Source organism: Eucyclogobius newberryi, unplaced genomic scaffold (assembly GCF_026437365.1).
Source record: "Eucyclogobius newberryi isolate DKJ021-1_F unplaced genomic scaffold, fEucNew1.0.hap1 SCAF_5, whole genome shotgun sequence".
Classification (NCBI taxonomy): Eukaryota; Metazoa; Chordata; class Actinopteri; order Gobiiformes; family Gobiidae; genus Eucyclogobius; species Eucyclogobius newberryi.
This window is the reverse complement of record NW_027316167.1, coordinates 24,742,129-24,814,217: the sequence shown is the minus strand read 5'-3', so window position 1 is coordinate 24,814,217 and position 72,089 is coordinate 24,742,129. Positions and strand designations below refer to the sequence as shown.

Below are 72,089 nucleotides of genomic sequence, written 5' to 3'. Positions count from 1 at the left end.
GGTCTTGTTTACGAGTGAGGGAAGGATGGAGCGTGAGATCGACAGGCGGATCGGTGCAGCGGCTGCAGTGATGCAGTCGCTGCATCGGACCGTTGTGGTAAAGAGGGAGCTGAGCCGAAAGGCAAAGCTCTCTATTTACCGGTCGGTCTACGTTCCTACCCTCACCTATGGTCATGAGCTTTGGGTAGTGACCGAAAGAACAAGATCGCGAATACAAGCGGTCGAAATGAGTTTCCTCCGCCGTGTGGCTGGGCGCTCCCTTAGAGATAAGGTGAGGAGCTCGGCCACACGGGGGGAGCTCGGAGTAGAGCCGCTGCTCCTCCACGTCGAGAGGAGCCAGCTGAGGTGGCTCGGGCATCTGTTCCGGATGCCTCCTGGGCGCCTCCCTCGGGAGGTGTTTCAGGCATGTCCCACCGGGAAGAGGCCCCGGGGAAGACCCAGGACACGCTGGAGAGACTATGTCTCTCGGCTGGCCTGGGAACGCCTCGGGATCCCCCCGGAGGAGTTAGAGGAAGTGTCTGGAGAGTAGGAAGTCTGGGAGTCCCTGCTCAGACTGCTGCCCCCGCGACCCGGCCCCGGATAAAGTGGAAGAAGATGGATGGATGGATGGATGGATGTTTATCAATTTATTGTGAATCATGTCTGTTGTTTAAATGTGCAATTAAAATAAATTGTGATCCTGTGAAACCTGTTTTAGCTCCGCCTACAGCTCTGAGACATCCGACTATGACCTAAGGGTTCTGCTGCGTTTCCCCCAGAGGGTGAAGAATCGAGGCACTGCTGACTTCATGCCTAACAGACCACGACATACATGGGAGTGGCACAGCTGTCATCAGTAAGTCTATAATATGGAGCAGATCCTGGACCTAATCAGCTCAACCTGCTTTATTAGTTACACTCAGCTGTAACCATGGAACCATTTTAGTGGCCTGTGTGTAGCCTGATGTTATCTCAAAGGAATGCATATCTGGATGTTTAGTGGTTCTATTTGTCTTATGTGCTCTGACTAGAGTAAGAAAGTGAATCCAAGGATTTGGTACCATGACACAGGTTTATCAAGCTATTATTTTTGTATTGATCTTTCAATGACCCGAACAAACAGACTCAGACAAGATAGAGTGGTCTTAATATAATATTATTATATAATGATGTATGGTATGGTTGTATTGGTCGTAGTAAGCTACTGTAGTAGCCACAGCTGTCCTGGGGCAGACTGGAGGGGGACTTCCAATCTGCGGCATCTGCCCCTCCGACCACCACCAATCATTCACCCGCTTACACGTGAAGTGTCTTGCCTAAGGAGACAACAGCAGTTTGCACAGAGACTGTGGAACCTGATTTTCACAATGTTTCCCATCCAAGGTCTAACCAGGCCTAACTTAGCTTCAAAGATGAGCTCGGGCATTGACAAGACGGTGCAGCCGAATGCAACTCTCCACAGGTACATTTTAGATTAAAGTACAGTAGATCCCTATTTTATTGTGTATATTGAGCCTTTTTAAAGCAAAGGTGACTCATACAACAGTCTGCCCCCACTATAGACTAATGTGAAATATTTCACTTGTACCAGCGCCAAAAGGACCGGTGTTATTTCAGTGGAGCCGTTGCTCGTACCGGCGCACCAGGCCTTGTTGCTCCATCCTCATCTTAGAGGAATGTGAGCTGAGGGTTGGGAGATTGGCAGTGTTGTAGCTGTCTGATATCAGTCTACATTTACACTGTGGTTCCCAAGAGGCGCCAGGCCAAGGCAATCATTCCGCTGGATGTGAGATCACAATGACAAATCAATCTGATTTTTACTCTGTCAATCGCATCACACAACCGCTAAGTATGATGACAACAATATGGTTCTTCATGAGAACACGGGTGTCAAAGGGGAAATAACTTCTACTTTTGGCCTACATTCTGCCCAGTAAGATTTAAGATTAACAGTATTGCTTTCCATTCCATCCACAAGAGTTTTCATTTAGTCTATTGTCCAGTGTGTATCTAACAATTTGTTACATCTCTATTACATTTTCATTTAATTTTTTTATTTTTACTTTTGCTTTATGCCCCATCACGCAAGAAAGGTATTGTTACTGCTTTTAGTCAAGACAATACCTTTTTACTTTGAGGCTCTGTGTAGAAGGATTGTCCAAAACTCAATTCCCAGATAGTAATCGATACTAAATTAATATTCATTTGACCTTTCCTGAATAGTTCTAGAATGCTCTTGGTCTTCATCAGAACAAGAACAATGCCACATGATAATGTTAAAGAAACTTCTATTGTTGCCAAAAGTGCCAAAAATATTTTTTTTTATTGTTAATTACAGTTGTTTTTTTTATTATTTGTGATTAAAATTCTGTATCAAGTTTTGAGTTGTGACTGTTTGTCAAATACAGTTTAAAATTCTAATATTATGACAAAAGTGTGTCAGAAGAATGTTTAAGATTAAATCTTAATTAAATTAAGATTAAAAAAAGAGATTTTAAATTAAAAAGATTATTACATTACAACCATTACAACATAATATTTCATGACTATAACAATTTTCCTCGTTCATCTTAAGGTTTATTGTTTGAAATGGAACTTAAATCTGAAAAATGTGTTGCATGGTACTTTTCTATAAACTATATAATACTAATCTCAGAACCCTTTAATGGGAGTTCTTATATTCCACATGTTGATGGAAACAAGTCAACAAGTCTAAGTTATTTAGTGTGTAGTAGTTATGTAGTAATGTAGTGTGTAGTACACAGACCGTGTATTTCAAACACGTCTGACATACCTTTTTCCACCATCCAATAGATGAAAATGGACTGCCTGTGGAAACTACCTCTTTCCATTCCATGTCATCCTTGTATTTTTAATGGCTTTTCGACAAAAACAAGTTTTTTCATGTTGTAATCTGGGTCATGACGTAAGGCACAAAAACAGTTTTTAAAATTTTACTTGGACCCTTGTCACTACCTTGTCAAAGTATTTAACTTTGTTAGCAAAATAATTTGTAAGACTTTTCCTTTTTGTGTATTGTTAATACCGTTACATATGAAATATCCAATTTAGATGTATTATATGCTGACTTTACCGTCCTATAAAGCTCAGACATATTTAGTATTAATATATATATTTATAAATATTATGAAGAAAATGTCATGAGCTTCAACTTTCTCTCACAGAAAGCACCTCCCGTCCCTCTGCAGAAAGGAGATAATTAACAGCATGCATACATCATTAAAGCTGTGATGTCTTGCTTCAGCGGTATTTTATTGTTGTTATTAATTAGCTCTCATTGTCCCTTTAACCTTTATAATGTGTTCAGTTATGTGCCACACCATCACATCCATTAACACGTGTTAACAGATGAGGTCAGCCAACTGAATACCATATAATGCATTTTGTGACTTTGTCATTTTCTTGTTCTAGAAAACATTGTGACCAAACCCAAACTGACCCTTTTGTGCTGTTCTGTCAGACACTATCACAGTATGGACGAATTCAGCCACTATGATTTACTGGAAGTCAGCACTGGGCGCAAAGTGGCCGAGGGACACAAGGCCAGCTTCTGTCTGGAGGACACTACTTGTGACTTTGGACATCTGAAACGATACGCATGCACAGCTCACACTCAGGTAAAGCCATCACTACCAATGAATTACACTGTGTGCTTTTCCAATAGTGTATTCAATCTGCTTTATGCTGCAGAGGCAATGTGTATGTTATGAAACATTTGCTGTGAATAAGTCAATGTCATTATTAATTTGTTTTCATCTAGGGCCTGAGTCCAGGTTGTTATGACACATACAATGCTGATATCGACTGTCAGTGGATTGATATAACAGATGTTCAGCCTGGAAACTACATACTAAAGGTAGGAGCCAGATGGATGTTTGGAATAACTTTGTGGACTGAAACGGGGTCATTAAATCAAATCGATCTGGCTTCTGCAGTAATGATGAGGTTACTAAAGTTTTAAAATGTGAGGATCTCCTGAGATGTTCTGGTTCTTCCGTGACTTCGCTGCTGCTTTCTCATCCATCCCAATGAACAGTGCATATTTGATTCAGTCAATGCAAGTGTGAGCTGCACATAAATCACATCAAACGTGCTGCAACTCTTGTACTTGCACTAAAAATATTATACTGAACGATTCTCAAACAGCTGAAGTGAAGCTGTTCCAGAATCCAGGTGGAGCACATTTAAAACATACCTCTTCACCCAAGCCTATGACCTCCCCTACCCCTAGCCTCCTCTACCCCATTGCCTACTCTTCTACCCCCTGTTACATCCCCATCTTTTTCTCTCTACTTCTTCTGTCTTGTTCATTTTATCCGTATATTAATGTGTTCTGTATGTGTTGTCCCCCCTGTCTGTAAATACCCCCCCCCCCTTTTTATTATGTTCAGCGTCTTTGGGTCACTGAAAAGCGCTATATAAATAAAAGTTATTATTATTATTATTATTTACTTGGAATGATCATCAATACACATACCGTATATTCATTCAAAGATATTGTTTGTGCTTGTAAAGCTTCAGGTCAATCCCAAATTCTTGGTGAGGGAATCCGACTATACCAACAATGTGGTCCGATGTAACATTCACTACACAGGACGTTTTGTCAGGACAACCAACTGCAAGCTCTCCCAGTAAGTGAAGAAACATCCTCAGTGTTTTTCATGTCAAGGTTTTAATGCTTTTTCAAAAGTAAACCACTAAACAGGGATTTTCTAAATGTTCTTTTTATGAAGAGTCTTACAGTATTTTGATATTCTCAGTATACTTAATGGGGTTGAACATGAAATATATAATGATCTATTGAGTTATGGGCTCATTTTCACTGAAGATTAATAGTCACTAAGACTTTCATATCCCTCCTCATAAGCAGACATAAGGGGTTTGAGTTTTAAAATTGCACCATTAGGAGTTACTGTATACCAGTTGCACTCAGAGGCACTTTATTTGCCTCTTGAAGACAAGCTCTTGGGCAAAGCATCATTAGGTTCAAATGCCTATGCGCAATATGGTCTGCAGATAAGTCAAAGACGTGAAATGTCACCTATTTATTGAAAGATACAGAATGAGGCTTCAACCATCGCTGTTAAAAGGGACCTTTAATGATCTTACAGCAGTGTTTTCTTATCATTCGTTTACTCAGAGTCATGCATGTTTGAGTAATCCTGTATTGTCCTGCAACTGAGGGTGGAATACAAGCCCCTAATCTCCCCCACATCCTTGTACTTTGTTGTGATTATTTGAAAAAGTAAGACTTCGAGTGATAAATGCTGGATTCAGAATTGTCACGTTGCCACAAAATTTATAAAAACATGTAAATGAAAATCTACTGCTTATTAAAGGCGCTGTACCTGATTTATACTGTCTTAAAATGTGAAAAATAAAGATAGTTCAATTTAAACTCTTCGCAATAGTCCACATGTGTCGCTCACTTACCTAATCCATTCCCATCATCCTGAATATTCACCGTGGCGAGTTTAAAGCTAACAGAACGCTCTGTAAATAGATGCAGAGAAAGCGCTGTGTCACTTCTCCCCCGAACAGATGCTTTTACAGTACATCTGTCCTGCGGCAAAACAGATTTGACTTTATAACATGCAAAAAATTAGGTACAGGCTCTTTAAGTCATTTGACCTGTTTCTATTATTAAGTCTTTTTAGCTCAATATTGCAGTTTACTGTGAAGAAAATGTAAAATGATTATCTACGCATACAGTTCAATACTAAATACCTGACAAAAAGCAGGATATGTCTCCTCCAAAATGTGTCTTTCTATTTCATATTGTTCCGTTCATATGTATTGATTCTTTTTTGTGTTTGTGTGTTGCAGGTCTTGATTGTGCACTGAAGGTTTGGTGCACAGCGTTATTATTAGTCCACTGTAATGTGAATGGTTCTTCATTAGTCATAATTATGGGTGATGTTCTTTTTCACAGTTTTTTTGTACTGTTTTGTATCTGTAGCAATGAGCAATGGCTCCAGTGGCACTGATACGTGTGTGTTTATGTGCGTTTGACCACCACACACACACACACACACACACACACACATAACTATTATACGTATATACTGCATAATGGACAATACATAGCAATATTCCAATAATAACCCACAGTTCACATCCCTGCAAGGTATTTGGTTATTTTGTCCCTAGTCGCTCGGTTCCATGTGCAGAAACATCAGTGACTTGTAAAAAAGGTGTTTACTGTGATGGCACACAGTAACAAACATGTATGCCTCCCCCACTGTGCAGCTCTGTGTGAATTATAAATAAAGCATGAAATACTGCCTGTGCTAAAATGAGCGGCTTTAGACAAGTCAGGGTTCAGCTGCGGTCCAACTAATAAACAAAATTAGACATCCAAGTTGTTCTTGTGCATTCATGTGTGCAAAATCGACACCCACTGACTCAGAAGAACAATACTATTCTCCTCCACGGCTTCTCTAGTTTTCTGTCTCTGAAGTTATTTTTCAGGCTCTTCTGTTCAGTGTTGTGTTAAAAGACTTGCACGAATCAACCAGTTGTTTTTGTGTTTGCCGAGTTGCTTTAAAGTGCATATGACAGGCTGCAGTTTAAAAAAGTATATTTAAGATTTTGCTTAAGATTTTACCTGGTTTGAGCGTTATGGTGAAGTTTACAGTTTAACTTTGGACATAAGCAGCAGATGGGACATATGTAGAGGTCATTTCATAACTTTTTACAGCAAAGACATTGTAAACATGGGCTAAAGCGTGTCTAATTTACCCAATAGCTATTATTTGACAACTAAAACACTTAAACTCTGTGAAAATTGTTAACCTTTGTGTGTTAATTGCATTTTTATGGACATTTCTGTATTGATGATGAAGCTCTGCCCTTCTTCTTCTCGCATTCGTCAACTTTTTACGTTCAAAATGTCTTCACAAATTGTTACTACTTGACTTGTGTAAAAGTAAGTTAGTATGTATATTTACAGGTACTACCCCACCAACCAAGGTAATGATAATAAAAAACGACAACGACATGTTTACCCGTCATATGCACTTTACATTTCCCATTATGTAAAGTCAACATGAAGTTTGTCTCCACCGCTGTCCCATGAAGCCTTCCATAATGTCACGCTATCATTTGGCCTTTTGTTTCAGTTTAAATAGCAACTGAATGTCAAACTGGCGCTGTTGTTTTGTGGGGAAAGATGACTCACAAAAGATCTGCAGTTTGAGCTTCGTGTCCGCGGTGCCTCAGGCTATTTTTTGCAGTGACCAGCGGCACGGGTCAAATGGCACATACATATCTATAGCCTTTGCACAATTTAAATATGCACACTCCAATGCTGCAACTTCAAATATTACACTTTTTTTTTAGGGCTATTTGGTGTACACACACAACTTTTTAAGAACGTGCGAAATCTGAACTTATTTGATTTCTGTGGAGAAGTCTATTTCACTTGTTGTATTAATAAAAAAAGCATATATTTCAGATTAATTTCAAACAAAGTGACATTAATTTTAAGCATTTATTTATTATATTGTTGATCTTTATAGCTAATAACACGTGAGTTCACAAAAACAGAATTGATTATTTAAATTCTTGAAATATTTTACTTGGACTTATAAGATATACTTTGTAATAAGTAATTGTGGTGTAAAGCACATTTTTTGCCATTCAAACAAAGCCCAAAGACATATTCAAGATAAAACTAAAATAGTTGAGTTTTTAAAAATATATCTATATTCTCAAAGTGAAATGACTAAATGCTACGATATTGCATTTGTCATTCGGTTGGCGTGTGCAGTAGAGAAAAGCACAAAACAAACACAGGTGACAGTCGAGAGTGATCTGTGACATGTTATGATAGAATTTATGTTTTTCCAACAGCAAACAGCTGTCAGAAATACACTTACACTCTGGTGTAAATAGAATTGGGTATGTAGCCTGCATATGCAATAAGTGTTAGAACGCGTTGGACCTACTCCTGGACTTAAAACTAATGATATATGACACTTATGACAGCTTCCTGAAACCTCGCACCTCATAAAACATTAGGTGTGATATGTTTAATGCATAAAGGCATTTCCTACCAGATGAGAGGTACATGCGCAGATGCAAATGTGACCTTTCAAAATATACTATGTAAACACTGCATACTGTATGTGCTGCCTGCTGACAACTGTTGGCAAATGGAAAACTACTGGCATTGGGATTGATTATAAGAAAAACAAGCGTACAAATGTCTACAAATGTTCAAATATGGCCTTCTAACTCGTCAGTGGCCTGTGGTTTATGCTTCTGGATGTATTTTGAGCACTCTTACATACAATAAAATGTAAATACAACAAACATCTTTATGACCTATAATTGATTGTGTCTGTCGTGGATTTTAAATAAACTGCACCGGGACATACTCTTTTTACACAATGTCTTATTTAGGACAGACTTGATATGAGAAGCTTTTTCAGTCCAATTTCAGTGCTGTTCTGTTATTACACAGCAGCAGCATGTCTCAAATGTGTTATGTGTTTTTTACTTTATTATCAAGCCCAGTACTTAATATTTAAATTGCGATTGTTGAGAATGTTGATAATTTAAGACAGATTTTCTGAGGAAAAACTGTAGTCGAGTCCTGTCACCAACGTCTATCACCTCGTCATTCATCAGATATAAGGGATTTTCCATTATCTGTCTGGTAATGGTCAGTATTATCTCACAAAAGACTTTCCCTGACACCACCACAGTAACACAGAGCTCATCCGGCGTCCAAATATTATAAACATGGCAACTTATGTGTCTACGGAAAACAGGATAATCAAGAAAAGGAAAACTTATCCCCCAGGCACTAGCTCTGAATGACAAAATGGACACATAAAACCCAGCTCCAACAAAAAACTGTGCTGTACAGTGTCAGTAAATGTCAAGTATTTCAAGAACTAAAGGAGTTGGAACAGGATGAGACCGTGGGGGTAAATTAGCACAAATAGCAGCATGGGGCAAAGATAAGAGGAAAGCAGAAGCCACAAACCATTAGACTGGAAGTACAAGTTTTAAGTGCTCTGCCCACTTTGGATATGTTTTGGCAGTGCACAGTTGAAGTCGTGATGACCCCCAAATGATTAAAATGGAGGAACAGCGTGCGGTGAAAAAGGCCCTCATCATCTGTGCATTTCAAGTGAAGTTTCAGAACAGTGTGGTCCTCAAAAAATCTTCTGACGAGGGCAATTTGGTGTTTGGGAAAAGTCGGTTATGTTTCTCAGGTTATTCACATGCTGTATTAGGCAGAGGTTTCTCTTCCAAAAGTGTAAACCCATTCCACCGTGTTAATTTGAAATCGATGCACACTGAGTAACACTGGGTCTGGTTATCTGCAGGAGAATGTGAAGCAACAGGCCGTAGCGTATATTAATCGTCTGTAACAACTGGGAAAACGCTGGCACATGATCAAAAATAGCATGTGGCAGGTTCACTCATAGTGCAGCGTAGCATCACGGCACGTTTTCAAGTTTAGACGTGCGCGGAGCAAATCTATTACACATGTATAAATACTTGGCTTTAGGCACCGACTGCTACTTGATTGGGCGAATCTGTAGAGCGAGTCGTAAAAGCCCCCAAGCCTGATATTTCACTTTTCTACAAGCCCAATTCTATCAGAGAACCTATGTACAGATACGAGCATCATACGGCTGCGAGCGCACGACCTAATTGAGGAAACAGATCGAGTGAAGTGAAGCAGGACTAATAAGATCTTGCGGCATTCTCAGTGGTGAGACGTCATTGGAAAGACAAAGACCTGAAGGGGTTGTTTCTCTCAAAGTGTGGAAAATAAAATCAATAAAAGTGCAAGTCATGAGTGTGTTGATGGTGAAAGAAGGGAAAATATTATGCACCACGAGTTTCGTCTACTTACTTCACTTCTGAGCAGGAAATTAGTTAGAATGTCAGAGTGTTTTTGCTTTCCTTGAATATTGTGACGGTCTGTTCTGTCAAAAGTCAGGCAGCCACAACTAATATTAAATGTCACAGCTAGTGTTGAAGACTAAAGAGAAAAGACAGCACATTACCCCAGGATTACAAATGTTACACTGGCTCTCAGTCCCTCACGGAAATACTTCAAAAAATTATTGTATTGTTCCACACATCGCTAAATGGCAGAGGTCCAAAGTATCTGGCGGTCCGGTTGACTCCTTGTGGTCTTTTAGTGGTGCCTAAAGTTCAAACCAAACAGCTTTGTTTTCTTTGTATGACTCACAGATGTGGAACTCTACGTTTTGAAATGAGGCCCAATAATTTAAAGTCTAAATTAAGAACTCATCTTTGTAGCATTGCTTACGTCTAACTTATTAGTAAATGTATGTAGTATGTATTAACTAACCCAAGTATTCTTTCTATTTACTGCAAATGTGTAAATTGTGCACGTTTGTCAGCTCTATGTAAAGCACTCCGAGTTGTCTATGTGCATGACAAGAGCTCTACGAATAAAACTGACTTGAATATGAATGTTTATCGAAGCGTTTAAATTTGCCTTGATGTCTCAGAATCTGCATTGCTTATACATTAAAGGCTTGAATGTATAAGTAATGCTGAGATTCTGAGCATTTGACAAGAATGTGCTTGTTATTTACTGTTTAGGGGGCTATTCATTATTATCTTTGTCGAAAGCGCTTAACGGATCACGGGCCAAGACTTTTTTTTTGACGAAACGGTTTTATTCTTTCCTGATTAAAAGTGTACTCGTGTCTAATAATAGATATTGTTCTTTTGACCATTCGCAGTAACTTGTCATTGAGTGATTGCTGGAGGGCCAGAGTAGATCTCACCATTCTTCACCTGAGCATTATGTGGACATGATTAAATTTGGAGCAGAGAGAGAGACTGGAGACTGGAGAATGGCTCCAGTTTGGCAAAATAGAATACCATCACCAGACCTGCAGGAGTAACGTCTGCAGTCTACGGCAGCACACTGTCAAGGCCACAGGTAATTCATCTTGTGGCTCCGGCTTGACTTGTGACCCAATTAAATGAATAAAGATGTGAAGAAACCCTCATTTCCGAAGGGATAAACACACAGCTGCGGTGGAAAGGTAAGAGGGAAGGCTTCTCTTTGTATGAGGGAGAATAGTGGCAGATGAAAAGCCATGGGCGGGGAAAAGGCGAAGAGCTGAGGACATTTAAATGGTGCTCTGATTTACATGCAGCTGCAGTGGCTGGCTCATTTGTTTGGATAATAGCTCCTGCGCGCGCACACTTTATGTAGCGCTGACTCCACTGCATGTACACGCATCTGAGTGAGTTCACCAAACGTTTCTCATCCGCGTCGGGGACTTAATGGCTGCTTGTCTCTCAAATCTGGCTTTTCCTGCCGATCTCGCAACTAGTTTTGTTGTTTCTCTCGAGTCATCAGTCGAGCAGAGGATGTGCAGAAGATGTCGTCCCCCCCGTGTCCCTGGAGTCCATGTGGTCAAAGCACCCGTGAATAAATTCTCATTAAGCCCTTCCTTTCCTGAAATTGAACTTGGGATATTGTTGTTTGTAGTCGCAAGCCTTTGGAACAAATGAGTGGATGTTGTAAAGGGAAGATAGGCTTCTTGCTTTAATCAGGTCTTCACTTTCACCCACCCCTCCTCCTCCTCCTCTTCCTCTTCCTCTTCCTCATCCTCATCCTCATCCTCTTCTCTTTATATTTCTCTCTCTCTCTCTCTTCAGGCCTGTGGACAGTACTGATGATGAAGTCAGCTGTAAGAGAAGACCCTCCTCTTGCTCTACCGTCCGGCCGCACACTTTGGGACCAGTGACATCATCAGAGCAGTGATTTCACAAGCTCCTCTGGAACTTCTTCTGTAACATAGACACCACCCCGGCTGTTGGTGGGACGGCACAACTCTGCAGGAATCACAGGCAAAGGATTAGAGAGAAAGTGGAATGAGCACATCAAATATGCAAATCATTGGGAATTTACCTTTTATAGGCTCCTTTTGGTGCCTGGCAAGTTCAGAATGAGATCTCTCTGTGCATCTTTGAAAAGTAAAGAAGTGTGTTTTCAGGATCCCAGGCAATACTTTTTGTCCATATAACAGTCTTTGCAACGTGGAATTGCTGTGTAATCACTGCTTCTTCTACGACTAAATGTTGTATATAATGTCCTTCCTTAGACTGCATTACCATCAACACGACCAAAGACCAACATCTTTACATCTAGAGTCTAAAAGGTAAAGATGATTAGACTAAAGGGCTCTAAATACTAGTACTATTAAGTATGAGCACCCAATATCAACTCTTAAAGGGAAAATGTCTGGAACCAACACACTGACTTGATCTCATAAGATTGTTACTATCACTCTAAAGTACTTGAGGACCTGTGTGTGCTCCCCAGCAACAACACGGCCATTTTCACCATTTCTCCATTAAAACATGCAGTATTGAATTTTCATCAACCCTGCCGTTTAGTCCTCAGTTGTAGCTTGGTTGCATTTACCTGAAAGTGTGTTGGCTGTGTCAGCTTGTCACATGAGATTTGCTTTGTGCACTGTAGTTCTAGACTGTGGGTGTCTCTGCTCCTCTGGGTGTCTCTGCTCCTCTGGGTGTCTCTGCTCCTCTGGGTGTCTCCGCTCCTCTGGGTGTCTCCGCTCCTCTGGGTGTCTCTGCTCCTCTGGGTGTCTCTGCTCCTCTGGGTGTCTCTGCTCCTCTGGGTGTCTCTGCTCCTCTGGGTGTCTCTGCTCCTCTGGGTGTCTCTGCTCCTCTGGGTGTCTCCGCTCCTCTGGGTGTCTCCGCTCCTCTGGGTGTCTCTGCTCCTCTGGGTGTCTCTGCTCCTCTGGGTGTCTCTGCTCCTCTGGGTGTCTCCGCTCCTCTGGGTGTCTCCGCTCCTCTGGGTGTCTCTGCTCCTCTGGGTGTGTCTTCTGGTCTGTGCTGTCAGCGCTGCATTTTAAATATCAGGTTTTTTTTGTTTTTGATATCACTATTTCTATTTTGGCCACTTGGTTGACTTGGTCAAGCCATTTCATTTCATGTTTTATATAGTGTCACAGCGCCATCACTGGATTCAACTCGAGATGGACCGAAGCGAAAGAGCGTCATCTGAAGGCCAACAATATAAATAATATCAATATTTTTATCATTATAGGGTTATAACAAAATAAATGCGATGTCATGGTATGTATATTCAGATACGTTTGCTCAAATACACTTATGGCAACCAGTTAATTACTTGACATATCTGACTACATTACTAAGTGACATAATACACATTTCTATTTATGCCACAGGATTTAAACTACAGCCAACATTCATTTGCGTAGCCTAATTTGTCTTATTTTGTTAATTATTCATTTAAATTTACATTTCTTTAAATTATAAAACAAAAATGCAACTGAGTCCTTAATATAGGGGCCTTGATCTCAGGTTTCTAGTTCCACTGAGTGCACGGCTCCCACTGTTAACCGCACTGACTGGCACGAGGCAAGTGCACAAAACAGCCCAATGTGAAACGTAGAAGATTGCTGAGACAGAGCACTCAGAGCTGGTGTTGCCGCCTTGAGTGGGTGTGTAGTGATTTCACTTCTGTTGCCTTATTCAGGAAATTGAAGAAAGACGCTTGGCAACAATGAGAAGAAGCCAGGCTAAAAGAGAAGCAGGAGAAAACCCGGCTTCCAAACTCTATGATCTGTAGTGGTGCACTCTGTACGCAAGGACTCTAGCACCACCAGGTGGTGACCACTGAGACAAACACAAATATAGTTTTACTGTTTAATGTATTATTCTTTATCTTTATTATCACTTAATGTATGTCTTATCACTACTAGACGACACTCAGATCTATGTCTCACTGACAGCAGGTGAATATTGACCTGTTGATTCACGACAGTTATTGTCTTTGGCCCACAGAAGAAAGAGAAAGTGTCAACAGTCTCATCTGGTGTCTTCCTCTAAAACTGGCAAATTATTTAGTGTCTAGAGGTGATGAAGAAACCTACTTAAAATCTGGCAAATATGCTCAGGTCCTGACCTGAACCAGGAAGTACCATCCCATTAGTCCTGTTCTCAGGTCTCTGCACTGGCTCCTGTGGCTCAGAGAAGAGACTTTAAAGCAGCTCTGCTTGTGTACAAGTCTCTCCATGGCCAAGCACCAAAGTACATCTTGGACATGTTAGTGCCATATGAACCATCTCGGACTCTGAGGACCTCAGGGACCGGCCTCCTGCTGGTGCCAGAGTCAGGACTAAACATGGACCGGCCTCCTGCTGGTGCCAGAGTCAGGACTAAACATGGACCGGCCTCCTGCTGGTGCCAGAGTCAGGACTAAACATGGACCGGCCTCCTGCTGGTGCCAGAGTCAGGACTAAACATGGACCGGCCTCCTGCTGGTGCCAGAGTCAGGACTAAACATGGACCGGCCTCCTGCTGGTGCCAGAGTCAGGATTAAACCTGGACCTCAGGGACCGGCCTCCTGCTGGTGCCAGAGTCAGGACTAAACATGGGGAATCTGTCTTACAGTTTTGTGCAGCTAAAATCTGGGAGAGTATAAAATACTTCTGAGGATGTGTTGATTCTGATTCAGTTGCAGATCTGGTTGATTATGTCATTATGCAGGCACATCAAAAAGACTGGAACGTTTATCTTTCATTTATTTCCAATTACAATAATTCTGATGGTTTCTGTAACACAAATGTCTTTTGTATTTTACATTGCCTAATTTTAGAGAGCAATCACAGATAAACAGCATGCCCAAGATGATCAAATTGAATAGTTCATCCAGTTACATCAGGTTAAACTTTTGCAACAAAATATAATTGTAAAATGTAACTTATTTGTACTAGACATATATTAAAAACTGTACACATTTCATGAAACACAATAACTGGTTCAAGATGCTACCAAAATAACACAAAACAAGTAAACACATCCTCCTCTAACGGTGATCATTACTCTAAAAAAACATGCAAATATCAAAACATTCATGTTCTAACCCTCGTCCTTTGGCATACTCTTTACACTCTGGACATATATTTCCCGGACTACATCTGATTCTGATTGTACTGTGGGCTGGAGTACTGGTCCTGCATGGCTCCTGTAGCTGCCCCCATGACTGCCTGCTGCGCTGCCTCCTGAACATGAGGGTTCTTCCACGCCCCGGTGGTCCATTCCTCCTGGGCTTTGGTCATGCTCCCTCCAGTTCCTCGGTAAAGGTTGTGAATCTGGAAGAAGTAAGTTGTAAAAGTACACATCACTCAAGCTTTGATTTAGAAAAGTAATAATAAAAACACACACACATTACACGTACATCCATCTGTGTCTGCCTCTATACCCATAAGGAAACTATTGTGTAGCTTTATGTATTGTTAGTACATACATATAAAAGTACGCCTTTTTAAAAATTATATTTCTGTGCCGATCAAAGCTTTTATCTTTTAAATATGTTATCTTATTTGATTTTACGTGTCATTGTGGGGTGTAGGTTGTATATTATTTTCCTGCTGCTGGTGCACAGGCTTTAAAAAGCATTTCACTGCCTTAGTATAGTATTTCTAAAGCAAAAGATAAACCTCACTTAACAAAAAGAAATAGAGCGATTATGCATAGGCAGAGCAAATTCAAACTATGCATTTCAGCTCACGGAGACGTATTGAAAGTTTTATTAAGCAAGTTGTTTTGGATGAAAGAACATGGTGAAAATCCTTAAAAGACAATACTTTTTGTCCTTACCTTGGTCAGGGCGATGAAGGACAGAGCGGCAACTACAGTGAACATGATTGTCGGGACAAGCATGATCAATGCAATGAAAATGTTATAGCTGAAGAAGGAGATGGTAGCGAGCCAACCACTGCCAAGGACAAACACACATCACATAAGCATTTAACGACAACAATCAACACGGTATTGAATAGATTGTCCGGAGGTGAAGTATCAAGGACTAGTGTATTATGTTTTAGAGCAAATTTCTTATACATGAGGATATTCAACATGGAAAACATGGTCTTTATAGAGTTTATACAGGCTGACATAAGATTAATACCACATCATTATTCAGATGACATTTGAGGCTGTCTTTAACTGCCTCTCAAAATCTAATAAGAACATTAAAATGTTATGTGAGGGCCACTTCTCATAGTCCATCACTGTCAGTTTAATTAGACCACTGAGAAAAGATCCTTTTATAGCCCACAACTTTTGCATCTGGAACAGTAGATTAAATGTCCATCCAAACGTCCAAATCCATGTCATGTTATATTCAGTCAATCACATAAACTTACCAAACACCCCATCCTGGGATGCCTATGCTCTGAATAATGCTGATTCCTACTTGGGCCATGAATACGAAGAAGAACAGCATAAAGTTGAAAGAACTGTCACTCCTAAAAACAAAAGACAAAAATAATGAATCCACACACAATACAAAAAGTAGTACAGTATATGATGATATTGACATGGTGAGCAAATATTTGAGCTTCACACTTCACTTGATGCTACAGCTGTGTGACATCACCAGGCAGTGTTCTATCTTCACTTATTCATATTGACACGTACTCATGCAGTATGCAGCATAATCATGACTTTAGGACATATACAGGTGGAATATTTTATTTTGCTTCAGAACTTGATTGGACAGGACAGTTTAGGGTATAATGGGGAGAGAGAAGGGAGGACATGCAGCAAATTGTCAAAGCCTTAACCTCTCTATATAATAATAATAATAATACTATTATGGCCTTATCTAATCCATGCAATAGGTTATATAATAGTATGCAATAGTATATGGGTAATAGTATATTTGTGTAGTAGTATATGTGGGGCTATAGTATATTTGTGTAGTAGTATATTTGTGTAATAGTATATTTGTGTAGTAGTATATTTGGATTGTAGTATATTTGGGTATAGTATATTTGGATAGTAGCATATTTGTGTAGTAGTATATTTGTGTAGTAGTATATTTGGGTAGTAGTATATTTGGATAGTAGTATATTTGTGTAGTAGTATATTTGCTCTTAATACCACAGTACAGTAGTAACATACTTGAATGCTTTGTAGATGGCCCTGAACCAGCACACATAGGAACACGGGGTGAACATTATGAGCCATATGATTGACAGCCCAAAGTTTGTGACTCCGCCTCCCCCGAACATCCAGACAAAGCAGCCAATGAGATTGACTGCAAGTGTCACTGTGTTCACTGTAAAACACGAACAAAGTGCAACAAAGTCAATATATTTGAACTGCATGTGAAAAAACACAGAAGATGTTAAAAGTATGTTAAAAGGTTTTGTGGTGATTTGCCCACAAACCCAAAGGCTGGGGGTTTTGTTGTGTCATTGTGCAAGACACTTCACCCACCTTGCCTTTGATGAATGTGCTTGTGAGTAATTGGCAATGGAAGCAGCTATGCTCAAATCTGTCTGCCCCAGGGCAGCTGTGCCTACACAAGCAACGTATCACCACAAAGTGAGGGAGGAATAATTAATTAATTTAATTAATTAATCTAATTAAATATTAATTTTGTATAATGTGTTAACATCTTAGGCTTTGCAGTTTCTACATTCAATTTAACTGTAGCTCTTAATTTAACATAGTGGCATCAATATTTTGAATTAGCTGTAGTGAAAATCTGTAGCACCCAATTTGCAGAACAGCTAGAGAATTAAAATAGTGAATGAAACTCAGATGAACATAAAAGCATTCTCAGATCAGCATGCATGAAGTTTCTATGTAATTGAAGTAAGAGCATTACATATAAACAATGTTATGACTTAACACACATGGAGACAAATGGCAAGCTGAGCAATTAAACACAAGAGAGAGAAGAGAGTATATGCATATGCGCCCAAAAGCTTATGCAAAAACAAAATACCTTATGTAGTCTATATTTACTGCAGAACCCTGTGGAGAGAAAATAACTTACTATGAGACACAACAGGCACAACTGTCAGTCGAGTAGAAGGGAAAAACGTCTTGGTGTCATTATAGATAGTGGACTGAAGTGGTCTAAGCATTTTAAACGCCCTGTTGCAGTTATGAGTAAATATGTTCCCCACAAATCCCTCCTCAAAACTGTTGTTCCCGCCCAGTTGCATGACAGAACCCTGGGGTGGTCCAGTGCCTCTGAAAAAGACACTTTAAACTGCAAACAGCGCAGAACAACGTTAAACTGCTCTAAATATGCAAGTATTCAAAGCACAGAACATTAAATTGACCACTGGTGAAAAACAATGCACATTTTGGCCTTATTTGCTTTTTCAGAAACTCTGTAATAATTGGTAAAAATACCAACAGTTTAGTGCAATAACCTTGTTCTCATTTGTACCTCACAAGGCGATGACACATGACATATAGGTCAGGGCTATGTTCAGAGGTACACTCACATTATTTTAACTGAATTGAATGCACTCTTGTTCATCTTTCTCATGGGTCCAATAAAACTTTGGGGGCAGATATTTGCTCAGGGTTCTTCTGTTCCAACCATTGAATTCACAGCCTAGTGACAGGGCTCTTGTACACGGTTACTTTGCTGTTACTTCATTGCTTAATAGTACAGTCATGGCAGTGTAACTCACATATCCACAGGTGGTACATCTTCTTGCACAGGCTGCGATGCTGCTCCGGTATCTCTTCAAAGTCTTGATAGAAGCAGGGCTTGACTGGGAGGAACCCGGGGAGGGGAGGGAAGTTTGCTTCTGTAAAGTAGAAGCCCGTTTAAACACGCTAATGTCATTTGTACTTGCCTAGGCCTACATTTTACTCACCAGCCATTAGGAATGTTTTGTTGACGTATACTTATTTTCAGCCTGCAAAAATCAAGAGAATGCATTTTATACTCGGATACACCCATGTTGCCACATTTTAGAGTTAAAGTAAAAAGGCCTGGACCCAGTTATATAAGTGTGTAAGGATTTTTATTTGATGGCCTTATTGTAGAGTTATGGTTAAGATTGGGGCCTGGTTGTGATATTCTGGTTAAGGTTAGGACCAGGTCGCCAGGATGAGGGCGGGGGTCACGAATTTACTGTCAAAAATACATTTCAAATTTGACAAAACAATGCTGTGGGAACATAGACCTGTGGGAACGTGGTAATTGTACAGCTAAAGCTTGTTGAACTAAGTGAATCTGCATCATCAACAATAAAAACGTGACGACTTCTCATTGATAACGTTAGACTGGCCCCATGCGTGGGTTTAAGTTACATCGTGTTAGCTCTATGTTGTAATGCGTAGTCAGAACTCGCGGGTATTAACGGCGTTCAGAGCAAACATAAGCTCCTTACCTTCCGCATAGAGAAGAGACACTCGCCTTTGACAACGGTTCTGGAGGGCTGTAAATTAAAGCACGCAGTCGATAGGCTATGGTCACTGTGCAAATCAATTCGACGCCTATGAAACGAGCACAGTATTTCTTTTGGCAGCGTAAATAGCCCCGGAGTAAAACCGGGAGTCTACCAATGAGCGCGCTTGTCACGTTGATCCACACCAATAGACAGATTACCGTAATCCTGGATGTGCGCCCGGTCCAATCACTGCTCAGCTCTGTCCAAGGTGCTGAACTGTGCTCAGCCGTAATTCGTTCACGCCAGTTTACAAATAAGATGAGACAAATTAAATCGTGTACAAGTTAATTAAAACGTATTCAAAGATGATCACGTTGTTGGCCTTCAGAAAAAATGAGGCTTTAGTGTTGTGTCGGCTTGCTTAATAAATCTGTCCATCAGATGTCGCTGTTTTACGACCGAGTCTGGCTGAACGAAATACAGTCAATTCTGACATTCACTTAAAATGTACACTTTTTATCTGCTAGTTAAAGTGGTATAAAGCCTGCATTTGCTTTAGACAGGATTTGACTTTAATATACGTTTTAGTTGATATTTGTCTTCTTTGCTGATGCTTTTTACTGAATAGACCAGAGAGTGCTTCTATGTGTGTGTATGTGTCTTTGTGTGTGTGTGTGTGTGTGTGTGTGTATGTGTATGTGTATGTGTATGTGTATGTGTATGTGTATGTGTATGTGTATGTGTATGTGTGTATGTGTATGTGTATGTGTATGTGTATGTGTATGTGTGTGTGTGTGTGTGTGTGTGTGTGTGTGTATGGTGTATGTGTATGTGTGTATGTGTATGTGTATGTGTATGTGTGTATGTGTATGTGTATGTGTGTGTGTGTGTGTGTGTGTGTGTATGTGTGTGTGTATGTGTGTATGTGTATGTGTATGTGTATGTATATGTTTATGTGTGTGTGTATGTGTGTGTGTGTGTGTATAGATTTCTAGCTATTGCCCATGGAGGCATCTGCTGTTGTGATTTTGGGTATTGCAAAAAACAATTGAATTGAAATTGAAAGACGTAAAGATTGAAAGTCATCACATTTTCCAATATTGGTCCCAGCAACATGTGCATTAAGCAGGGATCTCTGGAGTATGTAAATGTTGTACAGTTACTGATTATTTTCATGGAATTTTATTGTTTAACACTTTCATTTGAAAATTGTCAGAAAGGTAGCTACAACAAAGGGGCTTCTGTATAAAAAAAAAACAATCACTTTGGTGAGATCTAATGGGAATATTATTCAACTATTATTAAGCAAGTTTAGGCCTATTGTATTAGACCTAAATGAGACGGCATAACTTACATAAATCAAACAAGCAAATGGTAATAAGATAGGCTATTATATTCAACTGCCACTGTCCAATTTCAGTGCAGATGAGAGATAAGTGCTGTTGGACCATCCATATCCCAGCTTGATGCTCTAAATCTCGACTTGGTGCCAGCTTGTCCCCGTCCCATTGTCCCTCCTAGAGAACGCCATTTGCCCAGTCACCCTCTATTAAGCACATGTGCCGCCGTTGTCTTAGTTTCTATGGTGACGCTTTCCTTCAGCCCAAGCATGTGGATGGCACGCCTCCAGCTAAGAGAGGAGCACTAACACTGTCGCAAAGGCACCATGCTCATTTGCATAGTCAAACATAGACTATGAACTACAGAGTACAGTGTTTATTCACCAATGACACCAAACATTGCCTAGTGCTGAATTTGACCCACATAAATAAATAATTCATTGATAAATAAACGCCAGCTTGTCTTTGTGGTCGTTAAAAGGTATATTTAATCCAATAAACACATATTATGGGATCATGGTCAACTCTGGACGTTTTAATTAATGGGTGTTTATTATTTTTGTATGAACAAAGCATGTGGAGAAAGTGTGGTTATGTAATGACTTGTCCAGCAGAGGTCACTGTTGTACCTCGCTGTGTGAACGCTCTGTCCTCATATTCAGCAGGAGACGCGGTGCTGTCAGATGGAGTTGGGAATCTCTGACCTTGAAGAAGCTCTAAACACAGCATTAGAATACACAAACAACATTCATGTAAATAAAAAGAACAAGTGTCCTAGAGGCAAGGACAAAAACAAGGAGAAGGAAGAAGAGGAATATGTGCTTTTAATGATAATATGTTTCCCCCCTGTATATATAAACGCACAGGAAGGCTGACTTTGTCTTAAGTGCTGTTTTGCACAATGTCTGTGTAATCCCATTTTAAAAGAAAAAATACTTCAGCTAAATCATAACTTTGCAAAGAGAAATCTATTCTGCCTAAACAACTGCAGTAACAACAAATGTTTACAACAAATTAATTTTCAAAACTACTGTGTACTTTTGAATATTCATTTGTTGAATAATTCTAATAAATTTCTACTACATTTTAGAGACTAGTACAGCAGAGACACATTGTAGACTTTCACAATCTAATAAAATAATCAAGATTACAGGCTGGCTTGGACGTGGCACCTTCAGATTTAATTGAGTCATGATTAAATATTCACTTGCCTCATTGGGTCTAAATATACTCAAGGAACGGTTTTGTTGTAAACTGAATGAAATGAAATTAAATTGGAAATTGTGTATACATTAAAAAAAAAAAAAATCTCTTAGGATTAGGATACAAAATGTGAGTTCATGCTTTAGATAAATAAATAAATGTTGGTGATTAATTGTGGTTCAGGATTTCATGGGCACCCATAGTTTCAAGAGAACATTTATTTAAACCTATTTTGAAAATATATCAACACATGACCACAATACAAGCCATTGATGGAGTGATTAATTAAAATGTAGAATACATTCATGTACACCTCCCTGTAGATTTATTTATAATTAAACAGTCATAAGGAAATATAGGCAGGAGCAGTCAGTTGCACATTGTTCTGCAGTTGTCATTGGCTCTTTGTTTGAATATCTAATTGTGTATGCACATTACTGCCAACACTTATTAATATGTAACACCTTGGAAATACAAAATAGGATTAGAGAAAACATTTGTATTGTTTTCCTCCGTGTGAATTATTTCATGGTTATATTATACAGCAGTGTATAGCAAAAACGCCAGATGTTTTGTAAGTATCTTAGTGAAAGTCTATTGACCTTCTGTCACAGCCACACACCAATTACTCTTGCTGCTATTATCCTTATTTTTTTTACCCAATCACATCGATAATGCATGTGATGTCTAACTACAATTGGTGTGTAATGTACAGTATAGAGTGTGCCCGTTCATTTTATATTAAGCATGCAAGAGACACACTCTTCCCATTGAAGTAAACCTACACTGAATGTAATCACTATTATAATAATTTTATGCACTAGAAAACAGAGGAGAAGCTGCCAGATTGTGTTCATTTTTTTTTATCATGGTGGCTCTTGATGAAAGTAGAATTGTGTCAGATTCCAGCTTGACCACAATCACAGAGGAGTCATCAGTTTTTCAGAGTAATCACATAATCGGCCACTCAAACACTTGGGGAATAAATGAATCTCCTTCACTCTCATCATCTTAAATCAATCTATATCAGGCTTAAATGAACACCATCAGCTGAACAATCTAAGGCACAGGAAAGGATCAGCAGACATTTTCTAATACTTTTACCCTGTCAGACTATGGGCTCCTTCTTTTTTTTTTGTGCTTCATTCTACATTGCATGTCTCACCAACGATAATGTATTCAAGCAGCAGCAATTGTACTTCATGCGCTCGTACTATGCAGTGAAGTGGTTTCCTCAGTTGTCCCTCCTCATCCTCAGTGTGGTATGAATGAGCATGTGCTGCTGCTGGTGCGAGTGATGCTGCACCAGGCGAGTCTTTGTCTGCGGAGGAGGCTGGGCTCCAGCTGGCTCCCGCTGTGTGTTTGCAGGCACAAGTCAGTGGGTCCCTCAGCACTCGGTGCAGGAGGCGAGCTGTGTGATATATTGGGATGCACACCACCAACGCCCCCGTCACACCCTCTCCTCCTCCCGCTCACTCCTGCACTCCTGCTTCAGGTTCACATCAGTCCTTTCTCCTCTCCATCTTTAACTCGCACAGACTTTCAGTATTGCATGCCGTTATTAAAAAGAATTGTGTGACTACAGTCGGGTAGAGTGGGGGAATGTGGAGGAAAGATAGCGTCATGTCATTTGAATCAGATGTAATTTAGGTTAATTGATGATATTGAGCCATTCATTCGAAACAATGATGTCGACTACAATATTTCCCCAGTTTTCTCCTCACACCATTCATAATTTCCCCCCAGAAAATCTTCACACTTTGCTGACAAAGGATGAGGCGGGATCCCACCAGACAGGGAGAGGGCGCCTGAGGTAGCGCACATTTACTCTCATGTCTATCAAGTCCAAGTCTATCTTCATCCAACGAGCGATGAGGGCGAAACCTCCAGTGCGTCCTCACGAGGAGACGGGCAATAAGAAGGAAAGGAAGCAGAGGAGTGTGTTAGAGCGCGGGCTGCTCTTCAGGACCCCAGCGACGAGCAGCAGCCAGTGTCTGCTCAATGTGCGTGTGTGTGTGCGCGCGTGCGTGTGCATGTGTGCATGTGTGTGCATGTGCGTGCGTGTGTGCGTGCGTGTGTGCGTGCGTGTGTGCGTGTGTGTGTGCGTGTGTGTGTGCGTGTGTGCGTGTGTGTGTGCGTGTGTTTGTGCGTGTGCGCGCGGAGCAGCAGCCAGCGCACACACTTTACATTCGTTCACAACATGGCGTTGAAGCGCCGAGAGACACGACGGCTCTCCCCCGACTAAAACAAGTGCTTTGTCCAGAAAAGAACCAGCAAGTGGAACTGCCGCGGGAGGAGACCGAGAGCTGCGCCTGGACACGCTGCGTGAGGCGCTGGCGGGGACAATAGTGGAGCCCAAACTATGCAGTCCGCTATAACGGGATCGCTGTAGTACAGACGCCGCACGCTGCTGCCCCACTGGTGGAAATCAAAGGCTGTACATGGCGGTGGAGAGCACTCTTTATCTGCTCTGTCTGCTTTCACTCTTTTGTGGCCCATCAAGGCAAGGTAAGGGCTTCACTTCTGTCCCTCGTGTTCCGCGGGACTGCATGCGGGATCGTTTGTCTGAAGTGCAGTTCACGCACATGAAGTGGGACTGATGCACATTGATAGTAGTGAGTTTGCACCTTGCAGGGTCTGAGCAGAACGTGTTCCTTCTTCACCCCATGTGGCCTGGCTCGTGCTCGCAGGGCATGGCCGAATTCTTCATGGTTCGCTTTGTCAGCGCTCGGGCTTCGGTGCTGCAAGTTGACCAGGACCAGTGTGTGCCACTCATGGTGCCCACACTGGAACACACTTTCCACATGTTTGACAACATGCTATCACTGACTAGTGCGACTAGTACTAAGTTTATGAGCCTTTTGCAAGTCTAAGATTCAGGCAGGCATAGTAGGGGTCATGTCTGTCAGTAGAAGCCAAAGAGAAGGTGAAGTAAAGCCACTCAGAATTACCATGACAATGACCAGTGCTCAATATGAACCATACAATTGGTGCTGAAATTATTTTACTTGAATAATAAGACAACTCTTACAAGGCAACACTGAGCAAAGGTTATTGTCAAAATAAGTCATTTTAGATTTATGTGTATTATCCAACTTTTTCTTACTGTGAACAAAATATATTTCGTAATTTAGGTTGCTAGCTCCACATAGGAGCTAGGAGAGTATCCCCCTGTAAAGTAACTAGACTTAAGTCTAAGGCAGAATTAACTAGAACCAAGGCATTTTTTCTTTTTACATTTTAGTTGTTGTTTTAGTTATGTTTTCTTTCTAAACTGAAAACACGTTGATGGTTCTAATACAAGCCAACAGCAAACGTAGTGATTGGAGCTGTTCCTGTGCTCATGTGTGTTCATGTTGTTACTTTTGCACCTCGGGACTTGAAACAGAGCAGCTGGGGAAGGTTCCAGGACAGATGAGTTGGTGGTGTCTGTTCCGGAGGCTAATATGGGGCCAAGGGCCATTCGTACAATTACTGACAATGAGCCTGTTTTGTGCATTCTTATGGAAGATCAAACAGGATTGTGTTTCATGTAGCACTTATCCCCAAATAAGAACAAAACAGGAGAAGGCAATGTGGGCATCGTGGGGGCGAAATGGCCCCAAAAAAATAAAAAATAAATATATATATTTCTTGGAGGCAGATTGTGTCATTATTTATGAACACTGTAGTTACCTGTTGCCTTTAAGAGGTTCTGAAAGTCCACGCTTCACTATGATTGACTGAATGCAACTGTCACTCACTTAGAGCCTTATAGAGGCTGACCAATGGGAGAAGTGAGTGGGAAAAGGCGTTTGTGTCTGAGCAAAGACCTCCATTGAAGCCCCAGGTCGCAACTTCTACAAAAAACAAATACATTTTCTGATTGCATTAAAAAAACATGTGTCTTTAGTGTGAACGTGCTCACATCTCTACAAAGCTTTCTCATACTTGGCCTGGAGGCGCTTACTGCCTGGCTCAATAGAAATATGATTCCGTTGGCTATAATATTCCACAGTATGTTATAAAACATGTCAATCACCATGGGGATTGTTCTGAAGTGTGGCTTTCTGTGGAATCATACCATGTGACATCTTACCTCAGAATGTTGCGTAGTGATACTTTGAATAAAGAAATAGAGAAAAAGTGAATGATGAATCAGATACATATTAAATATTTGTCCCCATCTTGCCCATCCCTGGATTACACATCCCCAAAAGTACAAAAAGAAAAGACAAAGTCACATTCGCTGTTAACTTTGAAGAACAATGTTGTTACAGCTCCTTTCTCTGCTCAGCTTGTACCTCATATCTACAACCTTTACTAATTAATGTCTCTTATTACTTTATGCGAATATCACGGCTTAATTAGCGCTGGTTCAATGTGTTACTTTGTACAAGCAGAAACAAGTGTTCAAAACTAATGTTGTTGTTTAGCTTGCTGCCTTTTATAGAGAGTTTGATATCCCAGTATTGCCATTGAAACGACTTCATCATGTTGTAAGGGACAAGGACAGACGTTGTGTCCCAGCGGGCTTCCAAAAAAATCTCAAATACTTTGTTTACTATACACAGTTATGGGTATTGCCTGTGTCTGTGCGTACGTGTAACCCATGACAAAAGTAAATGTGTTCAGGGGTATTCTAGCGTTATACAAAGCACAAAATAAATGTACATGTAATCCTCATGACTTGCTGAAAATGACTGAAGCTTTGATTGAAGGAGCACTGTCGTTTGCTAATGAGGCTGTATAGCTTCCCAGTCTCTCAGCAGGATATTCACAGACTTAAATATTTGATGACAGCATGAGCTCAAGTGTCAGTGCCATCAAGCAGACGCCTATACCTCACACAATCCCAGCACACAGATTCTTCACTACTGTATAGCAAATACATTTATATTTCCAGTCAATGTTCATGGGTAGTCAAGAATGAATGTTGCGTAATCAGTAATTATAGTCTTACAACTAAAATGTTTTATTGTAAGCCTTTAAATCCATCATAAATACTACATTTATTTTCCTTCCTTTCCACTCTGTAAAACATTTTACCATTATTGGGTCATTTTCACTCTTCACTCTTGTGCTCCTTCTGGTCTTATTCTATATGTGCTAGTTAGTTAGTTTGTAGTCCCATTATAGTTGTAGTGTAATTAACCACTCAAATTGTGTCCATATACTTAATCCTTCTGATGAGTCAAAGGTTTGTTAAAAATAATCTGATACTTTAACAAAAGGCAATTTGTGATAGATATGTGTATTATGATCTGCAGCTGCCCCACACGACTGAAGAACATGAAGTACTAAACACCTCCCGATTGGTTTGTTACCTAGTTTTACATAAACAATACTTTATTTGCAACTTCATAAGAGAATAGAAATAATCTGATTTCTGTTATCAAAAGAAAAAAATCGACCGTAAACACCCTCAATATAAAGACATAACATTTAAATAGGTGCCATTCCTCTTTATTGGCTCTTAGTGTCCTATTGAGCGCTGCCTGTGTGGCAGAGCCAGCCACTGCAGGTGTCCGCGCCTCTCCTGGGCAACTTTATGAACCTAACTGTCATTTGTAATGTTTTAAAGTGCTCAGCCCGGGGTGCTGTGTATGTGTACTATGTAAGACCAGCTGCTCTTCCTCCCATATGATAACATCTACAGAATATTAATGCCTGTTTGTCTCCACTCTGCCCATGTTTTAATTCACTTTTACCTTGTGCCAAACCTTTAGTACATACATATAATATGTGGGATATTTTGATCATACAAAATGTAATATGTGCCCTTCACCAAAGTAATTGCAATCATCTCCTTGATTGAATAGAATATTGTCATCAAGAAGGCACTTGATGACAATATTCTACCGCGTCTTAACATACTTAACATATTTGTGTGAACATCTAATGTGACAGCTCATCTCTGGAGACATAAAACAGGATCTTGTTGGGCAGCAGTGCCTGTAGTGAATAGCTTATTGCACATTACCGATAAATGAAGTATCTCTGAGTGTGTGTGTGTGTGCGTGTGTGTGCGTGTGTGTGCGTGTGTTAGTACGTGTGTGTGCGTGTGTGTGTGTGTGTGCGTGCGTGTGTGTGTGTGTATGTGTGTGTGCGTGTGTGTGTGTGCGTGTGTGTGCGTGTGTGTGCGTGTGTGTGTGTGTGTGTGTGTGCGTGCGTGTGTGTGTGTGTGTGTATGTGTGTGTGCGTGTGTGTGTGTGCGTGTGTGTGCGTGTGTGTGCGTGTGTGTGTGTGTGTGTGTGTGCGTGCGTGTGTGTGTGTGTGTGTGCGCACGCCAAAGTGCAGTCAAACGCAGGTGGTGTGTGTGGACGAGAACGTGTGTCAGCAGTGATTTGTGAGAGCATCTTGATCCTCTCCCTTGATGGTCAATGCTAAATTAGGATGCATATTATTTCACGATACCCTTGGCACAAAGATACATGGAGGGAAATATGTTCATTTGAATAGTTTTTCCTTAGCAAGTCATGTAAGTTTTGCACGTACTGAAGTGTAGAAAGTACAGTAATTTATATATATATATATATTATATATATGTATATATTTATATTATATTCAGCAATTCCTTTTATTGCAATTAGATTTGTAAATTGTATTAACATTATACAATACATTATATATATATCGCCATTACACTATGTTCTATCTCAAAATTGTGAACAAATCTACACACTGTGCCTTGCCTACACACACACACACACACACACACACATACACACACACACACACACACACACACACACACATACACACACACACACACACACACACACACACACACGTTTTTTGTTACCAGACCATTATTGGCAGCGTGTTGAAATGCCTCCACAGTTAGTGCATTATGGTTTATTTCACGGCACCTTTCTTGGCAGGTGCCTTTTCTATTTACGCACACAGAACGGGTCAATAGCAGTGGTCGTTGTAAAGGGAGAATACTTCAAAAGCATTTTCTTAGAATTCAAGCTCTCTCCTCCCTTGTGATGTACAAAGGTTTTGTTGATTCTGTTTGTTTGTTCTATTTCCCCTATTGGGGACTAGTGCAGCCTCTCGGGAATGTCACCAAATCAAACACATGGGTGGGCTTAGGTAAGCATACGCCACCGGGTCATTGGCAGCAATAACTCACACTCTGAATTTGGGATGATAATATTCCAAGTAAGCATGCATTAAATTCAAATAGAAAACTGAATTTGGCTTGACGGGATATGCACTAGGCACTCTATTGGCTGCAGTCATTAAAAATATCATGCTATTATTGGAGCGAATTAAACTGTCAATGAGGTGATGGCTCATCCCGTCGCTGTGGAGCAATCTTCATAATAGCATTGAAAAGAGTCTTTGAAGATTCTGAAGACACATGTGGTTTTGATCTTTTGAGTGCTGAAGTTTGACTGCAAAAGCAATTCTATCCAACAAGAGTTTAGAAGAACCTTCAATAAGTCTTGTTTCTTGCTCATGTGCTTGTGACAAAGCTTGCTTCTCTGTCACTCTGGTGTACGCTTTAAGATGTTGTTGGTGATGATGTTTGGCCTGGCTGTCGCCGCTCGACAGGCATCATTGTACTATACTGTAAGCTTAGACTCAAATGTACCGAACTTTTTTTTTTCCTCGACGCTTAATAACATGAATCACTTTTGAATCACTGCGACCAAGCGACAATGTAAAGTGGTGTAGAATCAGGTGGGAGTCATACGTTTTTCTCTTTCCCACTCCATTTGAAGCTTACGTGGTGGACACATTCAAATGTAGGTGCAAGTGTGTATTAATCTGTGTGTTTGTAGGTGGATATGTAATTAGTAATGCGGATATGTAACTATTGTAAAGCAAATGTGTCATAAATAAAGCCAATCAATCAGAAAAATTAAGCCCTATTTGAAGACACAAGTTATCAAATTAAAATCATCAAAATCAAGAAAATGTCTATCTAAAGTGTGGATCTGAAGTTGGTGTTGTGTGTCAAGTTATCGAGAAACAGTTTATTCTGTGTAGGAATGTATAAAAAAATGGATTCGCAAATGACCAATATAATAATTCGATGAGGTCTAATGTGTTACTTCAGAAAGAACCAATTAAGACCACCAAAGAACTAAGGAATCTCTCTAATCGAAGGCTATTTAAGTTATTGTAAACATATTGCCACATGCACATACTGAATGATAAATCTTTTGATCAAATCTTGCTGTAAGTATATATAATTGTAAGTCCGTGAATAGAGCTTGCCCTTCTCCAAGACATGTAGCACACAGTGTCATGTAGCAATCTCATCTATCATACTGCCCTTGTAAGACACGTCTGACCCTGATCTTTGAACACGTGCGGGACTCAAGAATTGACCGTGGCAAATCAGCGTTATGTGTTGTTATGTGTCATTTCCGTCGTTCTGTTCGCGTTTAACATTGATCGAGAAAAACTATACACCATTTCAACAACGTTATTCTGGTTCTGATCAAGTCCAGTCCTATTCCAAAAGCGTTTAAGTGTTGTTGACTCATGTAAGCGTTTGTGCTGGCTCTTGACACGGCCATGTGGAGGCCCCATGCTGTGGACTCTCTGAATACGCTTGACTCTGATTGGCTGAGAGCGGCCTGGGATGAATGAGCACTGTACATAGAGCTGGAGGCATGTGGGCTGTACTGGTATGCCCTCGCCGGCCCGCACTTTGTGTCCTGCTTTTATTCACGCCAGTAAACTTTGAGTAGAGAGTTAAGGCCAGTCCCACCGTTGACCCGTGTTTACTGCACACTCAGCCGTGTCTCTGGCTGTGAGAGGGGAGTCACCACTGCTGCGTCACATCAGTCTGTGCTGTACGGCTGGGAATCTGGTCTTCATCGAGATTCAGTCTGATCGCCATAAATCCAGAGCTCTACATTCAATCCTCTGTCAGGAAAAGTTCAGCTGGTTTTTGTGTTAAATGAATCCGTGGATGCTTTGTTCTTTAGTTTTTACCCTTGTGAACCCAAATCCATATAAGAGAAAAACAAACTGATTTTAAACACACTTCGAACAAAAATACACCAAAATGAAATGTTAAAAATGTGTCAATTCTAATTTGTGAGGTGTGTGTGTGTACATGTGTGTGTGTGCATGTGTGTGTGAGTGCGTGTGCATGTGTGTCTGTCTGTCTGTCTGTGTGTGTGTGTGTTTGTGTGCGTGTATGTGTGTGTGTGTGTGTGTGTGCTTGCTTGTGTATGTGTGTGTGTTTGTGTGTGTGTGCGTGTATGTGTGTGTGTGTGTGTGTGCGTGTATGTGTGTGTGTGTGTGTGCTTGTATGTGTGTGTGTGTGTGTGTGTGTGTGCGTGTGTGTGTGTGTGTGTGTGTGCATGTGTGTGTGTGTGTGTGTGTGTGCGTGTATGTGTGTGTGTGTGTGTGTGTGTGTGTGCTTGAATGTGTGTGTGTGTGTGTGTGTGTGCGTGTATGTGTGTGTGTGTGTGTGTGTGTGCTTGAATGTGTGTGTGTGTGTGTGTGTGTGTGTGCGTGTATGTGTGTGTGTGCGTGTGTATGTGTGTGTGTGTGTGTGCTTGTATGTGTGTGTGTATGTGTGTGCGTGTATGTGTGTGTGTGCGTGTATGTGTATGTGTGTGCTTGTATGTGTGTGTGTATGTGTGTGCGTGTGTGTGTGTGCGTGTATGTGTATGTGTGTGCTTGTATGTGTGTGTGTATGTGTGTGCGTGTATGTGTGTGTGTGCTTGTATGTGTGTGTGTATGTGTGTGCGTGTATGTGTGTGTGTGTGCTTGTATGTGTGTGTGTGTGTGTGTGCTTGTATGTGTGTGTGTATGTGTGTGCTTGTATGTGTGTGTGTGTGTGTGTCCTGGGAGAGGCACAGCTGGAGCACTCACACCTGACACAGCAGCTGTTCATGTTGTGAGTGACTCATAGACTTCCACTGTGAGCTCAGTGAGACGTGGAGTCCTGAGCAGAGTCTCAAACAAGTAAACACTTCTCTGTGCGCCCGGAGACAAGACTCATGTCAAATCAGACACAATTCTATGTATTTGCATTGTTTACAAAAACATGCAGTCCTGCAGTTGGCCAGGAAAAACTACAAAAAACCTCCTTGGGAAAAAGTAGAAACCTGTTGGAGTTCCACATTGAAGGGGGATCTGACTCTCACAGACGGACAGACGGACACGAGGGAGACCGTGGAACTGGACCCACTCTTCAGGCAGATGAGGGACCATAATATCTTACTTACATTCTCCTCGCACATTTGCCACATAATGACACACTGTATTAAGCAGTGCACTTAGCCTTGCTTAAACGACTTGAGTTCAGATCTGGATTTGAGTGGTTTTCTTTAAGCAAAAAAACTGAATAAATAAATGTTGATTGAAATAAATGAATGAATAAATGAATTGTACGTTATGCAACTGTAGGATGTCACCTTTTGATGCTGTTTTATTTGTATATTATAAGCGTGTAAATTTAAACTGTAATTTAGTATTTTATGGCCACATTACATAATCTAGCTTTAAATAAGAACGTTTATTTGCCAGATTGTTTTCATATTGAATAAAAATATCAGAAACAATTTTATAAGTGAGATATTCCATCAAGTCCATCAAGTAAAAACTTCTGTAATTGGGATTGTCCTGAATTCAAGTCATTTTATAAATTGTAATTTTGTTTTATAAAGGGTAAAAGTACATAAAGCTATTTTTATATATTATAATATTTTAAAACCCCAAATATCTTTCTATTCCTCAAGTATTTACTAGTAGTACTGTTGCTTTCTGATTTCTTCACATATGTTTTGGCTGTTGCTGGCTGACTTAGCACTTGTGCCTTATCACAGTTGTGGCTTGTGATTATTGATTTGTGCCCATGATGGCGCAGCTCGGGTCCACACGCACGAGTACGCCGGAGCGCAGGGTTCTTATCTTGTTGATATTGATATGGACGAGGTAATTGAATGATCAAACAAAGCCAGCCAAATGATCTGGGCCTGAGGTTTGTGGCCTGGCCTCACTCACAGTTTCCCATCTCGTTACAGAGAACTCTTCAGTGCTGTCAGTCACTCCAAACAACCTTTTAGAAAGCGTTGTTCCCAAAATACAAATCCCACATCAAGTGCTCCCCAAAGTGCAAGTTAAACCAATTACCAAGTGTCAATTTACCATGTACTCGTGGTGCTTTGTAATGCGTTGTTGTTAGTAACAAAATCAGCACAAATCTCTGTTGCGTCTCAAGGATACACAAATGAAGTGCAGCAGTGTTGTTCGTGTTATTTACATTTTATTGCACCCCTTGATGACAGTATGCACGTGGAGCAGTTGAGACGAGCGAACAAGTGTCATTTCTGAACAATAGAAACCAGTTTTATCACAGGCGAAACTTCAAAAATATCAGATATGGCAAAAAGTGGAAGGCAAGACATTCATCCAAAAAATAAGAATTATGAACATCTGATTTGTCTCGCGGCAAAGATAAGAGTCCATGATTGACCCAAGTTCCAAAAAGGTTGAAGTGTTTTAGGTGTGATTTGTGCTTGCGAAAGGCGGCCGTGTTTATTGGCTGAGAGGAAACCTGAGCTGTGGCTACAGGGTCATGTGCTGCGCATTCTCTCGTTTGTTGACATCCATTTGAGCTCCTTTCATATCTGTGCACCGACTCACTTTTTCTGCGACTCGTCTTTCACTCAGATGTTGTTGAATAGGTGACCCATTAACAGAGAGAGTCACAGAATGAGTTCATGCACTGCTCGTCTCTTTCACAGATATTGCTTTTCAGCCTTAATTTTGTCAGGCCGACTGCGAATGAAACAGCTTTAACCGCAGATTACCATTGATATTGGTTTACATGCTATACTTGTATGTGAAATTACATTAGTCTGGGCTGTATGATATTGGAAATGATTGCAAAATGTGATATGGCTGTTAAGTACAGTGATATTTATATAATTTCAGTTATACTTTGACTTTTTCTTTTTTGATATTGCCTCTGAAAATATCTCAATAAACATTATTATTGGCCATTGCATTTTATTTTATTTTGCTAATGCAATGGTCTTGGCTTGTAACTTAAAAAAAAAAAAAAAAGAAAAGATCGATGCAACAATAAAAGACCTTTAAAATTGATATTACACTTATAATAAACTGCTATATCAGGTCCAGTTGAGAAAACGTCCTCAAGCCAGGCTCTCTTTATAAAAAGTGTCATAATTACTTTCACAATTTATAATATAGTCTACAAATGATGTCTGATGTAGATTAAGGGAAGTTTTAAAATTAATTAAGATATTATTGATCTTTTAAAAGTTGATTTGAGGCAGAATATAAAGCTGACATTGGCTGTGATGGGGGGCTTGATGGGGGTTTGTTCTTAGTACGGTCAGCGGCTCGGGACTGGACGGGGTTTGGTTTATGGCATGAATGAGGAGTAAAGTTTTGGACTGATAGATAACTCAGCATTTGTTGGGTCTTGACAATTTCCCTTTCTTTTTTTGTGTGGATTTGGATTACAGACTGGCCCAGATTCATCCCAGAATGGTTAATTTGACATAAAATAAGTGGGTTATAGCTTTATTTTTATATTTGACCTTCCTAGGCAATTGATGGTTATTTTATATCCGATTGTGGACAAAATGGAGGTCTGTACAGACACGCTGGAAGTTTTTAAGCCTGCATGCATCTTAAATGTTTTGCATACTTAGAAAGTGCTTTAAGTGTGTATTTCCACATTAAAAAGTATATGTATATATATATATATATATATATATATATATATATATATATATATATATATATATATATATATATATATATATATATATATATATATACATATCATTTTAAGTCTCCAGAGAGCCACCAGTGTCTCTGGTTCTCACTTTGCACATAGTAAACCTCTGTCATCTTTCTACTTAGAGCCAGCAGTGAAGCTCCTTGAATCATGCCGAGGCAATCATTCTTCAGCATTCCTTCAGCATACCTTGGGTTCAGAGCTCTGCCCCCAGTCCTCTCCAGCAGCTCTCTGTTGCACAGTAAAATGTTAAAATGGCCACTTCTCTGTTGCCCTTGTCCCCTCCAGCGTGCTTTGTCCTCATGAGACACCACATGTAGGACAGTCGGCTTTTAAAGCCTTTTCACATAATAGAGATAATCTCCACTCTGAACTGGTCAGGCAAGTTTTGGCAATGCCTCTGTGTAATGGGAATACCGGTGGTTCCATCGGACCTCAGAGGAGCGAGGAAATGTTTATGGGGGTTGGTTTTTGGGGGATTCAGAAATAGAAAATAGAAGCAAGTTGTTACAATTTGAGGGCTCGGATCAGCCGAATGCTCCATTCACAAAATTCTCCCATTTAACTCGGGTTTAAGTCCAACCACTCTGAGCATGTAACTTTTATCTGTGACAATAATGCACTGCAGTTATCTTACTTTCATTTAAGCCTTGTGAAAACACAAATTTATTTGCCTCATTCTTGGCTGTAACAATTCAGTTTGTTCTGTTCATTAGTCATGTGCTGTTCATGTGCTTTTTAACTAGTTTATATACAAAAGTCTTCTCTGTACAGTTCAGAAGAGGATGTAGCTTTAGACGGGAAATACAAGGACACATGAGGAGGTATGGAAAGATGAGCAGTCGCTCTCAGATTGGTGAGAATGAGCCATAAGACTGTGTGTTCAAGTATTCAAGATGTTTCTGTCCAATACAATTACTCATTGTGTTAATTGAATTCATTGATATAGTATAGCATCATAAATATTCTGGACCTGGTCGGATATATATATATATATATATATATATATATCTTTTCTTTTTCTTTTTCTTTTTCTTTTTCTTTTTCAAGTATAAACATGTTTAACATTGTCTATATTGAATTCTCTGCAAACACTGACTGCTTACATTTTAATGACTTAATAAGACTTAATGAGTTGAAATGGGAGCGAGAAGCGAGTGTGGAGCTTTGTGGAGGAAGCTCACCTGCTGCTTCTGCATTTTCAGCCCACCACAGGGTCTCAGGTGTAGTTCTGTCTGTGGTAAGTGGAGACTGCTGTGCTCTCATAGTTTTTGCTCAATTACATGTCATGCTGTCACTGGGATTTTTTAGAGTTTACAGGAAACCAGCAATAATTGTGTAATGCTATATTAAGTATGTATCATAAGTGTTCTTGTAATTAGGCCCGAGCGCCACAAGCTGGCGAGAGGCCTATTAATCTCGTAAGGCCGTGCGAAGCACGGCTGCGAAAGTGCGCACGTAGTGCGCACGAAATCGAGCGCGAAGCGCTCGCCCACTTCCAAACACTCACTAACGCACTCCTTCACTCATGCACGCCCCGTGCATACTAATTAGTAGTAGGAAAATGGAACATTACCGTTGTAAACGGGCGAAGCCCGTGCAAAAGTGTGCACTAAACGAGCACTTTACGACCGCGAAGCGGTCGTCATCCCCATATAAAGCACTCATTTGCGCTAAGTACCTCACGAATACGTTCCCCATCTCTTGCATGTTCCGTGCATATAAGCATTTCCGAAAATGTATAGTTTATGATATTTGGAAAATGGGAAACATTGTTTTCGCATCGGAATATTATTCTTTCTTCTTTCTTTCTTTCTTCTCGGGACCAACCCCCCTATTTTTCACCCAGTGAACATTGACGAAAAGTCACAAAAATTTGCACACCTCTAAAAATCGTGCCTCTCTACATTCTGGCTATTTCCCTTTTCTAAAATAAAAAAAAAATTGGCGCGTCAGCGCCCCCAAATGTACCAAAAATGCATTGAGAGATGGGAAATGACCCAAAAAAAATCTGATCGTAGAATCATGAAATTTGGCGCAGAGGTAGATGGTGACAAGAGAAGTAAAAAATATTATTACGGCAACGCCGTCCGCCCAACCAAATGTCGGCCATATTGCTTCAAAAATGGCTAAACATGACTTCGGAGTTTTTCCAAACGACGTACTTTTACGAACTCCTCCCAGGGCGTTGGCCCTAAAAAGCTGAAATTTGGTGAAAATGCTACTGAGGAGTGGGACATCAAAAGTTATCCTAATTACATTGATACCTGTCACGGTCTCTGTGCGGCAAAGCCGCAAACTGTAGCAAGAATTTCAGAAATCTCCCAAATTTAACATTTCTGCCGTTTGCGCAGATAAAGTCCGAATTGCGTCAAATTAGAATCAGTTGTTAAACTCTTTGCCCTAAACCTACTTGAAGTGAAATAAATTAATTTGGCACCACAGCGCCCCCTACAGATTTTATATGGAGGTTAAATATTTAGTTTTGCGAAATTATATGAAATTTGACACACAACTCAATTTTGGCATCCCCATCAAAAAAGTCAATGAGACCCATGTCATAATTGTTATGGCTTTGCCGTAACGATGACCGAAACCTTCCATGTTATTCCAATGGGGAAATCGCCAGAACATGTTTACACTTTAGACTTTCACAAACTCCTCTTAGGGCGTTAGACATATTAACCTGAAATTTGGTGAGACTCATCTTCAGGGGTGGACCATCAAAAGTTATCCACATTTTTATTCAAAGAGTCACGGTGTCTGTGCGGCAAAGCCGCACATTTTGCCAAGAATTCAAAATAAAATTGCTTTTTGATGGTAAAACAAAGGGGAGAAGATGTGACAGCGTCACAGATTCAGCAGTAGGCGTAATAAAAGGACAATTGGGGCGCGTTAGCGCCCCAATTGTCGGCGTAGCGAGGGCCGATCATTGCCGCTTGCGGCTATATTTATTATTGTTTATTTAGTAGGGACGGTGCATATTAATGAACATGCATGATACATTTGCCGTAAACACGCCGAATTGTTGCCAATCGCGTTTGCTCCTTGTTTTAGACCGCATATACATTTTCATGAAACCAAGTACAACTGTCCTCATAATGTAATAAAATACTGAAAATATAATAAATTCCTCCCCAAAACACTGTGGTACTGATTTGGGATGGACAGTTCTAAGTCTCTAATGAGGCAGCAGCTCATCCCACATCCCACACCCCACACTTGGGGGCCTTTTTCACTCCTGGACAGTAATGCCCTGCTGCTGACACACAAATCCCTGCAAACGGCTACACCCTATTCATTTGGAGAGCTCCTCTTTCCCCACTGGACCCTTTGTCTACCACATCTATCAATCTAATGTGCTCACTGCATTACTTCTATTGGGCCTAAAATAAGATAAAGAGAACATAGTGAGCCAAAAATGGCAGTTGTAATACAGTGTCAGTATATTTGATGTGGTCTTGTAGATGCTGAGAATATATAATTGTCTTCTGAGAGGCAGTGGCTTGGGAACAGAGCATGTCATCAGTAAAGCTGTCAGGTGGATGATTGATGTAGATGATGTTGGGAAGGGCTGCAACAATTCATTGAGATTTGTCAACAATTAAAAAATAATTGTCATATTTTTCACAAAGCACAACACAGAATAATGGAATAATGAATAAATAATCACAATTTTCATTAATATTTTGTTCATAAACGTTCTCTATCTAAACGCCTTCTATCCCCCTATTTCAACCCTTATTTGGTTAGATGTATTTAAAATATCTCAAAGTAAAAAAAATTGGATTTTACTAGTCAACAAAATTCTAAAACAATAATTTAGCTACAGCTCTTTTGTTGGATCCTCATTCCCTTTTTCTGATTTTGTGACGTGTGTTGTTTGAATTGCAGTTGTATCACTATGATCGGTGGAGGAATATGATGGTGCTGTGCAATTGTCAGCTCAGGGGAAATGTTCTGTAGCAGCTGTGGCTGTGCTGGGTTTGAGATGACATCATATTCTGTATTCATTATTCACTTACATCATTCAAGGTCTGTAGTGCTTATTGAAATGTCAACAGACAAAAATACTTGTGTTATTGTAATTTGCAGATGTAATGGTGTGATTGGATTAACTTTGATAAAGGACCCTGTATCTCACCAATAGAGATGTCAATAGCTTAATCAATAATCCTGAGCAACAAAACTTAAATATAAGCAAAACTATGTAATTTCAAATAAATTCAATACAAAGTCCCAAAAAGTAAACTAAAATCACATTCACATTATTTCATCATTCAGAAAGTTTAATTTCATTAATCTAGTTAAGAGGAATGATGATCTATGAGAACATTTATATTTTGCGTTCATGAGACGTCAAACATACAATAGTTTAATAATGTGGTGTAAAGCATATCTAAATATGGTAGAATTTGCTTTTTAAATATCAGAATGCAGATATTTAGTCTACCGGTACATGAAACAAGCAAAACAAATTGCAAGAAAATGAACGTCTTCTCAGTCAAACAAAATACATATTTCCCACAATGACTAAGTATTGTTGGAAATATATAAGTATTTTGTTAGTTGATAAAACTTTAACCCACTAGTTTGATATAGCAAGTTTTTTTTGACTAACTAATAATGATTCAACAGTTGTGGATTTTCTGTTTCCAAACACATGCATCTCCATAGAGCTTTATTGTGAATGCAACATAACCCTGATAATCATGAACTTGAGACAAAAATAGCGTTTATGAAATCTAATCAGCAGTTGTTATTTTGTTTGTTTGCAGACAAAGCCATTTCCTTGGAGCTGAGCTGTGGGGCTGGTCCTAGCCATGTAGTGCTGGAGCCGGGAGTGCCTGTGCTGCTGGACTGTAGCTTGGGCTCCAGTGATAACCCTCTGAACATTACGTGGCAGCGGGACGGTCGGACTCTGCCTCAGGATGGATCAGACTTCCTCCAGTACCTGCCCAATGGCTCTCTTCTCCTGCTGCCCATGGCCTCCGCAGAGGTAGAGGGCATCTACAGCTGTGTGACTGCCAGTGCCCACGGAGCCCTGATAAGCCGCACCGTCAGTGTACTACGTGCAAGTATGTATTATCCATCCATATGGCATATCGTGTTAGTGCTTCTCTGTTTCATGCAGCTGTGATGTGTGAATTCTCAGAAGATAAGGCGAGAGTTTTTTAATTTGTTGTTTCATGGACTTTCCTTGGCATTTTTTAAGAGGGGAGGACCGAATAAAAATAACATTTTATTTTCACATTCTCAAATCACATCTCTACCATCCAGAAGTCGGAGTTGAATTTAAAAATAACGTTTTATTCTAAATAGATGTCTTGGATTCTTAGAATATAGGCCCTACTACCACCTCTCTACATTATCTGCATAATTATAGTTATTAATGCAAGAAATTGAAAATAACCCTTATGATACTGAGCGGTGTACAAAAGATGGCTCCAGCAAGATGTAAATGATGTAAGATAATAGATGCACCACTGGTGTGTAGCCTGTTCACAATATTCTTGATTAAATGTTGGCCAACTGCACAATAAAGTAGACTACAAAAAGTGATTGCCTTAACCCTAAGCCTGGTGAAGTATGAGTATGAGTTTTATGATGGCCTGTATTCATGTTTAACACCTTTACATCCATTGTAAATGGATCCAAGTAAACGTTCCTTCCATAGGTTTCAGAGATGGTCGGCTGCCGTTGCAATGTCATAAACTAACTCAGTGGATTTACTGTACATGCAAACAAAAAAAAAACGAATAGTTGGCTTTAATCCGATACAATCAGAGATCTTCATGTGCATGTAAACACCTTACTCCGATAGAAATGGGCGTTCAAAGTCTCCGATTGAGACACCCAGATTATGCAGTGTTTAATGGAAGGTGGAACTCACAGTGATCAGCCAGAAAGTAGTCCCAGACTGGGACAAGTCAGTTTGATAAACTTTATTGAGTCTTGACAGGAACACAAAGTGTGCAATGAATGAAAATGTCTTTGGCCACAGTGATTTAGTCCAATGCTGTGGCGTAGGAATCTTTCACACGCTCGAGTCGTGGACACGCACCTCAGATCAGATCATGGGGCCAAGTAGCGGTCTTACAATGCGATCAGATGAGAACGTGTGACTCCACAGACGAGCTGGACATGTCCACATGAGTAGGACTTGTGCTACTTAAATGGCAACGATAAAAGGATTCTGATATAATCGTATAAAGCGTATTCTTCATTTCCTTGTTCGAACACAAGCCAAAGCCACGCCCACCCCACTTCACTGGCAAGGACCACGCCACAACAATGAAATACGAAAGAATGTTTATTGATAAGTCATGATGGGTCGATGAGAGATCGATGAGAGCTCGATGAGATGAGAGAGAGCTCGATGAGATGAGAGAGAGCTCGATGAGATGAGAGAGAGCTCGATGAGATGAGAGAGAGAGCTCGATGAGATGAGAGAGAGAGATATCGAGGGAGCGAGAGAGCGAGATATATCGAGAGAGCGAGAGAGAGAGAGAGAGAGAGAGAGAGAGAGAGAGAGCGAGCGCTAGAGCGATATTGAGAGAGAGAGCGAGAGCGGGAGCGAGAGCGAGAGAGATCGATGAGATGAGAGAGAGAGAGAGATCGATGAGATGGCTGGGTAGAGACTCCGGATGGGGGCTCTGTCTCGGGTAATCAGCCCAGCCGATTCAGAACCCCCAAAATGATTTAAATGAAGGAAGTTGATCTGGATCTTGACGTAAGCCTGGCTGAAAATAATGTTACGAGTGGCACGGGGGAAGAGGAGCTGGATAGCCAAGCACTCTTGAAGAGTAGCTGGACTAAATCGAAAGCAGTACGTCCGTTACTGAGACGAGGGTTATTTCTGGTACATTTGAATAGTGTTTTAGCGTTTGTGGTCGTCGACGGAAGCAGATGGAGAATGAGATGCAAGAGTGATAGGATTGAACGGACAGTCGATAGAACTGGATTTATGGTGGAGTCTCCTTGCTCCGGAGTGGAGAGCGAAATGTTTGCATGGATTTAGGAGTTGACGAGCTGCGGGTAGCAAAGAAGTCAATATGAGCGATGAACGAGGGAACTTAATTGAGATGAATGAGATTGAGAATGAGAGGAATGAAAGATATGAGGGTAGTAGTATTGAGGAGTAGGAATTGAAGCGATCGTAGAGCGTCGGATTTGGGACGGTGCATCGAGAGTAGGAGTTGGTCAATTACGGTGACTTGAGTTTGAGCAATGCAGGAGACGGATTGATAGAGGGGAATAGAGTATTATGAGTTGCGCATAATAAGATATCCCTTATTGATCTACTAGAGAGGTGTAGAATAAGCCTTCCGACTGATCAAACCCCCAAAATGTCCAGAACGATAGTGGGGTATAATTCTGGCATTACGTGAATGCCTGGTAGAGGAGACTAAGCGCCTGAGGACCGTGTAGTACGCACGGCAGCTGGAATGGGTTGGAAGGGGCCGGAGCGCTCCGAGCAGTCTCCAATGCACCGACCGATGCACGGTAGATAAGGTGCACGTTGAGAGATGTTTCTTCTGAAAAGAAGGAGGGAATGTGAGATGGATGAGCATCCCGGTGCCCGGTGACTGTTCCGGAGAGAGACTGCTTCCCGGTGCCCGATGAGACCCTGGTGAGGACGCAGAAAAGCTTGAGTGGGATGTGGGATGAATGGGGAAGGGGTCGAATGGTTTGGATGAATGGGGAAGGGGGGGGGGGAATAGAGCGGGATGAGTGATTAAGGGAGGGATGAATGAAGAGTCGAAAGATCGAGTGGAGAACGGACTCTGTACGAGCAGAGGGTCGAAGGAGAGACTGTTGAGAACCAGAGGGGCGTATCCCGGTGGCTCTGTGGTAGACGTCCCTGTGCCCGGTGGCTCAGAGAGAGGCTCTGGGAAATAAATACATGGATTGGGGCGAGCATGAGGATGCTGCCGTGGGTCGGGGCGAGCGCGTGGGCGCGGCTGCTGATGAGATTCGTGCTTGGAGTGAACGTGTTGCCGGCGGGGCTCTTAGCGAGCTTGTGGCTGCGGGGCGGGGCTCTGAGCGAGCGTGTGGCTGCGGGCGGGGCTCTGAGGATGCGGAAAAGCTTGAGTGGGATGTGGGATGAATGGGGATAGGGGTCGAATGGTTTGGATGAATGGGGAAGGGAATAGAGCGGGATGAGGGATGAATGGAGGGATGATTGGCTGCTCTGGGGCGAGCGTGGTTGCTCTGCTCTGGGGCGAGCGAGGATGCTCTGGGGCGAGCGTGGCTGCGACGCTCTGGGGCGAGCGAGGATGCTCTGGGGCATCCTCGCTCTGGGGCGAGCGAGGATGCTCTGGGGCGAGCGAGGATGCTCTGGGGCGAGCGAGGATGCTCTGGATGCTCTGGGGCGAGCATAGATGCTCTGGATGCTCTGGGGCGAGCGTAGATGCTCTGGATGCTCTGGGGCGAGCGTAGATGCTCTGGATGCTCTGGGGCGAGCGTGGGCGAGCGTGGATGCTCTGGGGCGAGCGTGGGCGAGCGTGGATGCTCTGGGGCGAGCGTGGGCGAGCGTGGATGCTCTGGGGCGAGCGTGGGCGAGCGTGGATGCTCTGGGGCGAGCGTGGGCGAGCCTGGATGCTCTGGGGCGAGCGTGGATGCTCTGGGGCGAGCGTGGATGCTCTGGGGCGAGCGTGGGCGAGCGTGGATGCTCTGGGGCGAGCGTGGGCGAGCGTGGATGCTCTGGGGCGAGCGTGGATGCTCTGGGGCGAGCGTGGGCGAGCGTGGATGCTCTGGGGCGAGCGTGGATGCTCTGGATGTTCTGGGGCGAGCGTGGGCGAGCTTGGATGCTCTGGGGCGAGCGTGGATGCTCTGGGGCGAGCGTGGATGCTCTGGGGCGAGCGTGGATGCTCTGGATGTTCTGGGGCGAGCGTGGGCGAGCGTGGATGCTCTGGGGCGAGCGTGGATGCTCTGGGGCGAGCGTGGATGCTCTGGGGCGAGCGTGGATGCTCTGGGGCGAGCGTGGATGCTCTGGGGCGAGCGTGGATGCTCTGGGGCGAGCGTGCTGCTGGCGGGGTCTGAGTGAGCTGTAGTTGTAACTGAGCTGTAAGTTGTGACATGTGGGTTGGCTGAGGGCTGTAGCTGAGAGTAGTAGCTCGGAGCTGTAACTGAGCTGTTGAGCTATTGAGCTGAAGCTGTAAGTTGAGCTGTTGAGCTATTGAGCTGTAGCTGTAAGTTGAGCTGTTGAGCTATTGAGCTGTAGCTGTAAATTGAGCTATTGAGCTGTAGCTGTAAATTGAGCTATTGAGCTGTAGCTGTAAGTTGAGCTATTGAGCTGTAGCTGTAAGTTGAGCTATTGAGCTGTAGCTCTAAGTTGAGCTATTGAGCTGTAGCTGTAAGTTGAGCTATTGAGCTGTAGCTGTAAGTTGAGCTATTGAGCTGTAGCTGTAAATTGAGCTATTGAGCTGTGAGCTGAGCTATTGAGCTGTGAGCTGAGCTATTGAGCTGTGAGCTGAGCTATTGAGCTGTGAGCTGAGCTGAGCTATTGAGCTGTAGCTGTGAGTTGAGCTGTGAGCTGTAGCTGTGAATTGAGCTATTGAGCTGTAGCTGTGAATTGAGCTATTGAGCTGTAGCTGTGAATTGAGCTATTGAGCCGTGAGCTGTGCGTTGAGCTGAGAGATGAGAGTTGCGTTGAGCCTGCGCGTTGAGCCTGCGCGTTGAGCCTGCGCGTTGAGCCTGCGCGTTGAGCTGCAAGGCGAACATGGTAAGATGAGGTTGCATCTTTTTTACTTAAGGTAATATGCGAATGAGAAGATGAGAACCTGCCGCAATGCTAGAAACAGAATCTTTGAAGATACCTGTGGCTAACATGTGGCGGCGAAGCCAGACAGCTGAATGTGACATGAAAGTAATTTAGTGGAAGCATGAATTGTGAACCTACGAGGTGTGAAGGTTGCATGAGAAAAGAAAAAGGAAGCTTGAGCTGGCCGGCGCGGGAGCCGTGCCCCGCTCCGGAAGCTCGGATAGCGCCCGGTAAAAATGAGGGGCAGAGAGCGAGAAGGAGCGCGCGTGGGTCCAGGCCGTTGCTGTGGAGTGGAGGTCGGCGTTCTGTGTGGACGCCCGGAGGTGGGGTCCGTGAGAGACGCAGGTGCGGAGGAGCTGATGGTGTTTGGAGCTGTGGAATCACGCTGGGTGAGTCCTGGGGGGAACTGACCGACTGAATGTTTCAGACTGAATTGGTCAGATTAGGAACGGATCAGAATCTGAGGAAATGGCTCATGGTTGGTTTGAATGAACGCGCTATACTGAGTGTCTCTCTGTCGAGAGAGCAGAGACAACAAGAGATGCTGGGATTGGCCTTTGCATATATAGGCCTTCTGGGTAATAAGAGGCGTGGTTAAAGAGTGGAGGTGTGGTTGCTGGGGAGGTAAGAGGTTGAGGCGTGGTCCTGCTCCCGAATCTAAGTTAGCGATTACATCTCCAACTACACATCCTTTAAGTTAATCTACCAGTCGATCTAATGGATCTATGGTCGATCTAGGAAGCTGTGAGTTGCGAGAGTTTTAAAGCGCTCTGACGTTCTGACGAAAGTGATCTAACTCGGTGTCGGAGTTGCTGGTGCAGAATAATTTTTTTTTTAAATTTTTATTAAGGGTTTGGCCTAAATAACTGCGGAAAATCCGCGAAAACAGAAAAAAAAAAAACATAATTTTTTCTCGGCGTTGGCGGGCTCGCAAAACAACTTATTAAAAAACTCTCACCTAAAAGTGCTAGAGTGGAGCAAAAAGCAGCAGGTACAGTTGAGAACAGATTACAGCATGTTTGTGCATTAATTGCTGCTCCAAAAATATTTTGAATGCTAGAATGTGCTCATTTACAGTACACATATAAAAAAAAATGTTTTGGCGGCAGGCTGAGGAAATGAAAAGCCCATTTGGCCTTGATTCTTACCTGAAACCCATTGAACTGAGCCACCAAAGCTATCATCAAACAGATTTCAGGAGTCTCAGGTCTTTTTAAAGTGATGTCCGTGGTCTGTGCACGGACAATTGATGACACAGGAGGGGGAGGACTTTGTCTGTTCTCCTGTTCTTCTCATGCCTGGCATCTCCAATGCCGTCCCGTTATCCCATTTCAAACTCTGCTTTCGAGATGGCTATAATCAAATCCATGAGATTCTCGGCCCCAGAATGGGCTCTTTGCTGGTTACGTTTCCCTGTGGGTTCTCCAATGCGTCCCTCTGTCCAAGGAGCAACACACTCCCAAAATTGCACGTTTAAGTAGTACCAGTACTCACAATTTAGCACCTGGCTAAATATGGCTTAAATGTACATGTTTTTGTTGATTGTGATGAAATTAAAATTGTGATCACGGCTCTAAGATATATAGATATAATGCTCACCTCTATTAGAACTAAAATATACAAGACTCAATTAGTAAAGTTTAAGTGTGGTAATGCGCAGTCAAATGTATATAGTATAATGCTGAGAGTGGTCTACCCCCATGTTTTTTTATTTTTATTTTATATATATTTTGAGGGTGTATATTCTGCTCTCTTACTGGTTTAAGAAAGGAACCACAATCACACTGAGCATACCAGTGCTTATGTGTCTCTCCTTCTCAATATATGGACAGGTCATGTTCCGCTCAGAACCTCCAGAATTCCCTTACTGAGCTGCAGAGGCTGTACTAGCTCTGATTCATGGTGCACTTGCTGACCTTTAGGCAGTGATCATTCAGATCAGTGAGAGGATGCATAGGTTTGTTTCAAACCTCAGTTTTGTAGTTGATTTTAAAACGTTTACCTCGTATCTGGGGACACAGATGTGAAATTGCTAACTCAGCTAAGGACAGTGTATATTTTAGGTAAAGGTTAATGTACTTATTTATTGATCCCCCTGGCAATCAATACAATTGACAAATTTACATTTCAAGAGATGTAGAAGAAGAAGAATGAAAAGGGAAATTAACAGTACATTGAAATGTTAACTATGAGGAGGTTCAACTGTCTGAAAGGAGATGATCTTCCCTTTCTCTTCATTTAGTCATCAGCTTTGTGTTGAATGAGACAGGAAACAGTCTGAAGGCTCCCCTTTTGTCAGCTGCCGCATGCCTATTTATGAGCACCTCTTGTTTGGTAGACAAAAAGCAGCGGAGAGGAGGAGTGGATAAATGGTGGGAAAGCAAAAAAGATGAAGAGACTTTGTGGTGAAAGAAAGGGATGGAGACACCATTAAGAATGACCTTCAGTGCACACACATGTGGCACTACTGTAGTGTGTGGTGAATTGAATCTGCAGCATTAGGCAATGAGATAGATGTGACTGAGGTGCAGGAGGTCAAAGCCAAACTGTTTCAACATTGACATTGAGCAGACATTCTCATTTCTTACTTAAGACCAAAAGAAAGCATGGCTGCAATTGCACTGTACTGAAGCCTCCTTCTACTCTTGTTTTCCACTCACAATGCCATGTGCGGTGTTGATTAGCAACTTGTATCGACATACCGTGCATAAGTCCACCTTTAGTTACACTCATGTTTGTGCTTCAGCACAGTAAGCAAGGCTGAGATTACAAATCTGTGTTCAAGAACAAGAAGTCAGGAGTTATTCCCCCAAAATATTTTAAGTATACACACAAAAGTAGTATACACTTTGTAAGGAAGACACATGAAGTGGTAGATATGACCCTTTCAGAAACGAATAGGCACAATTGTTCATCTAAATAGCTGACGCTTCTGTAAATGTGTTTTGGAGTAAGGGACTGAAAGCAGGCCAGGGGTGGAATTATCTGCTTGTAGAAGGGGAGGAGAAAATGTTGCAATCTGATATCTGTGGGGCCAAAGAGTGGGGCATAGACAAAGAAACTGCAGGGTAAAGTCAAGGACAGTGCAGAGACTGTGATGACCGGAGTGCCATAATATACAGTTTTGATCTAGTAGTGCATTAAGGAGCAATGCTCGGTGAGTGTCACCTAAAACATACAAATCCTTGTTGCTGAGAACCAACAGAATATATTTCTTATGGTGTCTTTGATGCAACACAATTTAGCAGCATTGTGTCTTTGACATCATGTCTTTGACATCATTACATGGTCATATCAATATTGCAACATATGAGTGTTTGCTCTGTGTAGCTCGCTCAGTTTCACTACAGGACCTAGGAGTCATGGGAAAAGAGTCAAGCGGCTCTGGCCTGCACAGCAAAGGTGTCCACATTGTCCCTGCACAGTAGGAGCCTCTAAATCCCCCTGCCATTGCTGTTCAAGTTTAATCTATTGTGAAAAGACAGCCTTGTGGGCCATCAGGCAGAGTGTCAGTGTTGTAGGTGCTGTGTTTACATGCTCCTCACTGCGGCTGCTATGGCTGAACGCCATCACCCTGTGTCATTTCCGTGTATGCGTCACCTATGACACAGTATTTTAATAGTTTTTTCCCAGCTATGGACATATCGTCCACCTCCTTGCTCTCATTGAGAAACTTTGTTCTTCCAGCGCAGTAGGAAAACACAGATGTTCCTGTTGTTGCCATCACAGCTGGTGAAGGGGGTTCACAGAGTGATCACTACTCTACACTCTTTTCCTCTGGGGTTTAACTTTGTTCGGACATTTTAATGTTATTGTTATGCAACCCACATTTAAAATAATTCTCACATCTAAAATGGAATGAACTTTGAGATTATTCATGCACTGCTTACAATGTATACACAACAGATTATATTTGCAAATGTGTCAACATTTAAAAAACAAAAGCGTTCATTGCATTTCTATTTATTTTACTTAACACAGACATTCATGCATTTTGTGAAGACCAAGCAAACCACAATGGATTATGTTGTGGGGGAGTTCCCGTCTTTCCTGTCTGCTTCTTCTTGTGCTTTGATCCACCTCCCTTCAGAGCTGCAGGGAAAGTTGCTCCACAGACCAACACTTTTGTTCACCAAGCAGCCTGCAGGGGCCAGAGGTCAGGGGCCCTTATAGATGCTCCTTGCTGCCCTCTGATGGCTCACTCTTGTAGCTTAAGTCAGGAAATGTGAGAGAGGAAATACCTAATAACAACTTTGTGTATGTTTTGTCAAGACAATGTTTTATTGCTTTTCATCAGATCTGTCCCACTTCCATCAAGAGCCCACTCCTCAGACAGTGCCCGTCGGAGGAGTGGCCCGATTTGAGTGCCTGATTGAGGGAACTCCTATTCCACTCATCTCCTGGGAGAAGAACAGAGGGCCTCTGCCACATGACCCGAGGTTCTTTATTATTATTATTTTTTTAAGTTGATAGTTTTGTGCTGTCTTTATATATATATATTTACCTATTATTTATATTATTTGAAACAACTGCTTACTCAGTTACTGCCTACACAGTGCACTGCTCTGCACAATCAAAGTATAAGGAGGAAAAATAATATCAATAGAAATGTTTCTCCCTCTTTTCTATTAACACATAAGGGAGCAATTTAATCAGAGTTTGAGTATATTCAGTGTTAAAATAAAGCTTAGCTATTCTTCTTAGTCTTAGCCTTGGTTCAGTTGTTTGGGCCGAACTAAGTATTGGCCCAAGCTGCAGATTTAAGGCGGAAATCCAGTTTGCCAAAAAGTGTAAATATCTTCCTGACCATCTCTATAGCATTCATTAATTATACTACATTTTATGTAAAACGTGAAACCAGTTGTTTAAACAAAATGTGTTCCGATCCATCTTGTGTTTTTTTGTTATATATATTTATAAGACTTTTTTTCTTTTCAATTGTGATGATAATTTATATTAACGTAAATAGCACACAATTGAAATTAAGAATAATAAATAAAAATAAATAAAATAAGTCACCCTCTGTAATGAAAAATAAACAGCTTTTGATAAACATAACATAAAACCCTCTATTAAAATAGAGCTGAGGATTGCAACTCTATTGGAGCTACTTGTACTATGTGTACAGTATAAAGACCCTTGCCATATCAGGTTTGAACACCTCTATAAATCACCTTTACAATATTCACTAATTATACTGGCATGTCGGTGGCAGCTCCTCTGATCCCATCATTGTGGTGCTTTCAGGAGTAAGTGCTAATGGCTGCCATGGCCCAATGTGACCCACCAGCAGCTTGCTGTTTATGAGGTCCTATTTGTGGAATGTGTATCTCCCCGTTGCTCAGGCTCATGTAATAGCCTTTCTCACAGATGTGCCAAAGCATGCCTGATGTATCACTGGACTCTCTTCACTGCATTTTGTCTCACTCGTTTCAGCCGTCCTCAATCAGCTATCTGTCGGCCTTTCTTTTTCTCCCTGCTATAACTCCTGCTATTATTGTGACAGTTTTCAACACAGCTGATATTTATGATCTGTAGTATATCATTTTTGTTCTTTATTTTCTTCCCCTCTAAACCCAACAAAAAGGTTTTCCTTTGTCACAATCTAAATCATCAAAACATGGCTAAATACAATGCATGTATATATATATATATATATATATATATATATATATATATAGATATACTTTTTAATAGGAATTGTATAGAAATGTATTGTATCTGTAATTTTCAGATTAATTGCTCTTCCAAATGGAGTGCTTCAGATTGTGGAGGTGAGCCCGGAGGATGACGGCTCTTACCGCTGTATTGTGTCCAACTCTGCCAGGAAAGACATCAGTCAAGAGGCCAAGCTTACTGTCTCCACAGGCAAGAGCATTTACCCTTTAAATTACACCCAACTGAGATTTGCATTTGTTCATCTGAACCTGAGAGAATGAAGCTATATTTAAGATTGTGAGAGAGAGTAAAATATCTTAAGTTTCTTCATCTTGTACTGCATATGTTTTTCCCTATACTTAAAGGTGCACTATGCAAGTCAACCAACTGCTTGTCTCCATCAACATATTAGTGCTTTCCCTGGAATGTTACACAGTATGGCATTATGGCATTTATTTAAATACACCTTAAAAAAACCTTGCATTCATACTGTGAGTGAATTAGTTTTTCCACAGATCTGACCTACAACTTGTCTCCATGAAGATAGATAAGTTTAATACCATACCATGCAAAGAAAAACATAAAAAACGTAACAACAAGAAGGTGGAGGACCTTCCACTAGAAATGTTTCAATATGTACCTTAAATTGTCAAAAAAATAAATATATAAAGACAATTATTCTAGCTCAGAAATCACAGGACCTTGTTACATTGAGACAGTGAATATGAAGATGTAATTTGTACTTAAACACAACTTATCTCAATGAAGATCCTATAGAACTCCCACAGCAGGTAAATTCATAAAGTGATAAATGCTTATAACAGAACATTTCATACACAGATGCAATTAAAGATAGTCACGGTAACAGGTGTCACAAGTCATTTTGTGTTATTTTGCTCCTGCTTGTCTTGGCTTTGCTGAAACCTTTTGAGGAAACCGCTTCAGACTCTTTTTTGCAAGTAGATGTAACAGACATCTGGCTCAAACCTATCACATCCATCATATTCACATCCAAATACTTTACAGACTTCCTGCCAAGTCTGAACCTGGTGTAAACAATGACCATACACTTTTGTCTACATACTGAATGTTTGCAGTTGAATCACAGCCTGTTGCTGCTGCTCTATATAACAGACAAAGCCCCGAAAGCTGCTTGTATTCTTGTTTTTACTAAATTGAAACATCTGAATAAAACTGTCAAAAGTTGTCTCTGCTGCCTGGCTCAGCCTGATGACATGTGCTTTGTTGTTGCAGGCTCTGATGAAGCCTTGAACAGAGTGGTAATTGTAGAGCCACCTCAGAATGCTACAGTAGTTCTTGGTCACACAGCCGTGATGGAGTGTATGGCACAAGGCCAGCCCAAGCCCCTAGTCTCCTGGAGCAGGCAAGGTAAAGTAACTGAAAAAAGTAGTAGTAGTAGAAAGTGTCATTATTGTTTTTCTTTTATCTTGCTTTCCATATTCCTATCAGCTTTCTCACATTCAGTATGTTATGGAATTCTTGTTAGATAAAGTCTCTCTGAAGTTAATATTTAGAACTACAGTATTCCTATGAATAAACTTGGTGAAGCTAGCTGTAAAAGCTACAGAGCCACCAGCTCATATACTCTTGTCATCTCTTCTTTTCATGCTGTTGGTGTGAAAGCTAATAGCTGGACTCTATATTCCATCATTATTGTATCACCCAAAACTGTCTCCTGTTTACTCTTTGATCAGATGGAAAGCCTATTTCCACTGATGTGGTTGTCTTGGCAACGAACTTGGTGATCAGAGACACGAGGCGTCATCACGCTGGGGTATACGTCTGCAGGGCTAATAAGCCCAAGACCAGAGAGTTCGTGATCGCTGCGGCCGAGTTACATGTGCCTGGTATGGGTTTTTCATTCTCACTTACTGTTCATTGATCAATGTAGATTAGTAAACTTACTTCATGTAGGCCTAAGTATGTGGGTACAATCCCTCATTTGTCCTAGAGTGATCCTTTGTAGAAAAAGTCTCAAACGTAGTAGGTGAAAAGGATTTTTGAAAATAAGTTGAAACTTTTTTTTAACAATTGTCTAGGTGGCTACTTTTGAAACTTGTTTTAAGATTTATATTAGTAGTATTAATTTATAATTCAGGCTATTTATTTATCTCCAGCTCATCCAATGATTCTACAGCCTCCAGAGTCAGTGTCCCTGTCCAGAGGTAACACGGCAAGATTTGTGTGCAACAGTTCTGGAGAACCAGCCCCAGAGTTACGATGGCTGAAGAATGGCCAGCCCCTTCAACCTTTCAGACGAATGAAAATCCAAAGCCCTGGAGTGCTGCTCATTAACCAGCTGGCGCTGGAGGATGCTGGCTACTACCAGTGCATCGCAGACAATGGTCTGGGCACAGCCTGTGCCACTGCCAAGCTCACCGTTATTGTGCGAGAGGGTCTGCCCAGTCCCCCACGCCACCTTCTTGCCACACCTCATTCCAGCACCTCTGCCCTCCTCACCTGGGAGAAACCTGAGTACAACTCTGACCAGATCATCGGTTACTCTGTACACTGCCAGGGAGCTTCAGGTCTGCTATTCTATTTACACACGTGTATCAAAATGACCGCTATACAAAGTTTTGTGTGATCATTTGTTAACTGTTTGCAAACATAATATTGTGCTTTCCAAAAAATGGATGGATGCATGTGTCCTTGCACTCTGAGTAATGCCATGTTAGGCTGAAAGTATTTTTGTTATATTGGCAGCTATGTATAACAGCAACTACACATTTTTCAGGTTCTGATAATGTAGAGTACCAGTTTGCAATGAACAATGACACTACTGAGTATTACTTCAAAGAGCTCCTTCCTCACACTGCCTATACATTCTTCGTGGTGGCTTACTCACCCATGGGTGCCAGTCCACCGTCTTTGCCTGTCACTGTGGATATGCTAGAAGATGGTGAGAAGCTCTCTTAATAACTCTTTTCATATCTATACAGTTATAATGTAAATGACATCATTTGTTTTATCAAACCTAGTTGATGACTAACCTTGGAAATTTGTTGAAAGTTCCAGAGAAAACTTCACTTATAAGTCTTAAACACATTATGCAATTTTAGTAAGCATTTGTTATCCTGCAGTGCCAAGTGCTTCACCCCAGTTGTCCATAGTCAGCACCTCGCCAACAGACATCCGACTCATGTGGCAGCCATTGTCTACCCAGCACAGAAGAGGGGCTGTGAGCCGCTACCGCATTGAGTACAGCGCAATGGATCAAAGTGAGCCAAATGTCATTGTTCCATACTTCCCATACATTGTACTGCTGTACATTTGTAGCATTGGAAAAAGCAAATACCATATTTATTTATAGATCATCATGGAAAGTGCATGGTTTGCATTATTATATGTTTTCCCACAGTGGACAAATTGTTCTCGGTGGAGGTTGGAGGTTATGAGACCCAATTTACAGTGAGAGATTTGCAACCCAATAAGACATACAGGCTGAGGATAGCAGCTGGAACAAGCATTGGCTTTGGAGTGCCATCTGAATGGGCCCTGCACCAAACCCTGGCCAACTACAACCAAAGTGACAAGAGCTTGGGTAAGGAAGAGGATATCTAGTCCCTTGTTACTCTTTACATTTAAATGTCTATGGGACTGAGAAAGTGATGGTTTGGAGTAAGATTTGTTCCCCCTTTACACGAATATCTCTGATCTCTGTCTAATTTTGCATGCATTCTGTTCTAGTCATCTTAGCACCAACTGAGCTGAAAGTGAGGGTCAAAGTGAATTCACTCAATGTCACATGGCTCTCATCCCCCAATCACACGGTGATCTCAGGCTACAAGTTGTTCTGTCAAGAAGTGGATTCGGCCACTCCCAACGGCCATAGACCACTGCAGATGCACACTATCAGGCTACGCAAGAAGGCCAGATACCACCTTCTCACCGGTCTGGGTATGTCGCAAAAAAGTCAATCTGATGTTGTCATTTTTAATATAGTTGTAAGGGTGATAGGAAAAGTAGACTAAAGTAAACCAGAATGAGTGCAGAATGTTATAAAAATGTATGCAACAACACGCTTTTCCTGTTCCAAGCTTCCATGTGAAGTCAACGGTAGACTGCGCTTCATGCAAATTAACCCATATATTGATAACTCAATTCAATTATTCTTTTATAGCCCAGCAGCAAAAAATATCTATTCAACCAACAGAAAGTTAATAAATCAAAAAAATAATAACTGGATAAGTGTCCCAGGCATTCCCTCTCGAGACCCTTTAAACTCTAAACATTCTTTAAACACTGTCGGAGAGCCACTCCCATGGATGAAGTGTAGATGTGACTGGGATGACGTACATCTATTTGCAGATAGAATTCAAGTCTTGCACAGTAGGTAAAATCCCCAAGCTGCAGCAGCTCTGCCCAAGCTTAGCACAAAGATCTGGAGATTGATGCTATGGCACCCACTGTTCCTGAGGAGCTGCTGCAGTGGCATTGAAGGATTGGTCAAATGCAGAGGACAAATTTCCCTACAGAGACAATAAAGTGAACCATAAGAGATTGCAGATTCCACTCAAGACAGAAGGATAGAGTGTAGCTCATCAAGGATAGGGTGAGGGGTCATTCAACCATGTAAAGCTAGGATCTAGGTCCACAAGTCAGGATAGGATAGGAGGTTTACTATTGTAGCACATCGTGTCCCAAGTAACGGTAACATATTGTGACTTCTCTTACTACTACTTCATCTTTTTGTGTTCAGTGCCTGACCGCCAGTATGAGGTGAGGGTGTGGGCTTTTACTAAGCAGAGCGATGGAGCATCAGCAGTGTGGAAGGGACGCACAGACAAGGCTCTCATCATGCGTAAGTTCTGGCAAATTTTTTGTGGCTTCCCATGAATGTAGCAATACATGAATATTGTATTAACTTCTCTGTTTGCATCAAAGCACCTCATATACGTGCCCGACCACCTCCTCTGCCCCCAAGTACCATCCAGGCCATGGCTAACAGCTCTACCTCAATCTGGCTGCACTGGGAGAAACCACGCTTCAGTAACGTCCGTATAATAAACTACACAGTGAGGTGCAGTCCTTTTGGGACCACCAATGCATCTCTGGTCTCCTATCACACCAGGTGAGTTTAAATCAGTTCAGGAATCCCATAGTCTTTCTGTGTTGAATATATAGCTATTCACATAGATAAAGACATAACAACATTGCACAATACAGTGGCGGTATTATAAAGTGATAACTCATGTAAGTAATAAAAAACTAAATTCAGAAATGTATTAAACACACTATTGAACTCTTCTTACTTACATTTACTGTTTATCCAGACTTGGAGCTCAATGCAAAATATTACATATATTCTCATTCTTAATATAAAATATGTTCTATTTTGGTATCCCTAAAAGGATTTGCTGTTCATGAAGTTCTGTGCAGGAGATTTTGCTGGGTGACCTGAAGCCCTTCACTCGATATGAGCTGGCAGTGCAGTCCAATGGAGTGGATGTAGCAGGGCCTTTCAGCAGCACTGTGGAGGAGACCACCCTGTCTGATAGTAAGCCCACCATCTTAGAGTTGGAAAGGAATAATCACTATTTCATGACACAAGCATGATCATTTTTACTGTATATTTAACATAGTAGAGGATAAGAGATTCTCCACAACAAACCATACCAGCATTTGCTCTTCTTTCCACTGTCCTTGAGACTAACCACAAGAGTGTGATTATTATTTATTATTTAGATCCTTTACTATACATTTTCACTCCATTGCTGTATATTGTCCCGTTATTTCTTTTGTAGGTTATGAGAATCTTTATTAATTATCTTCTCGTTGATTTATTTGATCTCTCTGCACAACACCACCTTAAACAATTTAACTCAAATCTAGTATTAGGTTGCTTTTGACTGGTGCACTTGAAATCCATTGCTGATAAGTGGCAGCAGTGAAAGACCCAGGTGTAGTTGGTTTTGCTTGAGGCTCAGAGTCTGGGCCAAGTCCAGGTGGTCCACTCTTAACGGCATTATTAGCACCAGTCACCCCATAGTGTTCTCCACGGCTGCGTGTCATCACCTGAGCTGCTGCCCATTCCTCATCTGCCCATCCCATCACCACTAGCACCTCTGCTCAGTCCGCTGGCCCCAAATGGGAGAAACACACTAGCACAGATGGCTGTCACAAACATCTGTCATTGAAACATATTGTACTAGGGACAGCTGGGTAGGCTCATTTCAGGTCTCCAATTACTGACCCACTCCTCCTTCCTCCAGGGCCTTCCTCTCCTCCAGAGGAACTGCAGCTGAATGCGCTCGACACATCCTCTGTACTGGTGAGCTGGCGCCCCCCGCTGCAACCAAATGGTATCATAATCAGCTACACGATATTGTACAGCAGCAATATGAGCCAGTCAGAGCACACATGGAACAATCTTTCTCAGGATGGTAAGAATATTCTCTTCTGAATATATGTAAATATTTACTTCAGTTGTTAAGAATAGTTCAACCAACTATCAAGCAGCAAGTATTATTCATAATTGTTTTTAAATACTTTTTAGGTACCATAACCAGTGTCGAGATACGGGGTTTGACTAGTGGGACACAATACTTTTTTAAATTGGGGGCATCAACTGAGATGGGCCTTGGACCTTATTCTCCTGTGAAGGACGTGAATATCCCATATAGTAAGCACTAATTTATTTTATAGTTATTCTTGTAACTATCTTTGAGTAACTAAAAAATGTATATTGAAAATCCACAATGTTACCATGTCTGCTTTTGCTGCATTTGGATGGTGTATCAATAGTATGTGTAAATATCAAAGGGCCAGTCACCAAGGGAGGTCTCTGACTTCCTGTGTCTCACAGAAGGCTGTTGAAAGCATTCCAAGCCTGTGAGACTTTCAATGTCAAATAGACATCACTGAATTCTATGAGTCATCGTGTATTGTAATATATGTACTTTTAGAAACTGAATGGAACCTTTGAAGAATTACGTCACCCCTTTATCTATTCTATGTGCTACTGCAGACACCTGTCCAACGGTCACATCCCCAAATTTCTTTCCACAAATAGGATTAATTTACTTTGTTGGACACCACATATATATACATGAAATATGACTTTGGCAAGCCATTACAAGTGTGTTGTTTTTGTGTTTGTTGTATTTTATTGTATTGTTAGTTTGTTCCCTCATTCATCACACATCCTCCAATGCCACCCGGGCAGCCTGTTAGGAGGAGTGGGCAAACACAGTAGCAAGGGCATATCTCCAGAGCTAGGTTTGGTCAGGACTACCCATCTGGAGGATTAGGCTGGTGTACATGTTTTGGATTGATTGTTTGCATTTCCTCACAATATGTTAATAAAGAGCTGAGTGTTTGTCTGTGAAACCCAAGTCTGTACCTTGGAGTACAGAATATGGAGTCTGCATATTCTTGGAATTAAGAAACGACCATGGTCTGTGTGAAAACAAACATAACAACCTTAAAATAAAATGAAGAAAATAACAGGGCGGAGAAACAGTGAAGAATCTCCTGAATCCGGAACATTCTTGCTGTGAAGCGAGAGGGCCAGCCAATCAATACAGGTCCAAACGCTTGCACTTACACCCGCACAGATCATGACGAGGATCTGAAGTGCGCAAGGTGTCCCAATTCTTTATAATGTTTTGATTTGCACTTGACCATGCCTTGCCGCACTTCCAGCAAGTGTGGAACAATTTAAACTTTGGGCAAGTACAAAGGAAATTCCTATCTTTAAAGGAACAGTATATAAGAAAGAAACAGTATATAAGACAGCATATATGACCTATCCGAAGTTGCCAGATAGAGAAAACATTATTCAAGTCAAATAAACTTTTGCTGATATTGTAATGCTGATTTATTCATTGAAGATAATAATTGTCAATGTTATAATTTGGTGTTATGGTTTTCAAGACAATCAACCAATCAGAAAGTAGAATGATCCTCATATGACTTTCTAAGTTAGGTTGCCAGTTCCGATGCTGAAATGCAGTTGGCTTAAAGCTATGCGTTCTCTCTAATCTGAATGGCCCAGCACCTGTACCAATCATGAATCAGTGCTTTCACATGATACATGGCCTGTCCATGTTCTGGGAAAGACTTGTATGTGTCCTCTATGCAAGTTAAGGTACTGGCAACCAGTGTCCATTGTGACTGTAGTTATTTTTTTTTAAACAGTAGGAGCATAGGCTACATACCCATCCATCTATCCATCTTCTTCTGCTTATCCGGGGTCGGGTCGTGGAGACAGCAGTCTAAGCAGGGACTCCCAGACTTCCCTCTCCCCGGACACTTGCTCTAACTCCTCCAGGGGATCCCAAGGCGTTCCCAGGCCAGCCAAGAGACATAGTCCCTCCAGCGAGTCCAGGGTCTTCCCCGGGGCCTCTTACTGATGGGACATGCCCGAAACACGTCCCTATGGAGGCACCCAGGAGCATCCGGAACAGATGCCCGAGCCACTCCTATCGACATGGAGGAGCAGTGGCTCTAGCCCGTGCTCCTCCCGTATTACTGAGCTCATCACTCTTTCTCTAAGGGAGCGCCCAGCCAACCAGCAGAAGAAAATTTTTTTGACCGTTTGTATCCGCGAACTTGTCCTCTCGGTCATTACCAAAAGTTCATTACCATAGGTGAGGGTAGGAACATAGATTGACACAGATTGGTAAATCAAGAGCTTTGTCTTCCTACTCAGCTCCTTCTTCACCACAACAGTCCGATGCAGCAACTGCAGCGGCTGCACCGATCCGCTTGTCAATCCCACGTTCCATCCTTCTCTCAGTTGTGAACAAGACTCCGAGATATTTGAACTCCTCCACTTGGGGAAAGGACTCCCCACCCGCCATGGCCTCGGATTTGGAGGTGCTGATTCTCATCCCAGCTGCTTCACACTCGGCTGCAAACCGTCCCAGTGCATGTTGCAGGTCCGGGTTTGATGGAGCCATCGGGACAACATCATTTGCAAACAGCAGAGATGAGATCCTGTGGTCCCCAAACCGGACACCCTCCGACCCCTGAATGTGCCTAGAAATTCTGTCCATTGAAACAATGAACAGAACCGGTGACAAAGGGCAGCCCTGGCGGAGTCCAACATGCACTGGGAACAGGTCTGACTTACTGCCGGCAATGCGAACATAGCTCCTGCTCCAGTCATACAGGGACTGGACAGCCCTGAGCAAAGGGCCCCGGACCCCCCAAAGGACACCCCGGGGGACACGGTCGAAAGCCTTCTCCAGATCCACAAAGTATATGTGGACTGGTTGGGCAAACACCCATGAACCCTCGAGCACCCGATGGAGGGTATAGAACTGGTCCAGTATTCCACGACCAGGTATAAAAACACTCTGCTCCTCCTGAATCTGAGGTTTGACTATCGGTCAGATTCTCCTCTCCTCTACTCTGGAATAGACCTTACCAGAAAGGCTGGGTGTGATCCCTTTGTAGTTGGAACGCACCCTCCTTCTTGAACAGAGGGACCACCACCCCAGGCTGCCAGTCCAGAGGTACTGTCCCTGACCACCACGCGATGTTGCAGAGACGTGTCAGCCAAGACAGTCCTACAACATCCAGAGACTTTAGGTACTCAGGGGGCGGATCTCATCCTCCCCGGGGCCCTGCCACAGAGGAGTTTGCCAACAACTGTATTGACAATGGAGGTCGATTACATGGTCCACTCGGACTCAATGTCCCCAGCCTCCCCCGGGATCTGGGAGAAGCTCTCCCGGAGGTGTGAGTTGAAGACCCTGCTGACAGAGGGCTCTGCAAAATGTTCCCAGCAGACCCAATGCGCTTGGGCCTGCCAAGTCGGTCTGGCTTCCTCCTCCGCCGTTAGCGGATCCAACTCACCACCAGGTGGTGATCGGTTGATATCTCTGCCCCTCGCTTCCCCCGAGTGTCCAAGACACGCGGCCGGAGGTCGACTTTCGCCTCCGGCCCCCCCTTGTTGACTGCCGCCCAGATTTCCCTGCACCGGCCCCTTACGGATCCTCCTGCACATGCTGGGTCCACGTCGCTCGTTCAGGCTGTGCCCGGCCCAGCCACCCACCCCAGGACTGGCTCCAAGATGGGGCCCCGGTAATCCCATTCCGGGTGACGTAACTGGCCTTGTGGTAGAACTAGTCATAAGGGGCTTCTGAACCGCTCTTGATCTGACACGTCACCTAGGACCTGTTTTCCTTGGGAGTCACTGACAACCTAGCTCCTGGAATCATTTGGACGCTCAAACCCCTCCACCACATTAAGGTGGAGGCTCAAGGAGGAGAGGCTACATAATGTTCCTTTAATTGTATGTTCTTTTTTAAGGTATTCTACCAGAGTTAGACATCCCTACAGTGACAGGAATCATTGTTGGTGTGTGTCTGGGACTCATCTGTATCCTGCTCTGCATGTGCTTCAGCTTCCGCAACATCAAGTCCAGGTGCTGTCTCTAAATTGTGTTAGTACCATACTCTCCAAATAAATAATATTTTTTTAGATTAATAACAGCGCTTGCATCCTATATACCCCCTATCTCTATTCAGGGAGTTATCTGGGGGCCTGGACTCCACAGCTGTTACTCCTCAGTTCAGGAGAGGAGCTGGCTGTCATCTTTCATCTAATGTGCCAGAATGCAGCTACAGCCATGAACTGGAGACACTGATGCCCCCAGGCAGCCAGGAGTGTGGTCATCCACTGGCAGAGGCCCCGGAAGAGCAGCGGCTGATGTCTAGTACTCACCCCGGGGGAGGGGAGGACAGCCCTCCATCTGAGAACAAGGTTAGCACCTGCTAGTGGCGCCGGAAAACACAGGACTTTAAAGGTTTGGGTAAAGAAATCAGAGACCACCAGACTATTGTCATTGCAGTTTATTTGGCCAACCAAAGCAATAACACAAAGTGTTTTACGTTTACCCTTTTATAAAATATAGAATAATTATAGAAAAAAACATTTTTTTCAGTGAATGTATTTAATGAAAATGTTGTTTTGCTCCTTTTCCAGGTTTGGAATGGGTCTGTCAGTCATAACTGGGCCAACAGGATCACAAGATACAGAGAAACCGTCACTGAGGACTCTTCAACATTAGTTAATGGAGCCCCTAACATGAATAATAATGACACGGTACGGAAGTATTATTCATGTGTCGACAGATGTCTGTGATCAAATTGAAGTAGACATTGGCCAGCTCTTAAATCTGTTATTATATGGTATATAAATCCACAAATGTAATTATTTATGTTACATAGAGGGATTTATACTTAATGCATATTGAAATGTTCTTAATACTGTTTGTATTCTGTGTATTTAAATTTCTAATGTAGCTGACATCAACATAGATTATTACACAATACTTACCAAATTGGTTGTTATTTACTTTTCTGATTGCACACTATTATGCTAAGTTGACCCGATCCCTCACTTATTCTATTGTTGTTGTTATTGTAGGACATAGGAGATGTCCATGCAGTGTGCAATAACCAGGTCGAGGCGGAGGTCATAGTTCACTCAGAGCTAACAGACTTTGAAGGAGCAAACCGGCAGGAGGGCAGTAAGAGAGAGGAGTCCTGCAGCAAATGCACCAGGGGACTGTCACTATCAGAGGACACATGCTGCCCGCCTACAGAGGGGAAGCCTCCACTGGAACAAACAGTTGCCCAGATCCCCTCAAGTCTTCCCTCAATTAAGTCCCAGTGTTACCACAATGGGGAACTGGAGGCCATGGGAGGGCAGCTGGAGATGGACTCAGAGCTGCAGCAGGACACGGGCCTCACCAATGGCTTCCATTCACCTCAGACAGTGTGCTCTGTGCTGACAGAGCATTTAGAGTCCAGACACTGTCCCAGCGCTGCAGGCAAGGCTGTCTCTGTGGCACTGGCCCCTGCTCCGTTTGTGAGCTCAGGACTGGTGCACTCTACCTCAGCTGTCCACACGTACTTGTGCCCATAGCTCAGTATTAAATCACACACCTTCTTGTCTCCTCTCTAGCTCTACTGTTCAACCATGGTACTGCAGGTTTATTTAAACACCTCATTGTTTTATTTTTCTTGTAATGATTTGTACAGCCCCAAAGAGCGACGTGGGGCCGCCCTCCCGTGGGCCCACCACCCGCAGGAGGATCCATAAGGGGCTGGTGCAGAGAGATCTGGGCGGCAGTCGACGGCAGGGGCCTCGGCGACCAGATCTCCAGAGCTTGTGCAGGAGGTTGAGCGATACCATCTAGATATAGTCGGCCTCACCTCCACGCACAGTTTGGGCTCTGGAACCCATCTCCTCGAGAGGGGCTGGACGCTCCACTTCTCTGGTGTTGCCCGCGGGGAGAGGCGGCGGGCTTGTGTGGGCTTGCTTATAGCCCCTCAGCTCAGCCGCCACGTGTTGGAGTTCACCCCAGTGAACGAGAGGGTCGCGTCCCTCCGCCTTCAGGTGGGGGACAGGTCTCTCACTGTTGTGGCGGCCTACGGGCCGAACAACCGTGCAGAGTACCCGGCCTTCTTGGAGTCCTTGGGAGGGGTACTGAATAGTGCACCGACCCGGGACTCCGTTGTTCTACTGGGGGACTTCAACGCCCACGTGGGCAATGACAGTGACAACTGGGGAGGGGTGATCGGGAAGAACGGCTTCCCCGATCTGAACCCGAGCGGTGTTCAGTTATTGGACTTCTGTGCTAGCCAAGGATTGTCCATAACAAACACCATGTTCAAGCACAAGGGTGTTCATCAGTGCACATGGCACCAGGACACCCTAGGCCGGAGGTCAATCATCGACTTTGTTGCCGTGTCATCTGACCTCCGGCGGCGTGTCTTGGACACTCGGGTGAAGAGAGGGGCAGAGTTGTCAACCGATCACCACCTGGTGGTGAGTTGGATCCGCTGGCGGAGGAGGAAGCCGGACAGACTTGGCAGACCCAAGCGCATTGTGAGGGTCTGTTGGGAACGTCTTGTGGAGCCCTCTGTCAGTAGGGTATTCAACTCGCACCTCCGGGAGAGCTTCTCCCACGTCCCGGGGGAGGTTGGGGACATTGAGTCCGAGTGGACCATGTTCTCCGCCTCCATTGTTGATGCGGCTGCTCGGAGCTGTGGTCGCAAGGTCTCCGGTGCCTGTCGTGGCGGCAACCCCCGAACCCGGTGGTGGACACCGGAAGTAAGGGATGCCGTCAGACTGAAGAAGGAGGCCTATCAGGCCACTCTGGCTTGTAGGTCTCCTGAGGTCATCGACAGGTATCGGCAGGCCAAGTGAGCCGCGACTCGTGCTGTCGCTGAGGCAAAAACCCTGGCCTGGGAGGAGTTCGGGGAGGCCATGGAGGAGGACTATCGGTCGGCACCAAAGAAATTCTGGCAAACCGTCCGGCGCCTCAGGAGGGGGAGGCCATGGTTCTCGACCGGAAAAAGGTGGCTTGCCCTCTTCAGGTGGGTGGGGAGTCCTTGTCCCAAGTGGAGGAGCTCAAGTATCTCGGGGTCTTGTTCACGAGTGAGGGAAGGATGGAGCGTGAGATCGACAGGCGGATCGGTGCAGCGGCTGCAGTGATGCAGTCGCTGCATCGGACTGTTGTGGTAAAGAGGGAGCTGAGCCGAAAGGCAAAGCTCTCTATTTACCGGTCGGTCTATGTTCCTGACCTCACCTATGGTCATGAGCTTTGGGTAGTGACTGAAAGAACAAGATCGCGGATACAAGCGGTCGAACTGAGTTTCCTCCGCCGTGTGGCTGGGCGCTCCCTTAGAGATAAGGTGAGGAGCTCGGCCACACGGGGGGGAGCTCGGAGTAGAGCCGCTGCTCCTCCACGTCGAGAGGAGCCAGCTGAGGTGGCTCGGGCATCTGTTCCGGATGCCTCCTGGGCGCCTCCCTCGGGAGGTGTTTCAGGCATGTCCCACCGGGAAGAGGTCCCGGGGAAGACCCAGGACACGCTGGAGAGACTATGTCTCTCGGCTGGCCTGGGAACGCCTCGGGATCCCCCGGAGGAGTTGGAGGAAGTATCTGGGGAGTAGGAAATCTGGGAGTCCCTGCTCAGACTGCTGCCCCCGCGACCCGGCCCCGGATAAGCGGCAGAAAATGGATGGATGGATGGATTTGTACATTTTAACGTATTTTGCCATGTGCCACATAGTCCATAGACTAAACTCTTCATTAGATTTATGGGTATACCAGCACAACCCTACTTTCCTCACATGTAATGTAAGCAGATGAAAGTAGATTGTAGGAGGCAATTCCCTCAGTGTTCCACGTGACCCACTCAGGAGTAAAATGTTGACAAATGCATGGGCGCTTGGACAGGCTCCATTCTCCCCTCACACTTGGACAGTGTGAGGGGAGAATCACAAATGCACACTCAGAGAGGCTCGGTGGGCTTTGCCCTGTGGATGCTCCAGTTCTGTGGTAATGAAAAATGCCTTAAGGACTGTGTAAAACATCTAGCTGTTTCCAGGGTCCCGAGACACATCAAAACTCAGATGTTGCCTCTTGTAGCTTAATTTCAATACATCATGCTTCTGCATAAATGGGCTCTATTTAAACATTTGTTAAGTAGAGTGAATCAGTCTCAGGTGCCTAATTGTTTTGGGTGCATAGTTGTGTATTTCTTAATATATAAATAATACCATTCTGTACAAAATGTACCATAAGGACATCTTCAAACATAGGTACATAGAAATGCCTTCCTAGATGCCAATTATTTTGTCCGTGGCAGTATTTGGTAGCTATGTTAGAGCTAGAGCTGTTACAAGACTTCATTCAACCACTTTACTGGGTTCGCTTCCATTTAGGGATGCACCATCACCTACTCAATATCATGTCTCTTTAACCTGTAGTATGCACACATTCTAAAGCTGTGCCAAGTTTGAAATTTACATTTGTAAATCTATCCTCTAAAAAAAAGACATTGTCAAATTTGAAGTGCTGTGATGTTCTTATGAATCTGACAGGATAAAGCAGGTGCATCCCTACTCCGTATCAACAACACTACCTCTTTATTTTAAGAACGGTGTCTTTAGTGGTTTAGTAGTAATGTGTAACCAGCATCTTTTTAGATATTTTTTTACTGTTTTTTTTCTGTTTTGAATAGCCTTTGGTGTTTGCAGAAATCACCATCCGACACTGACTGTATTGTTCTTGTGCTTTGTAAAACAAGAATGTATTGTTGCTTAAATGCATCCCAGCTTCCTCTCAAATATCTGCAGTATTATTTTGGGTATTACCTGTGCAGAAGAACACACAATGTCCAAAGTAACCATATAGAGAATTTCACCAACGTACACAACAGTTTTTGCAGTTTTACACTAAGAAACAATGTTTTAGATCCACTGATGAGACCAATAATAAGAGGAGAGTGAGGTTACTTGACCAGATATCTCATGCTCTCAGGTAGCTCTCCTTCACATGCTGCAGTTTAAAGAAGCAGTACAACCTTGGAGACCACTCTGCTAGTACATGGTTCCATGCTACGTGTACAAAATAATATCATTGCCTCCTATTGTTTCTTTTTTTATTTATAACCGTCAAATAGACTGCGTGATACCTCAAGCCTTTCCAGCCTTGTTATATATTTACCTATCCAGGACATAATTTCAACAGTAGCAACTCAAGAGATAAGTGAATGTCTTCTGATCCTGGGTCATAAGTAAAGCTGTGCCATAGTATCATAACTGTACAAAAGTCCAAGTTTTACACCATTCATCATCTAGATTGTGCTCAAACACTACAGGATTTGACCCAGGTTCTGTTCTGCCAGAAATGACATATTCCTAAAGCATTCCTGGTGAATAACTTGTCAAACATACCTCTCTGAGCCGGTGAATCATGTTATCATGAGAAGTGCTTCATATTCAGACCCATAACCAATTTTGCTATGAATCCAGTGATGACACAGCATGTTATTAAGAGACATCAGAGAAAGTCTGTATTGTTGCTGAGTAAACCAAGTGATGGCCAAATCTGGTTATGTTAATACATTTATGTTCATTTGTCACAATACTTGCTATAGTTTTCCTCCTTTAAAGTTGTGAACTGCAGTTAACAAAAACAGAATTACTCATGGGTGGAAAATTTGGGGTTTTGAATAACATTAGAACTTGCCGAAGACAGTTGTTCAGTTTCAATGTATTGCTTTGATTTAACACAGTGAATGAGTTTGAGGATCACCAAGAGAGGGATTAAAAATGCCTGCCATGCACTCTGCATAGGACTTTAAAACATTTTACCACCATATATTTAACCAGGATCCCTGAAACACTTCAGGGTAATTTGATCGAGTATGTTTTTTAATGGTTTTAACTGATTTTTTTTATTCAAGGTTTTTGACTGATGCATACATACCAGTATACCTCATATTGATTTTACTGTCTAAACTGCACATTTAGGTAATTTGAATGAATATCTTGCATTATGTATTACTTCAGAGTTTTGTCCTGGATTGTGGGTTCTTATGGTTTGGAACCAAGATGATCAGGGTTAATTGTGAAAGAAAAAGGTTATTGTTAGCATGTTCCACTTAAAGGAGCCATGCGACCGTGGCTTGAGAGGACAAGGGCTAAAGAATATCCATCCCGTGCAAGTCGTACCTCCCTGTGCAGTACAGCTTTTTACATTTGCAGTACTATTTTCTATTCCTTACTTTTGAGGCAGTTGTTTGTTGCATCTTGCACAGTGTACTTTGTCTCTGACTTTCAATAGATAGCGTCTGGTGCTTTTGATGAGAAATCACTATTTTTAGTGTCTTAGTTTTCAGCAACTGTCTGCCACCAGCAAAGGCTCTTAAACTTCTTAAAATACACTCACTAGTAGAAGACATTTTTGAGTCACACATTTATTCAGACACGACTGTAGGTGCTGTTGCAACAGCACACAAGCTTCTTTTTTTTTTCTGCAGTAACATACATTTCTCTCTGTGTTATTCAACGATCACGTTGTTAGATTGCAAAACTTTGGTAAGTGGCAGGTTAGGTCCAGTTAGTAGTACTTGTGGTTTGTAGAAATATTTCCACTGTGTTACTATGTGATCGTATCCAAAAGTGGCAGCACTTCAAAATGTCTGTGGAAAAGATGTAAAATAAATACCTAAAATGTTATAAAAGTTGTTTCATTTTTTACTACTGAAATATCTTCTCTGACTGTAGTCCTAAACCCCCTCAATTCTGCACTTCCTCATATATGTTTTTTGTTTTCAGTTTTGTTTTGTTTTTTCTACATTTGGCTGCTTCTGTTCTATTCAAATTCGTGTTTGATTAAAGTAAACTTACTGCATTAAGTAAGATGTTATTGTCAGAATTGTAAGTCCCACATTCCTTTAGGCATATCTTTTAAATCAGTGAAATTACAATTATACAAAAAAAATGTAATTCCCTTTGTAACCGTTGGAGGGCGACATAGTCAAAGGAATAACATTCTTCTGTAAGTGGGAAGTGGACGGCCACGCCCATTTGCGCGTGCCGCGTTGACCTCAGCCATAGTCCAGAATCCGATAAGAATGTAGATGACCGTACCACCACTGCAAACTGAAAATACTATAACAACATAGTTTCTCTGTAAATATATAGTACAATCTACGCGTGGGAGGGGCATGGCGCGTGCGCAGGGATGTGATGCACGGTTGGAAAGACGAGGAAAGAAATCCAAAAATAAAGACTGAGGTGAGGGCACTGAGTTAAGACAGGAGCACTGAGGCGACGGCGCGTGGCACAATCCCCCAAAGAGACAGATAAACGCTCTCGCTGAGGGCCCCGATCCGCAATCTTCACTTACTGTTAATCACAGGCCGAGGCACCGGTCCAACTCATGCGGGCGCGCGCCTCAAAATATCCCATCCCCTTTAATACGTATGTGGCGAGTTTGTTTATCCTCCAGGATCTATGGCCCTTTATTTCATCATGGGGAGAAAGAGAGGAGGAGAGGGGGAAAACAGAGGAGGAGAGGGGGAAAAGAGAGGAGGAGAGTGGAGAAGGAGAGGAGGAGAGGGGGAAAAGAGAGGAGGAGAGGGGGAAAAGAGAGGAGGAGAGGGGGAAAAGAGAGGAGGAGAGTGGGATAACAGAGGAGGAGAGTGGGAAAAGAGAGGAGGAGAGTGGGAAAAGAGAGGAGGAGAGGGGGAAAAGAGAGGAGGAGAGGGGGAAAAGAGAGGAGGAGAGCGGGAAAAGAGAGGAGGAGAGGGGGAAAAGAGAGGAGGAGAGGGGGAAAACAGAGGAGGAGAGGGGGAAAAGAGAGGAGGAGAGGGGGATAAGAGAGGAGGAGAGGGGGAAAAGAGGAGGAGAGGGGGAAATAAGAGAGGAGGAGAGTGGGTTAAGAGAGGAGGAGAGTGGGAAAAGAGAGGAGGAGAGTGGGATAAGAGAGGAGGGGAGTGGGAAAAGAGAGGAGGAGAGTGGGATAAGAGAGGAGGGGAGTGGGAAAAGAGAGGAGGAGAGTGGGATAAGAGAGGAGGGGAGTGGGAAAAGAGAGGAGGAGAGGGGGAAAAGAGAGGAGGAGAGGGGAAAGAAGAAGAGGAGAAATGGATTGGAGACGGGAGAGAAGAGAGAGCGGGTTCGCACTGCGCTAATGAGGCAGGGCTCAAGGCCTGTGGGGAAATGACTGGGGCTCGCGCTCAGTCCATTCACGGCGCTCAGCTGCTACTACACTCCATACTACACTACTACAGATACTACACTACTACAGATACTACACTACTACAGATACTACACTACTACTACAGATACTACACTACTACAGATACTACACTCCATACTACACTACTACAGATACTACACTACTACAGATACTACACTACTACAGATACTACACTACTACAGATACTACACTACTACTACAGATACTACACTACTACAGATACTACACTACTACAGATACTACACTACTACAGATACTACACTACTACTACAGATACTACACTACTACAGATACTACACTACTACAGATACTACACTACTACAGATACTACACTACTACTACAGATACTACACTACTACAGATACTACACTCCATACTACACTACTACAGATACTACACTACTACAGATACTACACTACTACAAATACTACACTACTACAGATACTACACTACTACAGATACTACACTACTACAGATACTACACTACTACAGATACTACACTACTACTACAGATACTACACTACTACAGATACTACACTCCATACTACACTACTACAGATACTACACTACTACAGATACTACACTACTACAAATACTACACTACTACAGATACTACACTACTACAGATACTACACTACTACAGATACTACACTCCATACTACACTACTACAGATACTACACTCCATACTACACTACTACAGATACTACACTCCTTACTACACTACTACAGATACTACACTCCATACTACACTACTACTGATACTACACTACTACAGATACTACAGATACTACACTACTACAAATACTACACTACTACAGATACTACACTACTACAGATACTACACTACTACAAATACTACACTACTACAGATACTACACTCCATACTACACTACTACAGATACTACACTCCATACTACACTACTACAGATACTACACTCCATACTACACTACTACAGATACTACACTACTACAGATACTACACTCCATACTACACTACTACAGATACTTCACTACTACAGATACTACACTACTACAGATACTACACTCCATACTACACTACTACAGATACTACACTCCATACTACACTACTACAGATACTTCACTACTACAGATACTACACTACTACAAATACTACACTACTACAGATACTACACTACTACAGATACTACACTACTACAAATAATACACTACTTCATGTTCATGTACTACAGGTAGTACACTACTACTGATACTACACTCCATACTACACTACTACTGATACTACACTCCATACTTCACTACTACAGATACTACACTACTACTGATACTACACTCCATACTTCACTACTACAGATACTACACTACTACAGGTACTACACTACTACTGACACTACACTACTACAGATACTACACTACTACAGGTACACTACTACTGACACTACACTCCATACTTCACTACTACAGATACTACACTACTACGGATACTACACTACTACAGATACTACACTCCATATTACACTACTACAGATACTACACTACTACAGATACTACACTACTACAAATACTACACTACTACAGATACTACACTACTACAGATACTACACTACTACAGATACTACACTCCATACTACACTACTACAGATACTACACTCCATACTACACTACTACAGATACTACACTACTAGATACTACACTCCATACTACACTACTACAGATACTACACTACTACATATACTACACTACTACATATACTACACTTCATACTACACTACTACAGATACTACACTACTACAGATACTACACTCCATACTACACTACTACAGATACTACACTACTACAAATTCTACACTCCATACTACACTACTACAGATACTACACTACTACAGATACTACACTACTACAGATACTACACTACTTCAGATACTACACTACTACAGATACTACACAACTACAGATTGTAGGGTCTCAAACTACATGTATTCAGTTTATGATTAAGGAAGATTTCTTAGCAGAAACGAGACAAGACGGGGCACCAGGGTTAAACCCAAAGAGCTAAGATATGGTCCTTAACCGCGCTCGTTAAAAAGGTCTGAAGGGTGTTTCACGATTCAGGGACTTACACATAGTCTAATCAAACAAACAATAGTCAATAACTCTTTCGCGTAGTTTATTTATCAAAAGGGTAATCAAAACACCGGAGCAGAAATGCGCGCAGGTAAATCACAGGTGACGTTATATCAGATTTAACAGCAGATTTCATGCAGATAATGTTAAACCAGGGTTTTGCCTTTGATAACCAAACGTGTCTATGCTAATCTATATCAAAAAGAGGGAAAGTGAGAAGCTAAAGGGAGGAGGAACAGCTGAGCTCTACCCAAATCACGCCACAAGAGGACCGCACAATGGACTCGGCTTACGGTTCTGTAGAGACTCGGTCCGACTGGTCCTTGTCCGCGGACGAGGTCCGTAGCGAGGCGTCGCGTGGAGCGGTGTGGCGGCGAAGGTTCGTGAAGCGAACGGCGGCCGTGGAGCTGGCGGCGGTCGGGGAGCGATGCGTCGCGTGGAGCGGAGGAGGCTGCGACGTGCTGTAGGGTCCTTGGCGCCGGGGAGCGGTGTGCTGCGCCGGGGAGCGAGGGGTCGCATGGAGCGGTGTGCTGCGACCTCCTTGAAGCGGCGGCGGCAACGGAGGCGATATCCGAGAGTTCCTAAGCGGTAGAACGCTTTAGCGGCGTGTTAGCTCCTCACGCGGCCTTTACTCAGATGAGGACGTAGCGCTGATCCACGTAAACGGCGTAGATTACTTCAAAAAGAAAAGAAACGAAGTAGCAAAGAAAGTCTCTGTCCGGTTTAGCACTTAAGCGTAGTTCCAGGTAGTTCCAGGTGGTTTCAGGTGGTTTCAGAGTCCAGGGCTGGCATGGCCTTGTCGACCACGTGACGGACGGATTTTGTTGAGACAAAGGAAAAGTGAAAGGCCTGTCCGTGGAGACAGCTTCCAGGAGAGAAGACAAAGGGGATGAGAAGAAGAGAACAAGAGGATAACAAAGAGAACGTTTCTAGCTTGGAGCGTCCTTTTGATACCGGGCCCGCAGGGCATGCTGGGAGCGAAAGGGGCGGGCGCTACTGCGCAGACTTCCTGTTTAACATTTCCTGGTCGAGAAAATAAAGCTAGAGTAACGTAAATAATGGCAAAACATTTAAACCCTGTTTTAACATTTACACGTTAAACACTTTTGGGCAGTTCTTACACATTATTTCTTGAGGTAGATACATTTTACATCTTCTTTCACCTGTGAAAGCATTGGGAATATGAAACCTTAAACAGTGGAAAAATACGTAACACAAGAGGAAACATGCGGTGTACGGAGTTGATTCGGACAAACATTCATGGCATAATCACATAAAACATAGTTCATCGGGGCGTCCTCCTGTAAGACTGTCCTCCTGTAAGACACACAAGTCACAGCGGCTCCCCTGCGGTGAGGGACAGAGGGAGAACGAAAACCCCCCAATGTTCAAAGAGAGATTTTCTGTTATCTGGCCGTGGAATGTCCATCTCCATTCCCCTACAAGATACTACACTCCATACTACACTACTACATATACTACACTACTACAGATACTTTACTCCATACTACACTACTACAGATACTACACTACT

General features: G+C 42.4%; 3 protein-coding genes across 3 annotated transcripts in view; 2 read left to right on the top strand and 1 right to left on the bottom strand.

The window, feature by feature from the left end:
* The window catches only part of loxl1 (lysyl oxidase-like 1), a 21,981-nt gene extending 15,620 nt beyond the window's left edge, over positions 1-6,361 (top strand). Inside the window, exons 3-7 of the mRNA XM_072465366.1 lie at positions 698-835; positions 3,461-3,617; positions 3,761-3,856; positions 4,516-4,631; positions 5,827-6,361. Coding sequence (XP_072321467.1) covers positions 698-835; positions 3,461-3,617; positions 3,761-3,856; positions 4,516-4,631; positions 5,827-5,833 — 514 coding nt within the window. The 3' untranslated portion in view covers positions 5,834-6,361. The remainder of the gene's footprint in view (positions 1-697; positions 836-3,460; positions 3,618-3,760; positions 3,857-4,515; positions 4,632-5,826) is intronic.
* An 8,213-nt stretch (positions 6,362-14,574) lies between these two features.
* LOC140381468 (secretory carrier-associated membrane protein 5-like) lies at positions 14,575-19,427 on the bottom strand. The gene is made up of 7 exons (XM_072465536.1): positions 19,218-19,427; positions 18,699-18,740; positions 18,510-18,629; positions 16,975-17,131; positions 16,215-16,316; positions 15,667-15,784; positions 14,575-15,158 (listed from the first exon to the last, which is right to left on the bottom strand). Exons 2-7 carry the CDS (start codon positions 18,703-18,705, stop codon positions 14,979-14,981), a joined length of 684 nt encoding a protein of 227 aa, XP_072321637.1. The 5' UTR covers positions 18,706-18,740; positions 19,218-19,427; the 3' UTR covers positions 14,575-14,978.
* Positions 19,428-23,982: 4,555 nt separating this feature from the next.
* Positions 23,983-65,072, top strand: igdcc4 (immunoglobulin superfamily, DCC subclass, member 4). The gene is made up of 20 exons (XM_072464906.1): positions 23,983-24,268; positions 39,269-39,568; positions 48,554-48,695; positions 49,991-50,124; positions 51,169-51,303; positions 51,630-51,782; positions 52,053-52,463; positions 52,673-52,837; positions 53,019-53,156; positions 53,297-53,479; positions 53,626-53,835; positions 54,638-54,739; positions 54,823-55,009; positions 55,308-55,435; positions 56,151-56,321; positions 56,435-56,560; positions 60,199-60,313; positions 60,417-60,651; positions 60,874-60,993; positions 61,318-65,072. The coding sequence occupies exons 1-20, from the start codon at positions 24,202-24,204 to the stop codon at positions 61,816-61,818; spliced, it is 3,723 nt and encodes a 1,240-aa protein (XP_072321007.1). The 5' UTR covers positions 23,983-24,201; the 3' UTR covers positions 61,819-65,072.
* The last annotated feature ends 7,017 nt before the right edge of the window (positions 65,073-72,089 follow it).

Excerpts from the sequence above, each read along its gene's own strand:
- LOC140381468 (XM_072465536.1), bottom strand. Across the intron at positions 17,132-18,509 it reads GATGTACCACCTGTGGATAT|TGAACACAGTGACACTTGCA; the intron begins GTGAGTTACACT and ends CGTGTTTTACAG. Across the intron at positions 16,317-16,974 it reads GCCATCTACAAAGCATTCAA|GAGTGACAGTTCTTTCAACT; the intron begins GTATGTTACTAC and ends TTTTGTTTTTAG.
- igdcc4 (XM_072464906.1), top strand. The coding sequence starts at position 24,202 with ATGGCGGTGGAGAGCACTCTTTATCTGCTCTGTCTGCTTTCACTCTTT. Across the intron at positions 52,464-52,672 it reads ACACTGCCAGGGAGCTTCAG|GTTCTGATAATGTAGAGTAC; the intron begins GTCTGCTATTCT and ends CACATTTTTCAG. Across the intron at positions 60,652-60,873 it reads GCCCTCCATCTGAGAACAAG|GTTTGGAATGGGTCTGTCAG; the intron begins GTTAGCACCTGC and ends CTCCTTTTCCAG.